Source organism: Adiantum capillus-veneris, chromosome 11 (genome assembly GCF_014529385.1).
Source record: "Adiantum capillus-veneris isolate H3 chromosome 11, ASM1452938v2, whole genome shotgun sequence".
Lineage (NCBI taxonomy): Eukaryota > Viridiplantae > Streptophyta > Polypodiopsida > Polypodiales > Pteridaceae > Adiantum > Adiantum capillus-veneris.
The window spans coordinates 18,371,700-18,443,788 of NC_140941.1; the positions used below are offsets into that span (position 1 = coordinate 18,371,700).

The 72,089-nt window shown below is 39.4% G+C and overlaps 2 protein-coding genes and 1 pseudogene across 2 annotated transcripts; all 3 read left to right on the top strand.

Annotated features, from left to right (window-relative positions):
* Nucleotides 1-5,886: 5,886 nt before the first annotated feature.
* Nucleotides 5,887-6,421, top strand: LOC147446946 (uncharacterized). The gene is made up of 3 exons (XM_086524218.1): nt 5,887-5,916; nt 6,005-6,109; nt 6,194-6,421. Exons 1-3 carry the CDS (start codon nt 5,887-5,889, stop codon nt 6,419-6,421), a joined length of 363 nt encoding a protein of 120 aa, XP_086380344.1.
* Nucleotides 6,422-23,244: 16,823 nt separating this feature from the next.
* On the top strand, nt 23,245-23,721 carry LOC147446947 (uncharacterized). The gene has a single exon (XM_086524219.1). It carries the CDS (start codon nt 23,245-23,247, stop codon nt 23,719-23,721), a length of 477 nt encoding a protein of 158 aa, XP_086380345.1.
* Nucleotides 23,722-24,071: 350 nt separating this feature from the next.
* Nucleotides 24,072-30,932, top strand: LOC147446948 (uncharacterized; annotated as a pseudogene).
* Nucleotides 30,933-72,089: the final 41,157 nt, after the last annotated feature.

Genomic DNA, 72,089 nt, shown 5'->3' on the forward strand with positions numbered 1-72,089 from the left:
TAATGCGCGTGCTAGTCTCCACCCAACCGTGCTATCTTATAGCCTCCCCCTAGCGTACACACTGTCCGGCCGTGCCGGCGGCCTTGCCCATAGGACCAATGTCCTTACACTACCCCCCCCCCCTTCTTGGAGAATCGTTTTCGTCCTCAATAACAAATGTAGGAAAATGTTTCTTAAGTGGGGAGACATTCTCCCATGTAGAACCTTCTTCTGGTCTATCTATCCATTTTACCAACACCTGTCGACTGACATGATGTTTGGTGCGAAGCTCATGAGAATCCAAAATCTTTTCGGGATCATGAGGAATGCTTGGTGGTTCGATAAGGTCAACCAGCACACCTGTGTGAATGACACTATCATTCTTTCCTAACTATTTTTGTAAACGGCTAACATGGAAGACATGATGAACTCGTGAGTGCTCTGGAAGATCTAACTTATAGGCCACTTGACCTATACGTTTGAGAATGGTAAATGGTCCACAATAGCGTGGTGAAAGTTTAGCAACTTCTCCCATCTTCAGACTTTTTGAATGCTCTGGAAATTTGAGGAAAACCTTGTCTCCTTCTTCGAAAGTAGCAAGACATCAATGCTCATCTGCGTACTTCTTATATCAATCTTGAGCTTGCTTAACACTAGGTTGGTAATGGGACACTTTTATGTCGTGTTAAGTGACCATTTTCCTTGAATTATGTCAAGAGTTTCAAAATGGATTTTGAGGTGCTATCTATCTAGAAAGTTGTCTCATGAGCTGAAAAAAACTCGACATTTTTTTGGAATATCAATTCCATCTTTAACCTTGTCCTTGCACAACATTTCACAACCTAAACTGTGTGAAAAAACGGGTCCTGTTTTTGGCTTTTTTCAACTTTGCAACTATACCACTCTAGAATTCATGTTTGTGGGGTCTATAATGCTAGAGAACTATCTTTAGTAGTCCTCAACATGTCCTGATGCTTCTAGGGATAAATAAATGCTAAAGTTGTAAGCTATGACCAAATTACAAAAATTGTTGAATCCTGTTTTTTAGCCAATTTTAGCTCTTCTATGATTTTTTTGGTGGCTTTCATGATATTTAAATGCAATTTTGATTTTCTATGTCACATATTGTAACATAAAGCTAATATTCCTTGAGTTTTGGGGCACCTAATAGCCTATTTTGCATAGTAGACAACGATGGTTGATTTTTTCAATTATAGAAGTAAACAAAACATTCTAGTATATCAAGTATAGCTTTTTCAATATTGTTAGTTTCTTGTGACAACTACATGAATTTTGTAGGTAGTAACCATATCTAGTCATAAGGATTAAATTTGGCTAGATATTGAATAGTTTCTATGGAATTTACAACTCATAATGTTGAACCCAATTTTTTCATGTTTGCTGTATTTAGCACTTCATCTTTGTCCCCAAGATTCCCCTTGGTAAGAGATGTATTATTCTTTTGACATGCTCCATGGCTCCTTATGAACCTAAAGGACAATAGGGAACTAAGAAAACATGCATATATTATTTTTATTGAGAGTGGCTATAGAAACTTTGATGATAGGTTTGCAGAATGGTAAAAATTATCTTGGATCTTAAGTCGAAAAGGGACTCCCTTACCAGACAATACCTCGTCTGACATGGTAGAAGAAGACGCATTTATCCATATGGAGCTTTAAAATCGGTTTGCTCAAGATATTCACAAACATAATACATGCATTCTTCAAGCATCCATCCTTCCGCCATAGAACCCTCTGGTCTTGCTTTTTGATGTACATAACCTTTCAGTACTCCCATAAATCTCTCGGCCCAAAACATCCATCGAGTAGAAACAACACCGGCAAGCTCTATCTCATCCACTAGATGGATTAGCAGATGAACTTGAATATCAAAAAAGGAGGTTGAAAGTTCCTTCTCCATTAAACAAAGAAGCTCTATACATTCACACTTCTTTTGTGGAATTAACCCTTTGTCAATTTCTTTAGATGTAATCCATCTATCAATAAAAGAAAGAAGATATTAAAGTTATATTTGAATTAAGAACTTATCAACTAAAATTTCACACTAAAACTTAATGAGCGATAAATACCTTGCAAGCGATCCAAAGCGATATATTACGTCTCGGACTCCTTGGATAGTACATCCATCAATAACAAGGGGTAGAACATGTTGTATACATGATTAATCCAATCAACAAAACATGCAAGAAAATAAATACTTACGAAGATTGATAAAACATTACCTTCACAAAATTGTGCCAATCATGTGTTTTTAAACCAGACAAGCTCTTGTCATCTAAATTGAACATGTTTTGACAAGATGCTCCATATCCTGTAGGCGTACGAATCAATTGAATCCTCTTGTTGATAGTCTGCACCTCTTCTGCGCTGAGTACCCATGGGGCAAGCTCATAGGTTGTGTCACGTCCAGTTTCATCAGAAAGTGGCCATAGATTAGGCTTTGAGTTTCGATCCTTTAAGTCATTTCTTGCTGCCACTGTGTCTTTCAAGCCAATGAGGTGTTTCCATAACGAATGACCAACGTTTTTAAATATATGCATAGGATCAAGAAGATGACATATCTTCAAATCCTTCCAATATTCCAAAGTGTACCTTATCGAAGGACTTTAAGCCAGAGAACATTTTCCTCTGGCTCGCACCTTCACAGCATCATCATCATCACCGCTTATGATCTCCGACTCCGGATCGATAGCAGGCCCAACAGTCCACTTTAGATACCAATCCTTTGGTGTGTTTGGTATTGGACATTTACCTTCTTCTACCTTCCAGTTGAAATGTATGGCTTGCCTTCTATTTTGTAGATGATTCTCTTCAGGTAAAAATCGTCTGTGTCGATGATATATATTTTTGTTGAGGTTTTTGCTATAAGTTGATCTCAACCAATCACCACACACAGGACAAGCTTTATAACCCTTGGTACATATTCCTGCATGAAAAACATAACAAAGATTATTAGCACAATAAATATACAAAAAACATATGAGAAAATGTATAAATCTAAACCATTTACCTGAGCAAAAACCATATCCTGGAAAGTCGTGGATAGTCCATGCTAAAATCCCACAAACAATGAATTGCCTTTCACCAATGCTTCTTGACATATCCACGACATCAATCCCTCTCCACAAATCTTGAAGATCGTCAATGAGAGGAGCCAAATATACATTCAGGTCTTTAACTTGTCGCTTTCCTGGGATTAAGAGTGAGAGCATTAAATGCTCTTTCTTAATAGTAAGATATGGGGGTAGATTATAGTTAATAGCTACCACCGGCCATGTAGACCATTTACTTGATTTTATAGAAAATGGATTCACACCATCTAATGATACACTCATCTTTAAATTGCGTGATTCTTTTGCAAAATCTGGCCATAGCGAATCAATATGCTCAAATGCAAGACTATCCTGCGGAATTCGCATTACTCCATCTTTGCTCTTGTGCTCCGCTCCCCATGTCATAAGATTAGCTAATTTAGGACTTTGAAACATATGTTTTATACGCGGAGCCAAGGGAAAATGTCTCAATACCTTTCTAGGGACCTTACCTTTCTCATCTTTATAACGAGGCGTTTGACATTTTGGGCATGTCACATTGTCCTGGTACTGATGTCTATATAAAATACAATTGTTGGGACATGCATGTATAGAAGAATAGTCAAGTCCAAGACTACTTATCATCTTCTTCACCTCATCGTGTGATGCAGTAAGGGAATTGCTTGTTGGCAAGAACTTTTGAGAGACTAGCCTGCAAGTTGATTAAAAATATGATCAATAACAAGCACCAATGTTTAGAGTGTAGCAAACAAATATGTTAGATGTATACATACTTCAATAGTGCTGAAACGGATACATTACTCCATCCAAAACGGTTTTGAAGATTAAGAATAAGTAAGCTTGCACTTAGTCGTGTCAGTCGGCTTCCTTCGTAGATATGCTTTAGAGCTTCTTCTCGAAGATACTTCTCGTTTTTAGGAATATCGCTCGCACTATCATTTTGATGACAATGCTCAATAAAATCAGTCATGCCATCGTCATTATCAAAGATATCATCACGTCCATTAAAGTCCTTAGAATATTGTTCCTTTAGTCTTGCATACGTATTAGGATCACTCCTGCGTAGGATCCTCATGCACTCTATTGACATTTGAGATACGTCACGTGAATGTTGATTTGTGACGTTATCGATGTCATAATCTAGAATCTGCATATTTGAAGGTAAAGAAGATTGTATCAATAGCATGCTTATATATAAAAGGAGAGAGAGAGATGTGCATGGAATTCAATAACATTTGGAAACAACAAAAAATAATATCAAAATAAATTAGTGACGGCATGAAACGTAATGAAAATTAAAGTGTAGAATTAGGGTACAAGAGTTCAAAATAACATTAGGAATTTTATACAATGAGCTCTTAACCCTCATCTGTCAAGGGTGCTCGTGGAGGTATACGCCATCCATAATTGACTAGCAATTCATCACCAGCACGTGATGATTTAATAGCATGGACAACTATATATCTTGGTACATCCCTAATCATGTGTCTTGGTTCATGACTATTCTCACACTCCACAAATGTGCAATTGGTTCTTGCACTTCTCCCTCGACTACTATTGATTAAACCTGCTATGTTTCCTTGAGAGTAAGGTCTTCCATCAACATAGAGTCTTTGGCCTTCTGCATGTGTAATCCCTCTAGCAAAAAGAGAGGCTGCATTGAGACATAATCCATAAGTACTCATGCTCTGGATGTAGCGAGTGAGATGATGCCATGGACCCCATCTATATATAGGTCCACAAAAAGACATAAGGGTGACCTCTGAATGAGGGGTCACAAATCCTGTGCAATAAAGACGCCTCGTCCCGCTCCACTGATGGTGGACGGAGCAATCATGTAGCGATTGCCCCAAAAGCCAAAAACCACTCTATCTGAACGAAGTGGTCCTCCTTGCCAGCCTCTGTATCATCTACGATCGTAGCTCTGTACTAGATCCTGTAAATGAGTAGGCAGTGGATGATCTCCACCCATCTCAGCCTCCAATGGAGGAGGTAGAGGATGTCGAGAAACCTCGAACAGCAACTGACAAATGACCTGTCCGTGCCGTGTGCGAGAGACATGTGCACCACTGGTAGTAAAGTCATCCTCACCCTCGAGTGAAGATACCTACATATATAATCTAGTTACATTATATATTTTACTCTTTGATTTTTAAAACTCCAATATCAAACAAAGGGAGATCAGAAATATACCATAGGTCGATGTCGCTCCTCAGGTGGTGGTGCTCACTCAAAAGTACCAAAGTTATCTGATGTGAAAAGCACTCCTGTCGTGGCCTGCGATACGTTCCACAACAACGAGCACACCAACATACAATAGGCTCCTCATAGTAAAAATCATCGTAAACGGGTTCATGTGCAGTATCGGAACTCTATGCACCCCGACTACCACTAGTAGGAGGTGGTGGTGTACCCTCTGATTGATCCGAATCTGGATTTCAATTACCATAAAAACATGAGACATTTATCAAATGACCAAAATAAAAAATTCAATAAAAGTAACAAAACAATGAAGTCTAGTAGTTATATGGTATATTATGACGCTTATTGTAATTTAAAAAATCAACAGGCGCTATTGTTTGGTGCCGTCAAACAAGAGAAAGACAACCATTTGCATGGAGACATGACAATTCTTCCGCAAGGAGATGCACCTACGCATTAATTTTCCCCAACAAAAGGTGTGTGCCTTTGGTAATATATATTAGAATTAATATGAACTTTCCTAGATTGGTTCTAACTTTCTCTAATCTATGTTATTTTGTTTATTCAAATTTGCTTAGGAGGGAGCAAGAAAGAGAGTAGCTTTACGTCACACATCTAGACTAGGGCGAATGGGATGGGATGGATTTGTGGCCACATTTGTGAGTATAGACCATTCACATTTTAAATTTTAAAGGTAGTATTATTGAATGCAAAAATTAATAAGTCTTTGGTTGTGTCTTAATGTAGACGAAAGACTATGGTCGTGCACCGACGGCACAAAAGATAGAGTATGCCACATACTGCGGCTATCGTGCTTTGTGTCAAACACTTACTGACACTCTAGATCCACTTGTACATATCTTTGTTTTGCTTTGTAGTTTTTTTTCATGGTTACTGTAATATATTCTTTTTTTATTTCACTAACTAATACAAGAGCAGCATGGGGAGGCTGATATGACAGAGGTGGCTCGACAGGAGGCCGAGGGGCGACGTCGAGAGGTTGAGAGGAGTAGCGGCCCAATCACTGGCCATGATGGTGACGATCGCAGAGATGGGGACAGTCGTAGTCCCATGGTTCGGACCAGTGGTGATGGCACTAGCGATCATGAGACCGATGATAGTGAATCTTCCAGTAGTGATGGATCACATAGTGATCCTGCGTAGAGATTTATTTTGCATATTTGGGATCGTTATATATGTATTTTTTAGTGTGCATTGCTACATTGTATGTGATGATGAGATTTGTTTTGTATATGTGAGGATTGATCACCACACATTTTGGACACATGTACATAAACTTACTGATGATATATACTGACATGTGTTTGTTACATCACTGAATTTGTCTATTGTCAAACAATTAACTATTTGTCGATAAGATAATTAACCTAAGTAACCATCTCAATGTTATTTATTTGTCTTTATATATATTTTTAAAAAAGATGGATTGAAATCATGGTCATTGTGCTACCAAATGATGATGTGGCATGTGAAACCTAGTCCTAAGTTTTCTGTTAGTTGCTCTACTTCTCAAAATTAAGGCATTTTGATCTTAAAGCACTCTTGTACAAGTCTTTAAGAATATAAAAGAAATATCGCTAGGGACGTTAGTCTTTTTGTTCAGTTGTTGTTGTCCTGGTTTGGGTCACCGCATGTGGCTTTTCGCCCAGTTGGTTTACACATTGTTAAAAAGGCTTCCAATGTTTTTTTTAAGATGAAGATTTGAACTATGACGTTGTGAGCGGGATGAAAACACACACAACGCCTCTATAATAACCCGACACACACTCTTGGGAAGATACACACACACACTAGGGGGCACCACTCGGCTTACACAACACACCTGGCCGAGACAGGAAACACACCTATGGAGTGAGAGGAGAGAGATTATCCACTTGCCCACTCCACACAGAGACACACACACACACACACACCCAAAAAAACTCAGCTCAAAAGAGGAGTATTTTTTATATTTAGATACAATTGAGCTTGGGTCAACACCAATGGGGCAAATAGCTCACACAATATAGGTAAAATAAGCCAGATACAATCACAAACTAGAGCAGAAACTTCGTTCATAGGAGAAACTTACACAGAAAAACAGCAGGAAAAGAGTGAGGAATTTGAAAAAATGGACAGAGCCATCGCGTCCGGAACGGCCCAAAACCCTAGTCTACAATGTCAAAGTGCTCAAATCCGACCTCGGATGAGCAGTTTACGGCCAAAACAGGTTCCAAAATGAGCAAAAACACACCTGCGGCTGTTCCTCCTCTCTTCTCCACGTTTTTTCTGGTCTTCTCTCAGTTTTTTCAGTTCCCACACTTAGCTTTATTACTTGGGCACCCTTGGCCTTTTAGATGACCTCAAACGGACCCCGAACAGGCCAAAAACTGACCTCGCAATGCATAGTTGTCACCTTTTTGCATCATTCGCACACCTGGCACTCAGCTTTTTTCCAATAATGCATCTCGCCACCACATGAAGTGGCCCCAAAAATTGGTCCTAATGATGACCTTTCTGCATAATTCTCATGAGAAAACACCCACGTTGTGTCCGTCCTCATCCGCGTGAAAATATTGACCTCGTTCGCCCTCCTGACGCCACTAGATGCCATCTGACGCACCTGCTGACCTCACGTTGTCGGCCCCCGAATAGCTTCCTCGAGAAGTTTTACGCGCTACCAACTCCTCCTTATTGTAGAAAAAACACACTAGTATTGATAATAGTGAAAATCGCTGCACTATGTACATGTTGTCCTACCTGTACACATGTGGGCCCCACGTAACCATCTGGCTATGAAAATTGGGTAATCCTTTATTCGATGCACCATGCATGTGTATGTACATATGCGCAATACCTTGCTCAAAAAAACTCCTGACATAATTTGCCCATCCCCTAGCCTACTAGATCATTCATGATCAGCAGTAGCAAAGAGAGATATGAGACTCGCCGCATCACAGGTCTCCTCATCCGTCACCAACATTGCTTGCTCCAGAGATAGCTCATCTTGCTCCACCATCATCAATCTAGCATGATACAATTCAAGACGCAATCCATTTACCCTTGACTTATGTAGAACACCACCCAGGTTAGCCAGCTGATATGTGCCATTTGGAAAACAGTCCACTACCTTGAAAGGGCCTTCCCACTTAATTTGAAAGTTCTTTTGGAAGGTGTTGTCCAGCTTACTTTTGTAGCGCAAAACCAAGTCATGTTTCTTGATACCCTACTTTTGACCTTTTCATTTATCTTTGCCAAAGCCTTATCCTGCATCTGCCCATAATGCTCCAATGCGCTCATCCTATCCAACTGGACCTCTTGTAACTGCAAGAGCCTCTCTTTGAATGCATCACTATGCGGCCCAAGCAACTTCTCTAACATCTTGACCGCAGGCAACTCTACCTCCACAGGCAATAGTGCTTCCTTTCCATACACCAAATGAAATGGAGTAAACCCTGTACCTGTCTTCACCGAAGTACAGTAAGCCCATAATGCACTAGGCAATTCCAAATCCCAATTCTTTCCTTGGTGCTCTGTCACTTTAGAAAGAATTTGTACCAACTCACCATTGAATCTTTCATTTAAGCCATTACACTGTGGGTAATAAGGAGTGGTATGCTGGTGCTTAATCTTCATCTTTGCACATAAAAAATCTAGCAGTTTAGCTCGAAATCCTGGCCCCTTATCTGAAAGTAGCTCTAATGGCACCCCAAACTTGCAACATATTTCATCATACACAAATTTTGCCACATCCTTTGCAGTGATCTGTTTTACTGCTATAGCCTTTGCCCATCTAGAAAGATAGTCCACTGCCGTCAAAATATAGCTTTTGCCCCTGCTTGTGATAGGTAACGGGCCTATTGCATCAATCCCCCACTTTTCAAACACATCAAACGCCATAATGGTTTTTCGTAGCTCTGGCTTCAACACTGTCTTCCCAAATGCTTGACACCTATTGCAAGACCTACACCAATGGTGAACATCCTTGTGCAAACTAGGCCATACATACCCCTCTAGCAAAATCTTATGCAAGGTGATCTTTAGAGCAAAATGGCCACCACATGCGCCTTCATGATTCTCTTCCAACACTCTGTAAAGCTCCTCCCGCCAAGGTACACGTCTCAACACGAGATCAACCCCTTTCATGTATAAGACATCACCAATCAATTTGTACCTGTATGCTCTATGCACAAAGCCATATTTCTTAGACTTCTGAATCTCCTTTGGAATGATTCCTGTTAGCAAAAACTCCTCTTCTTGAGCCAAACTTTCCCGGCCATGATAAAGAGGTAAATTGGTCCTCAACACGAATAGCTCCCCAATCATGCCTTGAGCTGCTTCATGTGCCTCTCCATTTAGAGCACGTTCAATGTGTCTGATGCTCCATGCATCAAACTTTTTTAACAGGCCTTTCATTCTAAAACACCTTTCCTTCAATGAGGTGTTCTTGCTCTTCCACACACCCAGCACTTGCTTCACCACTAACAAGGCATCACCTTTTATGATCAACCTTCGAACCCCATGCTTCAAACAAATGTGTAATCCGGCTTCCAATGTAGCATATTCAGCCTCATTGTTACTATGCGCATCCAATTTAAACCCTCTCTTGCATACTAGCTTCCCCTCTGGATCATAAAGTGATATACCCCCTGAAGCTGCATCATGGCTCTTTCTGTATGAGCCATCAAAGAAAAACACATGTGCATTGCTGATCTGTGGCACTTCTTCAACTACCTTTCTCACCACCTCTTCCTTAACAATAAGGGGATTCTCCTTGTAGGTCAACAAATCAGCTAGGGTAGCCCTTGTACTATCTTCCACTAGAAAAGAGAACTCAAACTCTTGCAGCTCAATTACCCATTTCTTCACCACATTTGACATGTTAATACAATTAATTTACTGTGGCAAAAAGGCATAACTCGTCAAGAAAACAAAAGGCTGTGGTAGCAAGTAATGACGAAATCGTCGACAAGCAAATAATACACTGGCCATCACTAGCTCTACTTCCGATAACTTTCTCTCCGCTACCAACTTCACTCGGCTTGCACAATACACTGGCCTCATATAATGGCTGCCCTTCCCCTTTTGCAATAGCATGGCTCCAATGGCATCATCCCCTACTGATGGATTTACATAAAAAACTTTCTCCCAATTAGGAGCCTGCATGGCTGACAACCCCCCTAACACCTCTTTCACCTCTTGAAACACTTCTTCACACTTGTCATCCCATTGCAATGGATCATGCTTTGCCACTTGCTGTAATGGATAAAGAAGCTGCGAAGACAATGGAATAAACCGTGCCATGTACTTCACTTTGTGTATAAAGGTTGCCAATTGCTTCGTACTCATAGGTGATGGAAGAAGAATAATAGACTTCACCTTATCTGGATCAACCTCAATGCCATTTTCTGACACCATATGGCCCAATAACTTCACCCTTGGCTGTGCTAGATGACATTTTTTTGGATTTAGTTGTCCTCCACATTCATCATATCGAGCCAATACCATCTGCAGCTTTTCATGGTGATCAGCCCTACTGCTATAGACACAGAAGTCATCCATAAAAGCTTTAACACAACTACCAATGAATGGTTCCAACACCCAATTTGCTCTCTCTTGATAGAAGGAAGGTCCATTTGACAACCCAAATGGAAATACTGTGTAGCAATAGCAGTCCCATGGCGTAATAAAAGTTGTCTTTGTGCGGTCTTTAAGAGCAATCTTCAATTGAAAATAGCCTGAAAAACCATCACACACACTGTACCTCTCATAACCGGCCTGCCACTGAATCCAAGATCTGATCGATGAATGGAAGAGGATATGGGTTCTTATTAGTGGCTGCATTTAAGGGTTTAAAATCCACACAAATTCTCCACTTCCCATCCTTCTTTGGACTGACTACAACTGGACTCACCCATTTTGTGGTCTCCACTGGAACTATGAACCCTGCCTTCAATAACTTGTCCACCTCTACCCGCAAGGCTTCCATTTGCTCTTGACCCATCCTTCTTAGCCTTTGCCGCACTGGCTTAGCACCTTCTTTCAGCTCTATATGCATCTCTTCACCCTTGAACCCTCTGATCTCTTCATATGAAGTAATGAACAAATCAGGAAAACTAGCCAGCATATGCAAATATATATCCTTCTCCATAGCTGAGAGGTCTCCACTGGTTTGCGTCATTAATTCTTGCTTCTTTGACAACTCAACCTTGGTTTGCATCAGCCCTTCAATCACTTCATAAGGCCCTTCACTTTCATCTTCAACCTCATTCGCAAATGCAACTAAACCAATCTCCTGGATTTCTTTGTCCATCAAAAGAAATGCAACATCAGCATCCTCATCACTGCTGATGTGAGCGGGAGGAAAACACACGCAGCGCCTCTATAATGACTCGACACACACTATTGGGAAGATACACACACACACTAGGGGGCACCACTCGGCTTACACAACACACCTGGCCGAGACAGGAAACACACCTATGGAGTGAGAGGAGAGAGATTATCCACTTGCCCACTCCACACAGAGACACACACACTCACACACACCCAAAAAAACCCAGCTCAAAAGAGGAGAATTTTTTATGTTTAGATACAATTGAGCTTGGGCCAACACCAATGGGGCAAATAGCTCACACAATATAGGTAAAATAAGCCAGATACAATCACAAACTAGAGCAGAAACTTCGCTCATAGGAGAAACTTACACAGAAAAATAGCAGGAAAAGAGTGAGGAATTTGGCAAAATGGACAGCGCCATCGCGTCCGGAACGGCCTAAAACCCCAGTCTACAATGTCAAAGTGCTCAAATCCGACCTCGGATGAGCAGTTTACGGCCAAAACAGGCTCCAAAATGAGCAAAAACACACCTGCGGCTGTTCCTCCTCTCTTCTCCACGTTTTTTCTGGTCTTCTCTCATTTTTTTCAGTTCCCACACTTAGCTTTATTACTTGGGCACCCTTGGCCTTTTAGATGACCTCAAACGGACCCCGAACAGGCCAAAAACTGACCTCGCAGTGCATAGTTGTCACCTTTTTGCATCATTCGCACACCTGGCACTCAGCTTTTTTCCAATAATGCATCTTGCCACCACGTGAAGTGGCCCCAAAAAATGGTCCTAATGATGACCTTTCTGCATAATTCTCATGAGAAACCACCCACGTTGTGTCCGTTCTCATCCGCGTGCAAATATTGACCTCGTTCGCCCTCCTGACGCCACTAGATGCCATCTGACGCACCTGCTGACCTCACGTCGTCGGCCCGCGGATAGCTTCCTCGAGAATTTTTACGCGCTACCAACTCCTCCTTATTGTAGAAAAAACACACTAGTATTGATAATAGTGAAAATCGTTGCACTATGTACATGCTGTCCTACCTGTACACATGTGGGCCCCACGTAACCACCTGGCTATGAAAATTGCGTAATCCTTTATTCGATGCACCATGCATGTGTATGTACATATGCGCAATCCCTTGCTCAAAAAAACTCCTGACAACGTTTCAAAGTACCAAGCATCATACGCTCCAAGTTTCAAGTTATGTACCATGTACCATGCACCAACTACAAGCATCATACGCTCTAAGTTTCAAGTTACGTACCATGTACCATGTACCATGCACCAACGACAACTATCAAGTTTCATTATGGAACCTGATACCAAACTCTAAATCAACTGCCAAATCTAACACTAACAAGTTTTCTTGGTTTCTATGTCAGGCTCTAGTATTAACAAGCTTTTTGATCTTCATATTTTTTGTAAAGGTAGCAGATTTTACGCTAAGTGTCAGATTCTACATATCTTGTACCAAATCAAGTACCAAGTTTCAAGTTGCAAGTACTAAGTACCAAATCAAGTACCAAGTACCTTATACCAAATCTAACACTAAAGAGGTTTTATTGTTTTCATGTTAATTTATTACAGTACCACAAAGTTACATTGACCAATTAATACCATGGACCATGGACCAATTGCAAGTACGAAGTTTCATTATGGAACCTACAACCAAATTAAAGCAAGGACCAAGTACCAAGTACCGACGTGTACCAAGTACCAAGTATCAACATGTACCATGTACCAAGTACGGACATGTACCAAGTTTTCTTTATTTTCATGTTAAACCCACATGTCCCGAGTTGTATGAAATAGGGACAAGTTTTTTTTTTTTTTTTGTGGACTCTAGAAACGGTCCGTCGGCGAGCCGTTGGAGCTCTTGTGAGCCCACATGGAATGTCCATTTACCAATGAGGCATATGTGAAAGCTATACAGCTCGCTAAGAGATCAAACAACTCGTTGATATATGGATGGTTCTCAAAGTCCTCGAGCAAAAACGCTCAGAAACAATACATCGGTCAGTTGTTTGAGCTCTCCGCGAGTCCTATAGCTTGCCCACATGCCTCTTTGGCACGCGAAAAATCTATGTGGGTTTGCAAAATCTTAAATGGTTCGCAAATGGGCCGTTTCCAAAGCAGTCCGTCCAAAGTAGTGCGCGAGCGTTTTTTTGATCATGGACTTCATAAATGGTCGATCAGCGAGCTTTAACGCATGGAGCCACGTGCAAACGAGGCATGTGAACAAGTTATACAGCTTGTTTGAACTTTGAAAATGGCCCATTTGCGAGCCGTTTGAGATCTCGTGAGCCCACATAGCTTGTCCACGTGCCAACGAGGCATGTTGGCAAGCTATATGGCTCATGAGATCCGAAGCGGCTAGCCAATGGATCATTTTCAAAGTTCGCAAGAATTATTTCTATTATACATCAAGAACGTTTTTCTTAACTGAACAAAGGGAGCGCATTTAGAACTTATAGAAACGTTTGCTACATGACAGAAATCATGGGATTGAGATTTAATATTGGCTTGAGGGCCTGCTATTTTATTTTAATATATAATTTTAGTAAACAAACATGATCGTCTATTTTTTATTTAATTTAAAGTTATAACTTAAAAAATTAGCAAAAAGAAAGAGAGAGAGCTGTTTACCATAATTCATCTTGAAGCCGAAATTGTAAATTTATATCGCTTACGTAGGCACCGGTCCGATCAACGTCCGCACTACTATGAGAAATGCCAACAAATGTATGAGCAACGAGAGCAATCAAAATTGCAAGAACACCGGCGCGTGAGAGAGAGTTAGAGTTTGTGGGTGTGTGTGTTCCACTCGAGAGCTAGAGTTTGTATGTGTGTGTAGAAGAGCTAGAGAGAGAGAGAGAGCATTAGAGTTAGATTGTTGTATGTACTGTGTGTGTGTGAGAGAGAGAGAGAGGGAGCGGAGAGAGGTCACTTATGAAACCCTGCACGTCATATAGTCGTTGCGTGTTCAAAGCGTGTTCGAAGAGTCGCTGATGCAGTCTTTTTTATAAAAAAAAACAACTCCTCGCTTAAGAATCTCGCTGCTTATGCCACGCGCTGCTTATACCATGTATTTTGCCACGCGTCGCCTAGGCCACGCGCTGCTTATGCGACGAAAAGTAAACTTCTTATTTCTGTTGTTTATACGACGGTAAGTCGTCGCTATAGCCCTCGTTAAATGCCTCGTTTATGCGACGTACAGTAGCGACGGCTACAGCGACGCCTTTTTCCCTCGCTAATGCGACGAAAATTCGTTGCTATAGCCGTCGCTATAGGGGGGCAAATGTAGTAGTGAAAGGTCTCTTGATAATCAACACCAGCTACTTGGGATTAACCTTTTGCAACTAAATGTGCCTTCAACTTGTCAAAAGATCCATCTGCTTTTACTTTAGTCTTATACATCCACTTATACTTAATAGCTATACGACCAAGACGTAGTTCAATTAGTATCCATGTACCTTTAGAGATAAGAGAATTGTACTATGCTTCCATAGTCTCTTTCCATTGATCCTTTTGTGGTGACGAGATAACTTCATTATAAGTAACGGGATCTTCAAAAGTAGAGAAAGCATTATAAACAATATCATCATCATAAACATGACATGAGCCATGTTTGAAATTAATAGGCAGATCAACAAAAATATCAATATCATCATTGATAACATTCGGAATGGATGGTTTTGAACAAAAAATCTGCTCTGTAGAAAGAGTTTCATCAACTGGCAGAAATGGAAAACGTGAAGCAATGATTTAGTATCATCAGAATCATCCATGGACATGAGCCTCCCATAAGCTGTTCGATAAAAGTAGCAGCATGAATTACAATTGCTTTCTTGGAGGAAGGGTCATAGAATTTTTAGCCTTTGGAAGTGTCAAAATATCAAATAAAAATAACTTTAAGACTAGGAGCATCAAGCTTTGTTCATGTTTCTTTGGGAACATGAATATAAGCAATACATCGAAAGGTTCGAAAATGAGATACAAAAGGAATGCCACCTGTCCATGCTGTGATGGGTATCTTACTAGAATGTACAGTAGTAGGAAGATGATTATGAGTAAATATTGTAAGTAGCTTCAGCCCCGAAAACACAAGATAAACCAGAATGAATGAGCATACATCTCACAACATTGAGAATAGTGCGATTCTTTCATTAAGAAACGCCGTTCTGTTGAGGTGAATATGGAATAGTATGTTTATGATGAATTTTATTGTCATCACAGTAACTCATAAACTCTCAAGAAAAATATTTGCCTCCATTGTCACTACGAAGCTTCTTAAGGCAACGACCAATATGAAGTTCCACAACCTTGTGGAATTGTTTGAAATAAATAAGGCCGCAGATTTTTGTCCAAGTAGAAATACAGTCGTATACTATGAGGAGTCCTCAATGAAAGTAATGAAGTAGCGAAATTGTGATATCAAAGAAGGTAGAGGTCCACATATATCAGTATGAACAAGAAACAATATGTCATGAGAATGAGTTGTATTTGAGAGAGGAAAGGGTTTACGATTATGTTATCCAAAAGCACAAAACTCATAAATTCCCATATGGGGATGAGCTTTAAGATCCATGCCATGCACAAGATCACGACACTAAAGATCAAAGAATTTTGAGAAATCAGCAAGAACAAAACAATGATGCCATACTTTGCAATCATGATTACCTGGAGTACTGACAACATTTTCTACATCATCATTGAGAGAGAGAGTGTTCAAACAAATTACCGTTTCGAGGAGCAGTGGCTATAGTCTATCCATCTTTCTCAATTTGGCATTTGGTATGATCAAATCCAACAAAGACACCAAGATCAACAAGTCTAGAAACTGAAAGAAGATTACGTTGAAGATCTGGTACATCTAATAATCCTCGCAAAATTTGAGTGGAAGAAGATAAGGTACCAAGTTATAAATCTCCAATACCCTTTACTTGACAAGTCGTATCATCAACAAAATAAACAACAGGTTGAACTGGTAGTGGACAATAATTATAGTGCCACTTAGACTGATATGTTATATTTCGCAGCGCGGCTGGCTGTGATGTATCCACCGCTACCCCCTGAATACCAATGCAATAATGACATAAAGAGACTAGAAGGAAGATGCAGATACGTCTCCACCAACAAGCCTAGCGCCGCACGCGCCTTGTAGGATCCAATAAAATGCTTGAGCTGCTCATGCGTCTCTTTCTCACCATCGCTGCGTTTCTTTATGGTGACAGTCTACCTCTAGTTTCTCGATTCCCCTAATTAACTAGTCTTGCTTGGTGGTCCTTGCTATATAACATCTATAGAATAATCATGCAACTCGTGCCAATTGCGATCGAATCCACCTCATTGAACTTAGGGTCTAGAAGCCAGCACTGAAGGACATTAGAAGCTAGTACTGAAGGACATTATTATGTTACCTGCGTGCATCTTCATTTCAACTTTTGCAAAGTCAGTTAGATTGTACAACTTATTCAAGGCAAGGTTGTTATAGTGTTGGACGTCTCATTTGTGAGTACAGATTAATTATCGTAGTAGAATTGTTGATGCAAATCCTGCAAAAATTGTATGTAGCCAGTGGACTGAGCTTGTGATATGGCATGTGTTACAAAGCTCCCGTGCGTGACTACAAATTGTCGATAGTTGGGCAAGATCACCGAGCAAGAGAACACATTTGTTGCTAAAGGGATCTGCCAATGTACTGCTTGTTACGTTGACATTTTTTCTTATGATAAGGTCAAAAGTCATTTGGGTTAACATGAGTAGCTTGTCTATAATTATAATATCTGCCTCTTTCAGGTCCAAATATTTCTCATCAGTCTCATGAATAGAGAGGGGATACTATTCATTCGTTGTTGGTATCTTGAACTGGTAATGGACTGTAGATGCAATGCTGCTAAGTCTTGTTGTTGCTGTTCTTATGACAAAACGCCCAACAATAATACAAAAGTGGGGGCAGCAGGAGTGTCTATTTCATTTGTCTATCGATCTCAGTTATCTCTATATATCTGAGGTATGCGTCGTGTAGGAAGGACATATTTCTAGATTGTGAGCAAAGATGTCATATAGCATGCTCCAATCTTTATACAATACAATAATTTCAAACCATGACCTAGCATATGGACGATAAGCTAGTTTCCAGTTGGTTGCAGTTTTCTCCCTAGCTTATTGATGCTTGGACCATAATCTTCTAGGTCTTCAGAACTTCATACTGACACCTAGTGTTGGAGAAACGAGGACATATATAGTATGGCATAAATTATTTAGACACCTAGCTGTATGATATCAATTATTTAGAGCTAAAGTAAAGATGCACAAGGTGAATTCACTAGTATGATATACCACATGCATTCACTACTTGTGTATTCACTATTGTAATACATCAGACGCATTGGCTAGCAATCGTTTGCAAAGAGTTGCTTGTGTAACTAACATGTGCAGATGTTGATCGACATCGAGTGTATAGTTTTGAAAACGAGATCCAAATAAATCGAAGCAAAGGAAGTAATGCAAAAATTACTAAAACAAGCAAATAAATAAAGCATGAATGAACTGCAACAAAAAATGAGGTGCTTTACTGACCTGTAATGTTGTATTGCGCTTTTCGACTGTCAAATCTATAGGCCGATATTTGAGTCAAGCTACAAAAAAGAAATGTGCAAAGTATACAGTGCACGTCATACAGAGGTGCCATACAAAGGTATGGTGGAGAGTTGGCATTGTGGTCTCTCCAAAAAAATTATAAGAAACGGAAGTTGTGCCTTGCCCCGTAGCGTTTATGTGTTGTGCTAAGCAAACGCATGCGCATAAAAAACTGGATGCAGATAATGGACCTTGCAGTACGTGTTGTTGAGCTGGAGTTGCGCTTGTGTAATTGGAACGTACATTGTTGTGAATATATGTCCTCCCTGCCATACACAAAGCATGCAGATGTAATTTAATTTTCTATGTCCTCTGATCAATATTACCTCTCTCTCTCTCTCTCTCTCTCTCTCTCTCTCTCTCTCTCTCTCTCTCTCTCTCTGTGTTGTAAGTTGTTTCGGTCAGCAATTATGTCTTCTTGCCTCCTTAGCAATTATGTCTCCTTGCCTCCTTGTTGACTAACCTGCGTTACGTATCATGCTTCCTAGAGGTCGGTGTCCCCATCTCTAATCAAAGGATGCAACTTGAAGGCTGTTTAGGTGCGATCCCTCCAAAAGCTGAAGAAGACAATGCTTATGACAAAGGTACTAGTAGTTCTATTAATGATGCAATTGAGGTGGCGACGTGAAGCCTGCGAGAAATCTAGCCCTTTTTTGCATACCACTAGATTCTATATGTTCAGTCCCATCGATGTCACCCACCTGCACCACCCCATGCGGCCAACTCTCCTCTCAAGCCCTGGCGGCCCTCCAATCCACAGCATCCCAACCAACCCTCCTCAAATTTTTGTTGATGGAATGGATCTTATATGCTAAGCCAGTAAGAGATGCAAAGAAAGCTGTCTCATCTCTACAAGAAAACCGAGATAAGATGCAACATTATGAGGAATGTATTTGCACAAGAGACCGCTTGGCACCCAACATGTATGATATATTGAGTGTATAACTGAATAAAATAATTTTTGAATCTTGAGGTTGCAAAATGCATTCAACAATAGACAAACTTTGTCTTCTTGACGCTGAAATTGGTTCCGTACTCATACAATATATTAAGAGTAGCATCCCATGCGCTATGGAATGTTAAGTCGTTGTTGGCGATAATTTCACTCAGCCCGTTCGGTATACTATAGCTGCTATATGGAGTTTCTACCTTGACCGCCTGCTGCACAAAAGACCTTTGAGAAGATGTGAATAGATTTTCACACTCCGCCCTGGAATAGCATACCAAACTGATGTCTGCCATCTGCAGCCATCTCAACTTGATTCGAGAGTTGTTGCATACATGGAACTGAGTCGTGGTTATTAGCAAGAAGGGATCTCCGAAGTAGTAACTATTGTGCGTTCAAACCCACACCACCTGCATTCCTTGCTTCGTATGCAGTTGCTAAAGAGCAACAGTGTAGTATATTGTTGTTGCTAATCTCAACTGCGCCCGCATTGGTTGCCGCCTGCACGTGGTTTAGCAAGAGAAGCTCTTTACAAGCCGCAATAGTGGCCATATTGTCTATAAAGTTTCTGCTATCTTACCCAGTTGTTGAATGGTCAATAGTTTGAACTATTGTTGGATACTAATAGGTGCTGACATATTGGTATACCTGTCTCCAAAAATGCCAATACTCCACAGTCCTTGTTCTTTGGCTTCTCCAACATCAAATCTCATTATGTGTATTAAAAAGAATGAGCTTCCGCTTCTACTCTTGACTATTCTGTTGATCCTGGCTGGCAACGTAGGTATCTGCACTAGAACAAACCTCTGTCATGGGTTGATCGCACAAAATATATGATCTTTGAGAGTGCTCATCATGTCGGCGAGCATCCGAAGTAACCTCCAGCTTGATCTGCGAAATATTATAACCGGGCTTTGAAAGGTCTTCGGTACTCCTTTAATCCGGACGTTCTACCCGGCTTGCTGTGCATGCTGCATGGACAAACTGTGCGGAAAACAATTTGGTGTGAATCTTGAGAATTAGGCATGGGGACCTGCTGCAGATCATTTCCATGAACATTGAAGAATGGCCGAGGCACAAGGTTGTTGAATCTACATGAGCTATACTTGCAGCGGCATAATGCTGGCCATAACTAGTTGCGCCAACAGAAACGAGCTCAGTAAGGCATAGTTGAAGCTGACATACTGTTCAGCTGGCCACTGGGTCTTGTTGCACACAAAGCTGCTATGATCGCTATGCGGGGAAGGTGCAAGTACGCTTATAATTAGGTATTGAGGTTTCACTGCAAAAGAAGGCCGACTCAATATGCCGATGGGGCAAACAGTGACATTGTCGACCCTTGTACTACTGGAATGAATAGGAAGGAGCTTGGCCTACAGACTAGCCATCCCCAACCTTGGCACAGTGTGGACGTGAGCAGAAGAAGGCGCGCGAAGCTTAGGTGATCCAGAGTTGCACAACAAGAGGTCGCGCAGCTTAGGTGGGTGCTCGCTGAGATTCCAGGAGCATATATAGCATTGCCTACTTGGATACATATCCAAAATGCTGCGCCTTTGTGAACCTCTGTCTTCAAACTGCCTCTGCGAACCTGCTTGCCAACTTGTGATGCGATGCTGCTTTTATATTCACGACAACGTTTTTTATTAACAGCTTTTCACGACCTTGTTTTTTTACTTTAATTTGACCCTGCAACGTTGTCGATTCTACAACCAGATCGAGAAAAAAGTTTCTTTGGCTCACCAAGTAACTAGCATATAACCCCGTCTTAGGGGCCTTTATAATATAAAAGGAAAGGGATGTTTAAGGCGCATTACTATCCATTTTTTTCAGTTGGTCGGTTAAGTCCACAAATTGTGCAACAAGTTTTTATTTAGGGTTGCAATACAAATTTATATCGATAGAAACAAAGCTTATTCATATCTTGATGCTCCTTAAATTGTTGGCCTGAATAAACAAATCAGAAGCTCTTTTAATTTTCGAAAGCAATAGCCGTAACTTCAAACTTGGAAGTGCGACACTTACAAACCCAACAAATAATTTCCCAATTTAAACTTGGAGAAACCAATGAAATTGGTTGTCTTTCACAAGGGGGGAGGGCCCAAAAACTCATTGTGGACAATTTTAGGAGCCACAGTCATCACAACTCTCAACGTATATGTAAGTGGAACAGGAACACTATCGATATATTAATTGGAGTGGGGGAATCAAGAGAGAAGTGCAGAAGAACATTAGTTTGTGAGTGGGTATATTCTCTCTCCATAACGTATTACAATTAAAAGGGTCCTCATTCAAATTGTGGAGTGGCCACTTATTCAACTGCCATGGCACTTGATTATGAAGTCATTGATCTCCATTGCCCCGTGGGTTTTGCTCGTGCACCCTCGCCCCTCGGGTCGTACACACTGGTTATCGATCTCTTTGCCAAAGTGTATGGGTTCAATTCCTTCTCTCTAATCCCAAGTCACACCGCCCACAGTTATTAGCTTGCTCTCTCCTACTTCCAAGCTCTGTCGAGAAATATCCTTAAGGAGAAACGAAGCAATGCTTTATGATATCTGGAGCTACTGTCAAGGACTTTGCCAAGAGAGAAGCATCGAGTCTCTACCTGCATGATCCAATAACACCCACTTCGCCCCAAGAAGCAGAATCTCCTATACCTAGAAGAGTATGCTTCCTTGCCTTGGTCTTCTAGATATGGGAGAGCCTTTCATGATTTAATCACCATAATACGGGTTCCCATTGCTAGCCCATTATGAGGCACTCAAGGGTGCATCCATTGTAGGAGCACTGAGTAAATTTTCTCTTCGTGATTAAACTACCATGCTATAGGTTCCCATTTCTAGCCCATTATGAGGCACTCACGGATATAGCCAATGTAGACGCATTTGGTGACAATTTTGCAAATGTCAAAGACCTCACAAAGCTATTGTTAGGCATTCCAGAGGAGGTAATATGAATCAAAAGAATTACTCACCTCAACTTGCTTATCTGTAAAAATGAATTGAGTGTAGGAATTTTCTATCTTTGGCTTTTCTTTGTTTGTAATCACTTATATCGCTTGCTAGAAACAACATCACATAAGGGAACACACCATTTTTATTTCCATACATGTATCATCATCTCCCATGTCAAGCAAATGTACAACACCAAATCACATTCTTGGTCCTTTGTGTGGTTGTTCAAAATTTCAAGGTTCGACTTTGAATAACGGACACTCTCTCTCTCTCTCTCTCTCTCTCTCTCTCTCTCTCTCTCTCTCTCTCTCTCTCTCTCTCTGTGTGTGTGTGTCTCTCTCTCTCCGTCGTGTTCTCAACATAGTCTCTTGAGAACATGGTTTCTCTGTTGAGCATAAGCATTCTCGGCATAATAGCATATGAGAGCATCTCAAAGCATACAATCGTGAGCACCTGATTACATCAATGAATGAATTATTGTGCACCATTGCGTTATAATACCAAAATTATAATATTTGATTGACATCCTTAATTGAATCGTGTTGTACACATGCTACAAGAGAGGTGGGCTTCCACATTAACATCAAGAAACAATGGTGGCAGCCCCAACATGGGCATCCATGGTGGAGTGTGCAATCCTCAACACAGGAGCTTCCATTCCCCTGCTTGACCTCTATACCACCTCTTTGACCCCAACGTGACTCACTCTGAAAAGAAGGTAGCCATTTTTGTAGCCTTAGAGATTAACCCACACCTAGACCCTCGCCCACATTACCCACACCACGTCCATGCCCACACATACTCACCCACATGCATTTTTCCATTTATATGCTTGAGATATATCAATGGCCTCGTCTTTCTTACTTTTAGAGGGTTTTCAGTAAAGAAAGTCCAAGGATAGTTCCATCCTGTGTGTGTGTGTGTGTGTGTGTGTGTGTGTGTGTATGTGAGAGAGAGAGAGAGAGAGAGAGAAGAATGGGGTAGCGGGTTCCTGTGTTCTGCAGGTTCCTCTATTCTGCCATCACCCTCGCCGTGTTGCTACTGCAACTCCCAACCCTCGAAGCAGAGCCTCGCCTTCATCCTTTCAGGTCTCCTCTTGACCCTTGAAGCATGTCCCTCCTCGAAGTGTTACTCCTAAACCCTAATGGTGAAGCATCTTCTTCTGTGTTGTGTGGTGAGAATGTCCTGTTTGACCCCTTAGCCATGTCCATTGCTCTTAAAGACTCTCTCACTACTGACCCCTCTATCAAAGGACAGGATAAGGTATCTATGAACTCTGCTAAAGTCTGGAATCAGGTCATCATCTTTCAAACAAGGGTTGTAGTTCTTTACTTTACTAGAAATCTCCCAAGCATTGGGGAGGTTGCAGGCTTCACTGACCATGGCTTTAGGATAATAGTGGTGGACAAAATCTTTTATTCTGGTTCTGGCTTATTTGAGGTGCTCTTCTTCAAGACTGAGGATCAAAAATCCTTTCTTTCATCTTCTATTGTGATCCTCTATGGGCAAGTGGTCCATGTGTTGCAATGGCAGCCAATCAGGACCATCAAGGAAGAACTGTTGAGTAAATGCCCCATTTGTGGGTAGAACTCGTAGATCTCCCCTCATACTTGTGGCCTTGTATCTCTGAAATAGTAGCCTCCTTAGGGAAGGTTCTATTTAGCCTGACTATTAACCGCCCTAATAGGAATAAAGCTTGCATCTTGTGGGAGACTGACAAAGAATTTCCATCCTCTTTGGAAATAGAACTGGAAGAAGTAGGCAATGTGGTCTTGTACCTTAAATGGGGGAATTTAGCAGGATCTTGTTTCCATTGTGGAAAATTAGGCCACTTCTCCAAAAAGTGTCCAACATTGAAAGAAGGCACAGTAGAGCTGATCCCTTCCTATCCAGGGAGCAAGAACTTGATACCTAGGAGCCATATTTTTGGCAAACCCATGGGTAAACCTACTACCCCTCCTGTACCAACTCCATCTCAGACGGTGGTTCCTTTGGCTGGTCCCAAAACCCCCTCTTATGCTAGACCGCCTAGATCACTCATCAATACTAGAAGTACCTCTTTTCAACCCTCTTCCTCAAAAGGTCCTAGAGGAGGGGACAAAGGGAAAAGAACTGTTGATTCTGAAGGATTTCAGGCTCCCCTGCCAGGAAGACCTTCAAACCAAGAAATTTGGCCTCTGGCTACACCTCTTCTAATGTCTATGACATCTTGCAAGACATGCCCTCTCCAGAAACCTTGGAGGCTGTTGAAGTTATGCTGAAGGATTATCATCAAAAGAGGACTACAGATCCTCCTGAAGTTAATTTTGTTGGAGCTATATATGGCTCACTCTACTCAACTTGGTCTCACCTATATATTTGTATCTTGTCCTCAATATGAATCAGTCTTTGGGAGCGTATATGGTGTGTCTCTTGTCTCGTCTCTCTCTCTTTTTGTCACGGGAATCGAATAATAGAGATAGGCAGCAAAAGGTAGAGAAAGAGATCTTTGTATTGATGGATCTTTGTAAACTTTTGATACAACAGAGGAGCAATTGAATATGGGCGCACTCTGTTGTACGGAGCTCGAACCTCCCGACCACCCCCGAGCTTCAGTCCGCTTGCATGCAGCGTCTCACTCTCACTCGCACTCGCACTCGCAGAAGAGGAGATCTGTGAATGATCCCCAAATGCACCACCCGTCATGCTTTTATCCTTCTTTTCCTCGAAAAGCCTGTACGATTTTCGCACCAAGTATACCTGCGAGAATAATATAAAAACGTGATCGCTAAGCGATCCGTGAAGGTTAGATTTTTACCATGATACTTTGCACAGATCCTGTTTCACACATTGATTTCTGCATCGCCATGAAGAAATAATCTACTTCTTGGTTGATAGCAGGGAGAACTGTATGATGTTGTATGTTTGTCTGTCCCTGTGTATACTACACTACATCATAACTTTTACAAACAAACTCTGAACAGAGAAATCCAGGTACTGAAAACGACGGGAATAGGTCTGGTCTACAAGGCTGTGTGGACAGAATTGCGAAAAACGTCTTTGTTTGGCTAAAAACGTAACTTTTAGGTCGCGACTCATAAAACCTTTATTTTTGGATCTCCACTACTTTTACAACTTATTTTAAGCCTACCCATGCATTTTAAGATAAAACACATAAATATAAAATACTGATGTTAATAAAAGTCTCAATTTTAATGTTCATAGAAAGAGTATCTGTTATTCATTAATCTTTATCAAATACGTCTCTAGTGTATTATTTAAAAAAAGAATATGTGTTCTCTCTTAATATCTCAAACTCATTCATATAAGCTCTATTTAAGACTATTCAACAATCTTTCAAATCGTGCTAAACGAAAGATATTCCCTACTACATTCTTTTTTCTACTTTAAGAACTTCAAAAATTAGTCCTATTACACTTTCTCTCTACATCTCAACATGGTATCAGAGCGATAACGATCACGCGCCGATTCAATTCATGGTGACAAAACAGTATGTGTATGCGATTCGCATGTAAGATTCAAAATTGCTACAAATTTTATTTTTGAGCGTTGATTCTTGTTAACTGTGGTGGTTTTGTGTTAAGAAAAATATAATTAGTGTTTTGTGTGTCGTTTATTCCTAATCAATCTAATCGTTGATTATGTTTTCTTGTTGATGACACCCTGAACTTCATCTCAATTTTTCGGGGTGTTCTGCTCAAAATTTGGAAAAACGGAAAAAGCGCAATGGAACGTAGCGCAATGGCACTTTTCATCCAAAACTTGTTCGTCTCCTCGACATCTTCGATTTGAGTTCTAGGTTTTTACTACAATTGAGCTTGATGCAGCTTTCTTCGTCCTACTTCTTCGTGAAGCGTCCGCGATTGTTTTTCTTATTTTGGCGTTAACTTTTTCGAGAAGATTTAGCTTTTTGCTATTCGTATTGTGGCCGTCAATCTTGTGTCTCACGGCACTCTTTATTATTAACATCTCCTTTACCTTGCCTTTTTTGGGTGACATCTCTCACATGTTTGGACGTTCCTGGAGCATCCTTCTTACGTTTTTCGTTAACAGAACACAGTCCTCATATCTCTCTCATTCTCAATTGCAGCCTTCACCATATATGGTGTGCAGATTCTATGATCTTATCTTATACGTCTTCTCGCAACAAGATATGGCTATAAATATTATCGTCAACGGCTTTCCTTCTGGCCAGCGTTCTGTTCCTCCTTTCCAAGGTCAAGGATTTCCAGGCTGGAAAGCAAAGATGTTGTTAATTCTTGAAGGCGATGAACTCTCTGATGTTGTTCTTGGAAATCGTGTTTGTCTGCCTTAGCCCATTGATACGGATAATGATAACGTGCTTATCACTAAAGGACCTATATTTGAAGATTGGAATGTTGCCTATACGGATTGGCAAGGACGTGCTAAAGCACCTCGTCGGTATATTCTTTCTGCTCTTCCTGATTCCCTTTTGCTTGATATGTATGAACTGCCTACTTCCCACAACGTATGGAAGTACCTTATTGCAAACTTTCAGAAGAAATCTGTTACAAAAATACTTTATTTGAGAGGGTTGCTTAACAAGTTACAATATGAAGTTGGTACTGCCATGACGGGACATATTGAATCTTTCAAATCTATTATTAATCAACTTGCTGCTGTCGATGATCCTGTTTCACAAAAGAAACTGATTACACTTCTCCTTGATACGGTGAAGGACTCTTCTTATGATAACATTGTTACTATTCTCTCTAATAAAGATGGTCTTGATTTCGACCAAGCCTTCATGTCTTCAATTGAATACTCTCAACGTCAAGAACGTCGTAATGCTGGTCACGATACAAGTATGATTTCACAAGAGGAGACTGAGTGACAACAGATGGAACGTGCTTTTTATGCTCGAAGGCGTCCATTTCAACGAGGAAACCGCAGAGGTGGCCGTCGCGGTAATATTTTCTCTCGTCTCAAATTTCCTAATAAGCAATGTTCTTACTGCAACAGAAATGGCTATACTGAAGATAATTGTTGGGCACGTCAATATGATGAAGAACACAATATTACCACAAAACAACCACGTTTATCTAGAGACTCTTCTTCTTCTTCTTGTGAATATTGTGGACGATCTGATCATCCCACTCATATGTGCTATAAGCGTCGATTCGACACAGATCGGAATAGAGCATATGCTACTGAACATCGAAATAACATTGTACCAGAAACAGGCTGCGTCCTATGTTTAGTTGCTCCAGACAGAATCCTTCATGTACGTGATGGATCACCTTTTATTGTCGATTTTGGTGCTACAGGAAATATGACATATCAATCTAAGTGGCTCCATAACTATCATCCACTACCAGTTCAACGTGTTGTTTATCTTGCCGATGATACTACTTGTCAAGTAAAGGGTATTGGAGACTTATATCTTGGTACCTTATCTTCTTCCACTCGAATTTTGCGAGGAGTATTACATGTACCAGATCTTCAACGTAATCTTCTTTCAGTTGCTAGACTTGTTGATCTTGGTCTGTTTGTTGGATTTGATCATACCAAATGCCGAATTGAGAAAGATGGACATACTATATCCACTGCTCCTCAAAATGGTAATTTGTTTGAACTCTCTCTCAACGATGTTGTAGCAAATGTTGTCACTGCTCCAGGTGATCATGATTGCAAAGTATGGCATCACCGTTTTGTTCATGCTGATTTCTCAAAACTCCTTGATCTTCAACGTTGTGATCTTGTTCATGGCATGGATCTTAAAGCCCATCGCCATATGAGAATTTGTGAATTTTGTGCTCTTGGGAAACACAATTGTAAACCTTTTCCTCTTTCAAATACAACTCATTGTCATGACATATTGGATCTTGTTCATACTGATATGTGTGGACCTCTACCTTCTTCGAGATCACAATATCGCTACTTCATTACTTTCATTGATGAATTCTCAAGGTATACGACTGTATTTCTACTTAGACAAAAATCTGAAGCCTTATCTGTTTTCAAACAATTCCACAAGGTTGCGGAACTTCAAACTGGTCGTTGCCTTAAGAAGCTTCGTAGTGACAATGGAGGCGAATATGTTTCTCGAGAGTTTGTGAATTACTATACTGACATTGGAATTCATCATGAACACACTATTCCATATTCGCCTTAACAGAACGGTGTTGTTGAACGAAAGAATCGCACTATTCTCAATGTTGTAAAATGTATGCTGATTCATTTTGGCTTATCTCATGTTTTTTGGGCTGAAGCTACTTTGACAGCAGTATTTATTCAGAATCATCTTCCTACTACTGCACCCTTTGGTAAGATACCCATCACAGCATGGACAGGTAACATTCCTTCTGTATCTCATTTTCGAACCTTTGGATGTATTGCTTATATTCATGTTCCCAAAGAAACACAAATAAATCTTGATGCTCCTGGTCTTAAAGTTATTTTTATTGGATATTCTGACACTTCCAAAGGCTACAAATTCTATGACCCTTCCTCCAAGAAAGTAATTGTGAATCGTGATGCTACTTTTAACGAACATCTTATGGGAGGCTCATGGTCCATGGATGATTCTGATGATACTAAATCATTTCTTTAGGCTTTTCCATTTCTTTCAGAAGATGAAACTCTTCCTATAGAGAAACTTTCCTCTTCACAACCATCCATTCCGAATGTTGCCAATGATGATATTGATATTTTTGTTGATCTGCCTATTGATTTTGAACATGGCTCATGTCATGTTTATGATGATGATATTGATGATAATGCTTTTTCTACTTCTGAAGATCCCGTTACTTATGATGAAGCTATCTATTCACCACAAAAAGATCAATGGCAAGAGGCTATGGAAGCAGAGTACGATTCTCTTATCTCTAAAGGTACATGGATACTAACTGAATTACCTCCTGGTCGTACAGCTATTAAATGTAAGTGGGTGTATAAGACAAACGTAAAAGCAGATGGATCTTTTGACAAGTTCAAGGCGCGTTTAGTTGAAAAAGGTTACTCCCAAGTAGCTGGGGTTGATTATCAAGAGACTTTTTCACTAGTTGTTCGTATTACAAGTGTTTGAGTTTTATTGGCATTTGCTGTTCAATTTGATTTAGAAGCTCATCAAATGGATGTGTGAACTGATTTTCTTAATGGTGACTTGGAAGAGGAAATTTATATGGAACAACCAGAAGGGTTTGTTATTCGAGGTAAAGACGACCTTGTTGCTCAACTCCATAAGGCACTATATGGTCTCAAACAAGCTTCGCGAGCCTGGTATACAAAATTTGATCTTTTTCTCACCTCTAAAGGATTCATCTCTTGCTCGTCAGACCCCAACTTATACATAAAACGCCAAGGTAGCAATTTTGTGATTCTTGCTCTTTATCTGGATGATACCATCCTTGTTTCCAATGATTTGGGATTTCTTCAGCAAGTGAAAAAGTTATTGTCTTCTGCATTTGATATGGTGGATCTTGGAGAGATTCACTCGTGTCTTTGCATTCAAATCCAACGGAACCGTGCAAAAGGTATTTTATTTCTTCGATAGTCAAATTTTATTGCAGATACTATTCAAAAATTTGGTATGGAATCTGCACATTCAGCCAACACACCTTCTCTTGCGAGCTCTACAAAGAACACTTCTGACAATGGCGGTCAACTTGTCACAAATCAACCTTATGCTAACTTGATTGGATGTCTTCAATTTGTTGGCATGAACACTCGTCCGAATATTCTGTTTGCTGCTAATTATCTTGGACAACATCTTGCATGTCCTTCTCTTTAGCATTGGTCTGCTGCAAAGCGTGTATTGAAATACTTGAAAGGCACTACAGATTTTGGTTTAGTCTATCGACGACAACTCACATCGGATTCTATGCAATCTCTTTCTCTGTTGGGTTACGCAGATGCAGACTCGGCAAGCTCACATTTATCTATGAGATCTACTAGTGGAAATTGCTTCTTTATAAATGGTTGTCTTGTTTCTTGGACCACCAAGAAACAACGTTGTGTTGCAGTTTCTACGACTGAGTCAGAATATGTTGCGGCATCACTTGCAGCTCGTGAGTTGATTTGGCTTCGACAAATGCTGGTTGATATTCGTTACTCTCCTCTTTCTAGCACACCCTTGCGGTGTGACAACCAAAGTGCTATTAGTCTTGCAAAAGACTATGTTCAACATAATAAGTCAAAGCACATTGCTGTCCATTATCATTATTTCAGGTATGAAGTACGCAAAGGAACCATTATGGTTGAGCACTGTCCAAGTGACCATATGATTGCAGACATTTTGACCAAAGGCCTCAACGAGTCATGTTTCATCCTCTTGCACTCGGAGCTTGGAGTTGCTTCGGCCTCACTCTTTCTAGATTAGCTTCTTTGCTATTGTAATAGCTTTGTACATATGACATTGTAATCTTTTAGGTACCATGCACTATGCACACTCCACATTTGCACATTGTGATCTCTAAGTCACTTGAATATTTTTACATAGATGCACAATTCACTTTCACATCATCATCGCTGGTTCATATTTTCACATTGTATAGGGGCTTGGGTTTTTCCCTTGAACTCCCCAAGGGTTTTTTCATCCAAAGCTATAGATCTTTGTTTGAGTGGGGGTGTTGGAGCTATATATGGCTCACTCTGCTCAACTTGGTCTCACCTATATATTTGTATCTTGTCCTCAATATGAATCGGTCTTTGGGAGCGTATATGGTGTGTCTCTTGTCTCGTCTCTCTCTCTTTCTCTCTACATCTCAACAAATTTGGAAGTGACTATGGAGGAAGTAGAAGAGGATACTCAGATTGTTGTTAATACCCCTCAATGATTGTCACAGCCTTCAATGTTAAAGGGATCCCTCTAAACTACTATCCTTCAATGCTTGGTTACTAAGGAATAATATTCATGTAGGATGTTATCAAGAGCATAAATTTCAGGAAAGAACGGGTCAGATGTTCTTTTACAAAGGCTATTGTATGTTCTATGGAGGGCATCCTGGTGGCTATTCAGGTGTCCTGACATGCATTAAACACGATTTGAATCCCCAATGGATTCTAGACCATCCCTCGGGTCGTAGTTTTGTTTTTCTAATTGATTCTGCCTTTGGACCCCTACATGCAGTCAACATCTATGCCACTCAAACTATTCTAAAGAGAGATTTTTGCTTTGGAAATGGTGTTTGGATATTGAGTTGTCTGCAAGAGTTGTAGGGGGTGATTTCAATATGGTATTACATAGTAATAAACCAACCTCTCTAGCTTCTATAGGTCTAGGCTAGACAGGGTTTATTTCATGCATTCTGATTGGCTGCCAATGAAGAAAACTTTCTTGGTGGATGTTTCAATGGTATTGTCTAATCATTTCCCTCTGATTTGTTCTTTGTATGACCTGGATGCTAACTCCTACATGCATGGTCTGAAACGTCCCTTGATGGTTAATAATAAATTGATTGATGTAGCTTGGTGGTAATACAAATGATAAACAAGAATAAGCTAATGTTTTCTCACCCTCTGCATGTCAAGATGCATATATTCTCTGATTTGCAACATATTGTAAGGAAATATTGTAAGAAGAATGTTGCATTCAGAAGGGGGAAATGCAAATCTGCTCAAGACAAAATTGAGCATTTCACTGAGCTGGCTAAGATCACTGAACTGTGTCAAGAGAAACTTGTGGAATTGCAGCAGGCCAGAGATGTATTGAAACAAGATGATCTAGAAATGGCCACAAAATGTAGATTTCTATGCAGGGTTCATGCACTACAAGACTGTAATGATATCTCCAAGGGCTTTTTTAACAAACTGAAAGCTAAGAGGAAGAGAGATTTGATGCATTGTTTACATATTGAGAATCACACTGAAATATCAAGACCTACTAACATCATGCAATATTGTGAAAAATTTTACTCAGAGCTTCTATTTGAGAAGAAGACTCAGCCTCCTGGCATGGATATTGCTATTAAGGAATTGTTAGATATTGTGGATTCATGCATGTATTGAGTAGACTGATCATGCAAGGAGATTGGAAGTACCATTTTAGGAGACAGAGGTTAAATATGCTTTATCAAAGTTGGGCAATGAGAAAACTCTTGGTATTTGTGGAATCTCAAAAGAGTTTGTGCTGGCATTTTGGCATGATCTAAAAGGTATCATACTGTCTCTTATAAAATCCTCATGGTCAGCTTAATACATGGACCCCTGTCTCAATATTATATTGTCTCTTATAAACTCCTGATGGTCAGCTCAATACATGGACCCCTATCTCAAACAGGGACTTATCAAGCTTATCCCTAAGCAGACCTTTCCAAAAGGTTTGAATCATTGGAGACCCATATCCATGATGGGTATTATATATAAAATCTTAGCCAAAGCTGTGGCCATGAGGCTGAGCGCTCTTCTTAGAAATTTTATTCATAAAGCTCAATCATGTTTCATCTCTGGTAGATCCATTTTTCATAACATTCTGCCAGTCCAACTTAGAATAGAACATGCTCAGAGATCTTCTCAGGATATGGTACTGTTGTTGCAGGTGGACTATGAGAAGGCTTTTGACACAGTTCAGTGGGACTTTATAGCTGGGGTTTTGCAAAAGATGGGCTAGATCCTCACCTACATTACCTACACCCATGTCCGTGCCCACACATATTTTGTCATTTATATGCTTGAGAGATATCAATGGCCTCTTCTTTCTTACTTTTAGAGAGTTTTCAGTAAAGAAAGTCCAAGGACAGTTCCATCCACTGTGTATGTGTGTGTGTGTGTGTGTGTGTGTGTGTGTGTGTGGAGTGTGCATAGTGCATGGTATCTATAGGATTACAATTTCAAATGTACAAAGATATTACAATAGTAGAGAAGCTAATCTAGAAAGTGTGAGGCCAAAGCAACTCCAAGCTCCTAGCGCAAGAGGATGAAACGTGACTCATTGAGGCATTTGGTAAGAATGTCTGCAACCATCTGATCACTTGGACAATGTTCAACCATTATGGTGCCTTTGTGTACTTCATATTTGACATAATGATATTGGACAGCAATGTGCTTTGACTTATTATGTTGAACAAAGTCTTTTGCAAGACTAATATCACTTTGGCTGTCACATTGCAAGGGTGTGTAAGAAAGAGGAGAGTGATCAATATCAACCAGCATTTGTCAAAGCGAGATCAACTCATGAGCTGTAAGTGAGCCGCAACACATTCTGGCTCAGTCGTAAAAACTGCAACACAACATTGTTTCTTGTTGGTCCAAGAAACAAGACAACCATTAATAAAGAAGCAATTTCCACTAGTAGATCACATAGCTAAATGTGAGCTTGACCAGTCTGCATATGTGTAACCCAAAAGAGATAGAGATTGCATAGAATCCAATGTGAGTTATCGTCGATAGATCAAACCAAAATTTGTAGTGCCTGTTAAGTATTTTAATACACACTTGGTTGCAAATCAATGCTTAAGAGAAGAACATGCAAGATGTTTTCCAAGATAATTAGCAACAAACAAAATATCAGGGCAAGTTTTCATGACAACAAATCTAGGACATCCAATCAAGTTAGCATACGGTTGATTTGTGACAAGTTGACCACCATTGTTAGAAGTGTTCTTCATAGAGCTCCCAAGACAAGGTGTGTTGGAAGAATGTGCAAATTTCATACCATATTTTTGAATAATATCTGCGATAAAATTTGATTGTTGAAGGAATAAAATACCATTTGTGCGGTTCCATTGGGATTGAATGCCAAGACACTAGTGAATCTCTCAAAGATCCACCATATCAAATGCAAAAGACAATAACTTTTTCAATTGTTGAAGAAATCCCAAATCATTGGAAACAAGGATGGTATCATCCACATATAGAGCAAGAATCACAAAACTGCTACCTTGGTGTTCTATGTATAAGTTGGGGTCTGAAGAGCAAGAGATGAATCCTTTAGAGGTGAGAAAAAGATCAAATTTTGTATACCAGCCTCGCAAAGCTTGTTTGAGACCATATAGAGCCTTATGGAGTCAAGCAACAAGGTCTTCTTTACCTGGAATAACAAACCCTTCTGGTTGTTCCATATAAATTTCCTCGTCCAAGTCACCATAAAGAGAAGTAGTTCACACATCCATTTAATGAGCTTATAAATCAAATTGAACAACAAATGCCAATAAAACTCAAACACTTGTATTGCAAACAACTGGTGAAAAGGTCTCGTGAGAATCAACACCAGCTACTTGGGATTACCCTTTTGCAACTAAATGTGCCTTCAACTTGTCAAAAGATCCATCTGCTTTTACTTTTGTCTTATACATCCACTTATACTTAATAGCTGTACGACCAAGAGGTAATCCAATTAGTATCCATGTACCTTTAGAGATAAGAGAATTGTACTATGCTTCCATAGCCTCTTTCCATTGATCCTTTTGTGGTGATGAGATAACTTCATTATAAGTAACGGGATCTTCAAAAGTAGAGAAAGCATTATAAACAATATCAATATCATAAACATGACATGAGCCATGTTTAAAATTAATAGGCAGATCAACAAAAATATCAATATCATCATTGATAACATTCGGAATGGATGGTTGTGAACAGAAAATCTGCTCTGTAGAAAGAGTTTCATCAACTTGCAGAAATGGAAAAACGTGAAGCAATGATTTAATATCATCAGAATCATCCATGGACATGAGCCTCCCATAAGCTGTTCAATAAAAGTAGCAGCATGAATTACAATTGCTTTCTTGGAGGAAGGGTCATAGAATTTGTAGCCTTTGGAAGTGTAAAAATATAAAATAAAAATAACTTTAAGACTAGGAGCATCAACCTTTGTTCGTGTTTCTTTGGGAACATGAATATAAGCAATACATCGAAAGGTTCGAAAATGAGATACAAAAGGAATGTCACCTATCCATGCTGTGATGGGTATCTTACTAGAAGGTACAGTAGTAGGGAGATGATTATGAGTAAATATTGTAAGTAGCTTCAGCCCCGAAAACACAAGATAAACCAGAATGAATGAGCATACATCTCACAACATTGAGAATAGTGCGATTCTTTCATTAAGCAACGCCGTTCTGTTGAGGTGGATATGGAATAGTATGTTTATGATGAATTTTATTGTCATCACAGTAACTCATAAACTCTCAATAAAAATATTTGCCTCCATTGTCACTATGAAGGTTCTTAAGGCAACGACCAATGTGAAGTTCCACATCCTTGTGGAATTGTTTGAAACAAATAAGGCCGCAGATTTTTTTCTAAGTAGAAATACAGTCGTATACTGTGAGAAATCATCAATGAAAGTAATGAAGTAGCGAAATTGTGATCTCGAAGAAGGTAGAGGTACACATATATTAGTATGAACAAGAACCAATATGTCATGAGAATGAGTTGTATTTGAGAGGAAAGGATTTACGGTTATGTTATCCAAAAGCACAAAACTCATAAATTCCCATATGGGGATGAGCTTTAAGATCCATGCCATGAACAAGATCACGATGCTAAAGATCAAAGAATTTTGAGAAATCAGCAAAAACAAAACAATGATGCCATACTTTGCAATCATGATCACCTGGAGTGCTGACAACATTTGCTACATCATCATTGAGAGAGAGAGAGTTCAAACAAATTACCGTTTCGAGGAGCAGTGGCTATAGTCTATCCATCTTTCTCAATTTGGCATTTGGTATGATCAAATCCAACAAGGACACCAAGATCAACAAGTCTAGAAACTGAAAGAAGATTACGTTGAAGATCTGGTACATCTAATAATTTGAGTGGAAGAAGATAAGGTAGCAAGATATAAATCTCCATTACCCTTTACTTGACAAGTCGTATCATCAACAAAATAAACAACAGGTTGAACTGGTAGTGGAAAATAATTACAGTGCCACTTAGACTGATATGTTATATTTCATGTAGCACCAGAATCGACAATCGACTCAAAAAGGTTGTAAAATTGATTGTCAGAGCCTCAAAGCTGAACTAAACCCAACAAAACTTGCAAAAAGGGGATATACAATCTTGCTAGAGATAGGTTGTGCATAATTTTTCCAGCTTGACTGCCAAACATGGATCGCAATCCATGTACCTTTCAAGCAAAGTGAGCAAAAAAAAATTCCTTTGTTTAGAACAGGCTCTAGGCATCAGAACCTTGAGTTTGGCCACAAATTAAGCTAAGCAGAGCAAAACCTTGAAAATTGGAAAAACTGAACTTTTATTTGTCCAAATTCAAAAAGGGTGAGAATTGGGATCAACTAGAAGAATGGAACCATTATGACAAAAAATCATGACTAGATGTTGCCAAACATGGATTGCAATCCATGTACTTGGTTGACATTTGTAAAAGAGATTGGACCATTGCACTCCTAAGAACTAAGGGAACAACTTTTCTAAAAGGAGCCGCATAAAAATTTTGAAAAAACCAAATGAGAACACTAAAAAAGGAGTTTGTTTGTAAAAACCCACAAAGTAGACACAAAATCTTACTTTTGACTTGGAAAAAGTGGGTCAAATCCAAAAAGATTTGGGGAAGACATCACCATAACCTCTATCACAAACTCACCAAGGGTCATGCCAAAATCTTGCCAAACATGGATCACAATCCATGTATCTTTTTGGAATTTTGAGCTCATATTTGATAGGTAGAAAAGTGATAACATTTGAAGTACTTTCTTCCAAACAAATCTTAGAAAAAAGGTCAAAAGGTGGACCAAAAGGGCAAGAAATAGATCAAGGGGGAAACCACTAAAACAAACCCTAAAATTCATTTTTGGTTGACCTAAAAAACTCCAAAACACTCCAAAACTATATAGCTAGCATAAGTAGACCAAGCACTAGATGTGTGTCAAGTTTCAGTACATTCTGGCACTGAGGTACATGGATCGCGGTCCTTGTTTCTGTGACACAATTTGATACAAAAGTCTCACCATAGCTAGAGGACATCACAAGGAGTCTAGTGGCCTTTTCAAAACTCATTTGGGATATAAAAACCAAACTAGAAGCCCAAAACTGCCAAGAAATTTGGCAAAGTGTCAGAATTGACCTAATTATCAATTGAGAGGTCTATTTCCAAAAACAATGATGCCATGGTACCTTCTAATTATGCTAAATCTGATGTACCAAGAAAAGTCTATTTGTCTTCCCAACATGGATCATGATTCATGTTCCTTTGAGTCAGAATAAAAGCAAAATTTGACCACATAGAGAGGTAGTCCATAGGAACCTGGTGTTTTTTCAAAATTGAAATTGGATTTGAATTGTTGATGTTGTGAGTAAAACTATGTGCTATTGAAAAATCGTGTTGAATTTTGTCAATTGATAGCTAGAACTAATAAGAATTGACTGTAAACTTATAGCTATCAAACATTTTTTGACAGATTGCAAGTACTAGAGAATACTACCCAACAAGTAAGATCAAAACGGGGAATTTAGGCTAGCTAATGAGGTAACCCGGTTGGATCTTGTAATAAAAAATCTTCATGAATTTGCGATCAAAACGATTGTACCAGAATAGGAATCCCAGCATCATAGACCAAGTGATCAATCACTCCCCTGAAGGAACTGTGAATCAAATATCACTGCATCCTTTAGAACTCATTTTAAAGGAAATCTTTCCTGACACCTCGTCTCAAAAAGATCATACAACCTAATGATTGAGGACTCCAACAAGTTGAACCCTAAGGAAACAACTTTTATGGGGGTGGGTCCCTCTCAACCTAAATCTGACGTAAAATTGTTGCACTTGAAGTTTCAATCTGAAAATGTGCTTAAGGCCAAAATCTATAAGGATGGAATGGACCGCTACTGTGTTAAGTAGGAGATTAAGCCAAGCCAGTTCAAAGACCTTGTAGATGTGGATTATGACTGGGATCGATATTTTGGCAGAGAGGGAACGATGTACATAGTGGTTCACAACCCCTTTATTGTGGACAAATGGTGGATGATTGGCAGGAAGGACAAGATAGATGAAGAGCTAGCACATGAACCACCGAAAATGGATAAGCAAAACACGGTGCTCAGATGCACCAATGAGACAGAGCAGCTTAATACATACAACACTTATGTGGGGCTATATAAATTCAATAACGGAGAACAAACACTCTATTATCGATGTGATGAACCCCGCATCTGACCGTAAAAAACTATCCATTTTACTTACACAGAGGGGAGAAGTATTCAAGTGGTCATAATGGACAAGTATGGCCGAAAATACTCTCCTAGGGATCGTAAGGAGTTAGAACGATATACATATTTTGGGGGACCATTCCACCAATACTATGTAAATCCAAAAGAAGTGAAAACCATGACTACTCACACGTGACTAGAAACTGGGCATGTAAGTCTAGTGAGAACCAGAGTGAAATATTCTATTGGACATGAGCAATTTTCGAACAAAGGTCCTATGGAATCAATGGAGTATAGGGCTTCTATGAGCACACATAGGGGCAATGTGGCACCTGACAAAACTACCACATTTAGAATCCCTCCAACTATTACACGAGATTGACTTGATGAACGTATAGAAGATAGGTGATGGTGGTTTTTTGCATACACCCCCACTTGGTATTTTTCATGTGTATCCTCTCCAAAGAAGCCAAATGCTTTTAGTGTATGAACCACCTCTAGCATTTCTATCTTTAGCATTTTTTTCCTACTAATAGATTTGGCTTGTTTTTCCTATTTTATCTTTCAAAACTAAATAAAACCCATCATATTTATCTTAATAAAAGTGAGGAACACTTTCCACATCATTAACTATTTTTCTAATATTTTTACTATTTATTATCTCATCACTAGTTATTTTCCCTTCATTTTGCTATATGTTATTTCCTATTTTCTATTTCCATTATATTTGCATATCTCTATCATCATCTTCTTTTGGATGGCTGCAAAGGTGAGTCATGGGTATACATCATGCTCACAAAAGGCATCAATGAGTCATCTTTGGAAGCACAAGGAAAGGTAAGGTCATATGGTCCACCAAAAAGACTTTTGGGATGTGGAAAATACATGTTTATTGGCTCGAATTTCAGCACGTAGCTCGACCCCAAATTTGTCAGATTGGTGTGAATGAAATTTGTAGCTCGTGAGCTCATCTCTTCGCCAATATTTTTTTATTTTTTTTAGGCTCTGAGCGAGGAGCTATGTCCAAAATAGTGGGACCCTATTGGTAGCTCACAGTGACAGGTTTTCCTACCCTGTTTTCCCTACTTCCACACACACACAACCACTTTACCCTCAACTCTCTCTCACCCAACCTTGTAAAAACCCCTCTTTCTCTCACCTTTGTACATCATTATACCTCACTTACCACATCATTTGGCCTCTAGCTAGAGTGGCCACTCACATGGCTAGAGGCATTTTCTAGGCCTAGTCACCACTTGGCCATCATGCAAAAAACCAAAGTGGTGAGGAGGAGCTTCATCATCACTGCACCATCCACTTTACAAATGTTAATTTCAATTAGTAATTAACTCCATCTTAATCAAGCTTCCCCTCTCCTATATAAAGAGGCCTCTTCTACACACAAGGAAGAGACAACACAATAGGGTAGCAAGTTGCTAGAGGGTTACACTACACACACCACCTCTTAAGCATTGGTGCTTGAGCTTCATGCCTACACTTGGAGTATCCATGGCTGCCCATTAAGTATCTCTATTGTAAGTATGGTCTTGTATTGATAGTTACATGGTTTCCTTATGCCATATTTCCACAAATCTCTCTCGTGGTTCTTACTCTTACTTATTGTGCATGATGTATTGCTTATCACTTGGTGGTATGTGAACTCCTAGCCCTGAAACTCCCTCTCGAGCACTCTCATGATGGAATACATATACAATACCTAAAACTCACCCCCATCACTCTCTCTCTGTCACTCTCTCTCTCTCTCTCTCTCTCTCTCTCTCTCTCTCTCGCTGTTTGTCTATGTGTATGTTCAATGTCATGCAAATGGTCAAGATGGTTCCACTCTCTTCCTCTCCCATGTTCTTGGGGAGTAGTGAGTGATGTTTTTATTTAGGGTTTTCGTAGAGAGCTCTCCTTCTCTCTCTCTCTCTCTCTCTCTCTCTCTCTCTCTCTCTCTCATGACAAGAAGCATTCCATATGGTCCATTGCATAGTGTGTTACCTACTCACTCTCTTGCGTCCTAGCTGCACACAAGCTAGGTGGTGCCCCCCTATTGTTTTGGTGGATTTGTCTGCCCCATTGCCATTGAGGAGGATCGGCAAGGAGGTGTGGAGGCCACCCTGTGATGGCTCCGCATTCCTGCCCTCATTTTGGTGCCCCCATGGAGGAGGGCTACATAGACCTTCAGCTCACAAACAATGAAGGTGTGAAATTTTCAACATGGACAAGTGGCGTAAGAGTCTGCAAACTGGAGGACAGAAGAGGAGGAGGCTCTAGAGGCCCGAAAAGCTTTCATCGAGATCTTGTTGCCTGGCTGTAGCATCATCGACATTCAAGAAGTAAGTTCCTCTCCTTGCCTTGTTCGTGATCATCGCCAACAAAGAAGAATGAGGAGAAGAGCTTGAGTTACCTCTCCTCTTAGCCTATAAATGCTCCACTAACCCCCGATGCACACACAGTTGAAATTCTCTACATCAATACACACGAAGGTACTGTGACACACATTAAAGGAAGAGAGAGTACTACTAGACCTCTCTTTCCAAAAAAGGTAATTAAGAAAAGGAAGATCACATCCACACCTTAGTGGCCTAAAGCTGCAGCATGTGCTCAAGCGTGAAGGTGACGTTTGGTCTCATTTCATTTAGTGGGGGTTACATGACCACTTTTGGTAAGAAAAAGGCCAGTGAGCAAACAGCTTCAACATCAAACCTACAACCACAAATTTCACCCCTAGACCCTCATGAAGCAAAGAGGCAGAGACTGGCCTATAAGATTGTTGCTTGTATGTGTGTGCTCTCAGTGCACTTTGTGAATCCAGATGCCACCAGTCCTAAGACAACCTCTTGTCCGCGCGAAGATTTCTTTGGATATTGTCCAAAGTGCTCTGATGATCGGGTGAAGAGCCTTCCCGTTTACCTTTGTTGCTAATTTTCAAGAAGTTATCTCAATCTAAAGAGAGTGTCCTTGTTGGTGATTTTTTGCACATTAATGGTGTAACTTTTGTTCGTCATGGTGATTATGGCAATAGCATCCAACTACTACTTGCAAAAAGGATTGGCATAGTAAGAGGTGTTTCCATCACCCCCTACATCTTCACAGACACATCACGAAGAGTAGAAGGATCCGAGGTGCCGACCTTCTGTGGCTGATCAGGCTCATTGGTCCAAAGATGGTGCAACTAAGCTAGTCTATTTGAGTGGGTAGGTATGGATGCCAATAATGATCCACGGATGTTTCCTTTCCATTTTGTGCGTCATATTTGTGTTAATATATGTATTGATAGGAAATTATTCTATCAGCAAAAATAGCTTTGTTGTTTGGAGCTGAAAGACTTGGGGAGATCTTGCGCTCTCCTCACCCTGTATTTCTACCCTTACTAGATTATCACCACTCCTTTGATGTGTCAATAGTCATCCTATTTTGAGATAGCTATGCTAAAGCTCCAAATTGTACTTATCATACTCTACTTTCAATAAATTGGAGCTGTTCATGTAATTGTGTACTCTCTCAGTTATATTATGGCCTTCCCTATTTTTTATGGTAAGCGTGGGGAGGTTGCTTCATACTTTTTGGATAATTTGGAAATGACACTTTTAGTGTCAGCAAGGGATGATGAGGTCACAAAGCTAAGGGCCTTTCCACTAGTCTTAAGGGAAGGTGCTAAAGTATGGTATCAAACTTTGGCACCCGAAGAAAAAAGAGACTGGGAAGCCTTAAAAATGGCCTTCATTGAAGAATTTCGCCATCATGAGCCTCCAGAGGAGATATGGAGACAACTCTTAGAGCTACACCAAACATCACCCAATGACTATAGAATCTATGAAGAGAAGTTTTCCAACCTGTGGGAGAAGTGGTGTGCATCACTAGGCGAAGGAGAAAGGGCGCCAGCGTGCCTAAAGAAGGACTGTTTCCTAGAAGGGCTTTACCTCCTCCTTCGAGAAAAGGTAAAAGGTAAATTCCCAGACACCTTTGAGAAAGCTATGAATTATGCAAGGGAGAAGGATAGGAAATTAAAGTTCCAAGCTCAATTATAAGGAGGAATGGAGCCTCCACCGATAGCTCAACGTACGGCAAGCGTAGTAGCAGGGACAAGAGCAAAAGACCAAGAGTCCTCTCAACAAGAGCTGCTTCAACAAATCACCAATCAGCTAGAGAGCATGTCCATCAATTTGGTTCAAGGTGTAAGGTTCCCTAGCCAAGAAATGAACGAAATAGACAAGAAGGACAAAGGCAAACCCGTGAGTATATTTGCTACAATTGTGGAGAGGTAGGTCAGGGCATGCATTATTGCCCTCACCCACGACGCTATCAAGGAAATGGTAATCAAAGACGACCTCCCCACCAACAAGTCACCCCTCCTTGAGCAAGGCCGCCAAATGGAAAAAATGCACATGTGTCTCCACCAATTCAAATATTGAGACCCCCTTGTCCACCACCACAAGCACCAGTAGAGGTCCCTCCACTACCATCAGGTGGGGAGGATAGGGCTGTCTCTGTCATAAGTCTTGACAATGGTAAGGATAAAGGGAAAGAAAAAATGTAGGAAGATGTTGCCATGCCAATAAAGAGAGTTAGGAGACAAAGAAATTATGAAATGGAAGATTCAGATCCGGATAAAGGGAATGAGGGTTCCTCCCAAGTGATAGGAGACAAGAAAAGGAAGAGTAGGTCAAGGAGGCACATAGGAGTATAGGAATTTCTACTTGGTGTGGGATCCATACCCTATGACCTCATAGCATATGTGAGTAAGCGACCAACGATCTCATGGTAGCAACTCCTCCACCATTCCCCAAAGATGCATAGAACCTGGTCTAAGATGATTAGCACTAGGAGGGCTAAGACAAAGTCATTTGGGTCCATTAGTGCAAGCGGCATGAAGGATATTGTGCCAGTCATTGATGCAGAGATTAAGAGTCAGCGAGTCTCCAATGTGTATGTGGATGGTGGAGCCAAGATTTGTGTTATGACAGAGAAATTGATGCACAGGCTGGGTTTGGAAGTAAACGAACAGACTTCCTTACAAGCTAAGATGGAAAATAATGTAAGGATGGCTTGTGTGGGAAAGGTTAATGGAGTGAAGGTTTCAGCTTTTGGTGTGGTAGTCTCAATTGATGCTTATGTCATCCCAACTAAGGGGGAGGGCTACCCATTAATTCTTGGAAGACCTTGGCTTATGGCTATGAAGGCCAGGCAAGATTAGGAGATAGGTTTCCTTGAGTTGCACCCAAGTCATAAGGCCGGTGGCAAGCAACAAAAAATTGTGTATGATATGAAGTAGGGTAGACAACAAGCCCTGGATATGGAGACTTCGATGTACGAATGGAGCACAAGAAACTACTCTTAGTCTGAGGGTGAGTCATATGAGGAGAATGCTAGTTCTTTGGAGGTAATGGGTATAGGGAGGCAACTCCTCCAAGAGCATATTGTCAACCAGTTTTTCACCATCAAATTGGGATGGAAAAATACAATTTTTTGTAGGGGAAATGCATCCGTTGTAAGGAGAGTCATCAATAAGCATTGTTCTTCGTGGGGGCCACATTCATACCCCATGGAAATTTTAGCTAGACGCTTGAACATTGCCTGAACAGTTGGATTGTCAGGTCTAAAAATTTTATTTCTTTGACAAGTGTAACAACCTTCTTGATTCCAAATTCCAAAGAAAGGCAATGTACCTTTTGCTAAGGTCTCTAGTGCTTTACCTAGTTATGGTGTGCAAACTAGGACGCAAGAGAGACTTTTTCACAACCAAGAAGATTCTCCAAAAAACACACACGAGCAACCTTCCACCAAGACAGACACAGAGAGAGCTAGAGCAAAGGGAAGAGAGAGAGGGATGAAACTTGTGTTATACCTTGTTTGTGACTTGCAAATGGAGATGGTTTGTTATGATGCTATCGTAGAGCTTGTACAAAACTAACTCAATGCTTAGTGAATGCTAAACATTGCCAACACACACACACACTGTCTTAGGGTGTGGGAGACCTCTCACCAAAATACCCTCTTACAATGGACACAAAATTAGCAATGAAAACACACTAAAACACTTTCTAAAATAAGATCAAATGATAGGAACTCAAAATACACAAGTCACCTTGAATTTACCAACCCGTATTGCACAAGTGAAAGGACGAAGATTTGAACGTCAAATCACGCCTTTGATGCACCAAACCTCAATTTATTTATGATGGAGGAACATATACAACAGTGGTTTTGAGAATTTTTAACTTACACTCTCTCACTTACAATGTGTAGCTTGAAAGCATCTCTCACACCAAAAGTGAAGCTTACAAAGTGATTGCTATGTCTAAATCCCTCCTCATGCATAGAGTGTTTGGATGCTATGTGAGACATTGTGGATTGTTTTACAAGAAGGAGAGGGACCTATTTATAGGTTGGAGACCTCTCATTAAGATTATTGAAAATCCTAATTTACAAGCTAACAAATGAGGATTATTATTTTTTCTTGATATCAAAACATTGCAAGCCTTCTTTGTCTGCTTGAGTCATGGATGTGGACTCAAAAGAGATCATTGTTGATGGTAGATAAGGTGAAAGTAGAGTTTTAAGAAAGGGGGGAGAGAGAGAGAGAGAGAGAGAGAGAGAGAGAGAGAGAGAGAGGGAGAGAGAGAGAGAGAGATAGATAGTTCTATTATCATCCTCGGAGGTCAAATATGACCTATGGGACCAAATGAACATGTCACATGGTGTGAGAGGAGGTCATAAGTGACTATCGATGCTAAAAAATGGTTGAAATGAGCGTCACAATAGAGAGTCCACATCATGGTTGGGAGAGGAAGGTATTTAGGAAGAGCTCATGGCTGAATAAATGGGAAAAGAGGACCTAATGCGGTCAAAAGCTGAGCACTGAAGTAGTGTGTGGTACTCACTCTCTCGCACTTGACGAGAGCATGACTTGCAAAGTCAATGAGACTCCTCGCAAGTGCCCCAACGTCCTGTCTCGCAGCCTAGAGAATGGGAGCCAAGAAGAATGGAGGCAATGGTGCGGATCAGACTCACTAGGATGGGCTAAGGATGTAGGGATGGGTTCGGTTATCGCACTCGGAGAAGAAGAGAGATTTGTAGTTTGGGGAAATGTGTGTGGTTTAATGGTTGAAGAGAGAACCTTCGGATTTCTCCCAAGCCATGATACATTGGCGTTGTAAGAAGGCCTCATTAACTTGGGAGTCAATTAAGGCATCGTTGACCAAGTGACATGCATCCCATCTTCCAAACCATTTCTTGATGTCAAGCATCACCCGGACTTAGTATTTTGCTCTTGCATGTCTTTTGGACCTTTTGACTTTCTTCATATGCGATTCTAAGAAGTCGATACAAAGGGCTACGTTGTGTCTCAAGCATGTGCTCCACAACCCTTTGCATGCCTAAGACCTCAATGGGAAGCGATCTGGACTCAAGAAGTAAGAGCATGTAGGGTGTTTGTGTCTTGACTTGGAGAAATTTGGTGAGAAAACGCTTTTGGAAATTGTCAAACTCTTTCCAAGTAGACTTTCCAATGCTACCACCCCACACCTCCACTCCATAAAGAAGCATCGATGTCACCAATGTGTCAAAGAGGTACTTTTTGAGATCCCAACACTTGATCTCTCCAGCATTGCATATGTTCTCAAATGAATAATAAGCCCTCTTTTTGGCTTCCAAGTGATGGATTGCACAATTCTTCCATTTATGATTGTATGGAACCTCAAGGCCAGGGTACTTGAAGCTATCTACCACTTAAAGCTGCTCATTGTTGTATACAATGCATGGATTTTCAACATTGAGGGTCTTTACAAGCATAACCATGGTTTTGGATCCATTCACGATCAGCCCGCTATGTAGGCAAAAGCGTTCCAAGACACTCATAAGCTTTTGTGCATCTTCTAAGGTATGTTCCATGAGCACTACATCATCGGCATAAAGCAAAAGCATGATCACCGCATTTCTGATCTTAACCTCTTCTTTGCCTTCTTGTTGCATAAAATCAAGAACCATGCATTCCAATTCATCAATGAGTAGCCCAAAGACAGTTGGCGAAAGTGGGAATCCTTGTTTGACACCAATGGTGCTTGCTAAAAATTCTGAAATTCCATCTCCCATACGTAGTCGACATATCACTTTTTGGTAGATGCGAAAGACTGCATGCATAAATTCACTCGGCACTTGAAGGCTTTGCATACATTGGAAAGGCGGAAATGTGAATACATCCAGCACACATGGTGAATGCCTCTCTATAGCCCAGTGATTTCACAACACCCCTATCCCCTAGTAAACACACACCTAGACTCTTGATCTGCAAACAATCAATGTCCAAGCCTGATCTCGACCAACCGCGACTATATATCCAGTCTCAAAGCATGGCATACTGGCTTCACTCTATGAGCTTTCAAAGCAACTCAATGTCCGACAACACAAATAGTCGTTGCACAAGCTTTGGCATGCATCTACTCTACCTTAACCTTCTTAACTTTACAATAAACACAACATTCAGATAGAGAGCATCATCACTCTTGCGTAAATCCACCTAAGATATGCGACCCAGACTCTTCTTGTGTCTCCTCTAAGTACTCATCACTCTCATTTTCAAACCTTCACTCAACAACCATATAGCACAATATCACATAAACTAGTACTAAAGTAAGACATATACATTCTCAAAATAAAAGATCCACTAGTGTTAAGATACTGACTCTCACGTAATTCAAACTCTTGCTTTGGAATAACTCCTAGTGGATAATCCAACCACCAAGGACAAACATTGGCTTCCTATGTTGTCAGATTCCTTTCAATCAAAGAGGGAGAGAACACTATATTCTCATCACGTACATCAATCCACTCTCTAGTGAATAATGGGGCTTCATTCAATTCCTGCACCTCAACGCATTGCATAACCCATCTACACAATTTTTAGAGCATCATCCACTTTGAAAATCACATAAAAGCAATGGTATAATAAATGTCATGTATCCAAAAAAAAAATGTCAGAGTCTCCTTTGTATGGAGAATACTTTTTCAAAATAAATCATAAACCCTATCTTGGGCTCCCATAAGGGATTTAAGTGTTTTCAACATCGACATTATACACGCGCATATTGTCAAAAGAACCATCCACCCCATATCGGGCTTCCACAAGTAATTTAAGGATTTTCTGTAAACACAAAATGATATTTTATCATTCTCAAAATGAGCCACTGTCACCAAACCATGGCAGAAAAATGAAATGCTCTTTCTTTGCAAAGAGTGCAAGTGGAAGATGCAAACCTGTAAATCAATCTCTTAGCTGATAACACAAGCTCCGACATCTTCTCACTAGAGTTGGAAGACTTCATCGCATCCATAAGATAAATAAAATCCTACATACATAGTAACAATCAAAAAGAACATTGAACCTGATCTTGTGTGAATTAACACTAGAATGGTAACCTAACAGAACATAAAAGTGTCCTTTCAGGGTTTTGGGAAAAAATTCCAAAACCATATTAGATCCACTCATTTTGAAAAATCCTTTCATGAGCTTATAGTTCAATAACTACTACATATGGAAAAAATGAGAAACTTGTAATTTTTCTCATCCCTTGGTCACTACAAGCCTCCAAAGTTGATGGACCAGTGTATTTTTCCCAAAACAGCAGTTTCTTATGGTTGATTGCATATAAATAAGAGTGGGGATTTTTGTAGGACATGAGATAAAATGTCCCGTTAACTTCAATGGGTTGGTGACCAAAACATATGGTTGCTTTTACCTCACTAATTTTGTTTCGGGCAAAAAAAATAGGTACAAAAAAGTTGCATTTTTGCCATTCTGCGGACCTATCATCAAAGTTTCTATAGTCACGCTCAATACAGATACTATGTACATGTTTTCTTAGTTCCCTTTGGGCCTTTGGATTCAAAAGGAGCCATGGAGCATGTAAAAAGGATAATGGATCTCTTACAATTGGAACCTTGGGGGCAATGATAAAGTGCTAAATACAGCAAACATGAAAAAACTGGGTTTACCATTATGACCTCTAGAAACCCATAGAAACTACTCAATATCTAGCCAAGTTTGTAGTCTATGATTAGATATGGTTACTACCTACAAAATACACACAATTGGCCTAAGAAACTAGCAATATTGAGAAAGTTATACTTGCTACTCTAAAATGTATCATATTCTTCAGCAATCCAAAAACTCAACCATCATCATATACTATGCTATATAGCATATTAGGTCCCCCAAAACTCAAGGAAGATTAGCTTTATGTTATATATTACACTTACACAATCAAAATTGAATTTGGATATCAAGAAAGCCACCAAAAAAATCATAAAAGTGCTAATTTTGGCCAAAAAACAGGATTATGCAATTCTTGTAAATTCGTCATAACTTTCAATTTTAACACTAGCTCTCCTTACAAGCATCAAAACATGTTCAGAACTATGAAGTCCTAACCTCTAGCCATCTAAACCTCACAAACATGAAGTTTAGAGTGGTATAGTTGCCAAAAATTGAAAAAAACCCAAAAACAGGACCCATTTTTTCACACAGTTTAGGTTCAAAAATGTTGTGCAAGAGTAAGGTTAATGGTGAGACCGATACTCTAAAAAAAATGCTAAGTTTTTTTCAGCTCATAAGGCAACTTTGTGGATATATAGCACCTAGAAATCCATTCTCATACTCTTCAAATAATTCAAGAAAAATGGTCACTTAACAGGACACAAAAGTGTCCAAGGACATAAAAGTGTCCTGTTACCATTCTAGTGTTAAAACATGTCTATATTCTTTTAAAAATAATGGTCAAATGTCTACCTGCAAAATATGATTCTTCATGCTCATCTTCTAGAATAGGTCAAATGAATTTGGAAGTTGTGGACCTTCTACTTGCATCCTTTCAATCATAAGTGTAGCCTCCCCATGCAAGTGAGCCCAATAAGTCTCCTTTTTCATGTAACTTCTAAAAAGCTTGTAATCACCAAAATGAAGATATTGTGGATCCTTAGACTTAGTGAGGCTCATGAGGTGCAAAATTATCTTCTTTCTACAAGAAATAAGAACAACATATCACTTAATCATATAGAAAAAGGAAATGGAATGAATACAATTAAAAATGAGAAACTAATAGCTTCAATACCTCTCAGGAGTGATTCTAGAGCTTGTCAAACAATAGAGCTTATCTCTAGTGATCTTTAGCATTCCAGGTTCATCCCATTTAATGATAAAAAGAAAATTGAAGAACTCATCACCATTATGAGGATTGGCGATTGACAAGTACTGTAGCCCCTATCTTTCAACCATTCCTCTTCTACCTTTGTGGCCTTGTCTAGCCTCTTCTTCTTCTCAACATCATTTAGTCCAAGTGCATCTAGCTTTGCTCTTTGTTTGGACATAAATGCAGTGAACTCATCCTAATACAAAACAATGTATTGAAACCATAATAAAATTTTACATTAATTACCCAACATGTAGAGTAGGTATCACCTTCCACACAAGTTGAGATATTAATCCACATGAAGTGTCGTACCGTGGTGCAACACCATGGTAATACCTTGCCTCGACAGTCATCTCCACCCTAGCCCATTCTCTCATATCGGGTGTGAATTTTTGAAGGATTGAATCTTTATTTGCCATGCCAAATCTTTGAAACATATAAACTTCATGAGTGATGTTTGGCATGACATGTGTCGTGGAAATGCTGCAGAAAAATAGAAAACAAAGAGTTGAACACAAGCGTTGCTTGCAAAAAAACGAGAGTCAACATGCAATTAACAAACTTACTCATTGGAAGTGTCAAGTGCAAGAATCAACTCTACTTCTTTTGCTCTGAACAACTCAAAAAATTGGCAATGAACACTAACATGGTATTGACCATTGTCCGAGTACTCTATCACACACAAAAAAATCATCATTTGTAATTACAAAGCTTTACAACAAAAGAGTGAAAAAGGTGAAAGATCTCACTATCTTTGATTCTCTTCCACCATGTTTAGCCTATGATTGCCATCCCATACCAGAAATGTTTTTCCTTTGATCTCCTGCCATTCTCTACCAAGTGATCTCTCGAACTCAACATTTCTTTCCCGCCAAAGTGGTCCCCATTCCTCCAAATCCATTGCGGTCATGGGAATGATATCTCCTCTAAAACCCCCAACGGAAACAAGAAAATGCCCCATAGTTTCTAAAAACTCAGTAGAATCAAAAGCGGAAATGAGCCATTCTACATCATCTCTAGCAAACCTAACAGCCTCATGCACCATGAGTCGACAAAGTGGAACCGAAGGAGGCAATGTCTTCTTCTTTACAAAAAACTGACTTAGAGCATCTTTTATCAAGTCAAGTGAAATTTGCTTGCCTAGGTGTTTGGAATGCTTATTCTCCTCATCCCCTTCAGGATCACTATCTTCTTCATTGTCATGATGATCTTCATTGTGAACATTGGTCTCTGCATAGAGAAAACAAGTGACAAACATTTAATTGTCCAAAAACATATGCAATGAGGATTAGATAGTGTAAATTATTTAATTTACAAAATGTTTGCTAGAGTCTCCTTTGTACGAAGACAACTTTTTCAAAAGAAAAACCGCACACCCTATATAGGGCTCTCACATGAGATTTAAGGACCTTTTCTCCAACATAAACAAAAACAATACTTAATATTTTCTCTAGCAACTATCAGTGGTATGTATATAAAAAATGGTTCACCCTTTCTTAATCTTCCACATGGTTATTAATTACCAAACTTTGCAAACAAAAAAAAATGTCCATCAAATTCAACCATCTACCATTGCAAAATTTATAATATAAACTACGTATTGACATAAAATTATAGCATACACTCATAGTTTACCTGTGATCTCTACGTCATCTTGGACGTTGTTGGAGTCTTCATCAGCTTGAGCCTCATCGTCAATAAAAAAACACCTTTTGAGAATTCTGTTCTTTTTATTTGGTGGAGTGTCCAAATGGTGGACTCGTGATGATGCCTCCTGATTGATAGCTCCCTTTAGTATACAACCGGACCTTAGCTTCATTCTCACTTGACGGTTGCTAAAAGGAGAGACTGGAGGTTTTCTTTTCTTGTTATCCCTCTTTGGTGCCATTATCTACACAACACATATTATATAGTTTTTAGTTTATATAAGGCCACATAAAAAATGCAAAAAAAGGGGGAGGCAGAGCTTCTCCATCATCCGCGTGCACGCGGATGATGGAGGATCTCTACCTCTGCTTTTTTTTTGTCGACACGGATGATGGGGGAAAAGCATTTCAAAAACCTTAATCAAAAGCCTATTTCCAGCAACATCATTGACAAAGCTCACCAAATCTACAAAAAAAAGGGGGAGCTCCAATCATCCGCGCGTGCGGATGATGGGGGAGCTCTGTCTCCCTCATTTTTTTGCGTTTTGATGTGTCTATTGAACAATTATAGGTTTTATTTTAATATCAAAAGCATTTTCCCTAAAGTACCGTTGACAAAGCTCATCAAATCGACAAAAAAAGGGGGAGGAAGAGCTCTCCCATCATCCGCGCGCGTGCGGATGATGGCGGAGCTCTGCCTCCCCCTTTTTTCTGTAGATTTGGTGAGCTTTGTGCTATTTTCATTAATTTTGTGGAGTTAATCCCAAAATTTAATGAAATCTATCTGCCCTCCCCCCCCCCCTTTTTTTGGCAATTTTTGATTAAAGCATACAATTTATCAGATAGATTTGACATGAACACCAAAAACGTTATTAATCAAACTTGAAGAAACCAGTCATCGCAAGAAGATAGACCGTAGGGAACCATTCAACGCAAAAGAAAATAGGGGCGGAGAGCCCTCCCATCATCCGCATGCGTATGGATGATAGGCGGGCTCTACGTCCCCCTTTTTTTTTGCGTTGAATGGTTCTCTGCGGTCTATCTTCTGGCACCGGAACGACAATAGGGATAGAGAGAGAGAGAGAGAGAGAGAGAGAGAGAGAGAGAGAGAGAGAGAGAGAGAGAGAGAGAGAGAGAGAGAGAGAGAGAGAGAGAGAGAGAGAGAGAGAGAGAGAGAGAGAGAGGAGGCACCAACATGATGCACGCGCGATGGTACTGGACTGTGTTAGCTCGAGCAGGTGGACGATTGGTTCCCAAAGTGGTAATGCTTTAAACCTAAGCTTTGACATTCACATTATGCACGGACAAAGACCAAACTAACTAGAACCAAACTCGACCTGACTATTTACTATTTACTTTAAACCAGTACTAGTACTAGTACCAATACCAATACAAATACCAGTACCAATACCGATACCAATACCAGTACCTGTTGAACCGGATGGAGAGAGCACAAGTAGACAAGCAGAAACTAAGGAAAAGAGAGAGAGGACTCCATAATTGCAAACCCCAAAGTGTGTCCAATGACTACACGAGATGAGTTTATATAGAGGGGACCAGGGTGCTATATATAGAGACACTATCTATAGCTCAACACCCCCACTCAAATGAAGGTCCCTAACTATGGATGAAAAAACCATTGGGGGCTCAAGGGAAAAACCCACAGCTCTATATATACCCACTGTTATATTAAAAAAAATTTAAATGTACATTTACAATGTTCAAAGGAGCTACATCACTCCTGCTTTACAATGAGCCCTTTCAAGGGTCTTCTTATAATCCAAGATATAGACGATTGAGCTACTGCAAATTCTTTGGTAGAGCAACTTCAACATCCTTAGAAAAATATCAACTCAATAAAAACATATCGAGTCATGAAGGTTAGAAATAAATACATCACATTATCCTTAGAGACGGTTCGTGACGCCGCTCTAGAGACGACGTAGAAACAAACATAATGCCGATGCAATTACATGTGTAGATGACATAGAAACAAACGTAACATCAATGGTATCACTTGTGCACAAATACATACAAAGTTGGCATGTAATAAATACATTGGGACCCCCAAGATCTCAACTAAAAGTTGTCATCATCATGGATTTACGTACCATAGCATCATGGTGTTCACCATGGCATTAAGATGCTTAGAAAAAATTTGAAATAGCAATCATCATGGCTTTAGGTACCATGGCATCAGAGACGCTTTCAATAAAAGAATTTGAAATACCAATCATCATGACTTTACGTACCATGGCATCACGGTATTCACCATGGCATAAGAGACGCTTAGAAAAGCTTGAAAATACCAATCATCATCGTTTTACGTACCATGGCATCAGAGACGCTAGTTTTGTGCAAAATCTGCAAAACCTCAAGACAATGACTAGTCAGTATAGATAATGGCTTGGTAAAAAGCTCCAACAATCTCTACATTGATGATTCACATGAAAACCATCAGCACGTTAGTATAGCATTATAGAATGATCATCAAATTACGTGAAGCATTTTATGACAAATCGTGACGAGATCAATAGCATACATCAGAACCAAAGCCATGATTTGCACGAAATGGTGTGACCCTACTATGATTGAGGTAGAAACAAATTTATTGATCAAAGCTTGTTCAAAGATGTGTAATGAATTAAACAACAATAGAGAATGATCAAAATGATGCAAAAAATGCCAGTATTTTGATCGTTCTCTATTGTTGAATGAATAAAACAACAATAGAGAACGATCAAAATGATGCAAAAACTATTTGCCAAACTATGAATAACTTAGCTGCTGAGGCATGGAGACCTCTTATAAGTTAATAGGAGCGTCCCAAAGTAGTGAAATAAACGAAGCGTAGTAAACAAATTTTTTTCTGGACTAGCCTTGTAAAGTGCATGATGATTAACTCGGGGTGACGGGGTTCATGCAACACTTGGCTGAAGCTCTACCACTCACATTATGTAGAAGTACGACTCGTAACCAGAAACACGGCCCGCCACAGCCAAGCAAAGGCCCCCACACATGGAGGCCTGAGTTCACAATCGCGCCTTGATGCCCTAAATTTTGGAGCATATTAGCAAGCCATAACAGCTACCATTAGCAATCCACGACAGGTATGTGCATGTGCCGCATCCTGCGAGCTCTGCTAGTCGTGTTTGTATTTTTTTTTGTAGGCTGCCACCATCCGCATGCTACCTCCTTATACACGTGCGAACTCATTCTAGCTCGCGTGCAGATGAATTCCATGGCGATCGTCATAGTAGCAGCCCAGGAAGATTTGCAGGTTATTGTTGAGGCCAAACTTTACCGTGATATACCTGAGAGCTAGTACGGCGGCCCAGCCAGATCTCCAAACAAAGAGTTGTGGCAGCGACGAGACAAAAAAGAAAGAAATTGTGCTCGTAGAGCTTTTATGAGAGCTCAAACCAATCAATAAACTTATGCTGCACGCTAAGCGCCTCGCTATATTTGTGAGCATAAAATTTAAAGGCGGAAAAGACAATGTTTGATCATGGTCCTCCATATTTAGCACAAGACAAATCAAAAAGCTACACAGCTCTGACTGCAGCCACTAGAGACGACACTAAACATAGCAGGCAGATTATCACATCCAAACCTTCAACGAAAGTACTTCTAGGGTCGCTAGAAAGCCGGTGCTTTCTCTAATTCTGGCATCACTCAAGAGTTGATTAGAGATGCGCTATACTAGGCAGCAACAGGTTCTGCTTCTGCCACCACCTTTGCTCGCCTCTTCTGGTAATTTATTGCAAGCATCTTATAATCGCGGCCGCTGCTGAAAACTCCTGTTTATTATGCTCGCTGATGTAAACTCCCAAAAGAATTATATATATAGCGCTGATATAACAGTGATTTACTTCGATGAGCGCTACATATCAAGCCAACACAGGCTATTGATTTAAAATATTGATTATGTTCATCTTCTCACATCAAGCTGTAGACGATGAAAAGCTACCATAGAGTGAAGATAAGGAAAATCTTGTTAATAACTACATCACTTGGACGCAGAGATAGTAATCAATACAATTATCAAGCCTAGAATAAATCAAAGAAAAAGATACTTAGCTCTTGTACACACATAAATCGTTGTCAAACTTTTCCATCCGTCCGCTCTGATACCATGTTGAGAGAGAAGGAGAGAGCACAGAAATAGAACCCCAAAGTGTGTAAAATACACACATGAGATGATGTATATATAGAGGGGACCTGGGTGCCATATATAGAGAAGCCATACATTGAGTAGCTTCACATATAAGCTTAACACCCCCTCTCAAATAAGAGTCCCTAACTGTGGATGAAAAAACCCTTGGGGGATCAAGGGAAAAACCCACAGCTCTATATACACCCACCGTTATATTATTAAAATCATTGATTATACAAATGTTGATGAGGAGCTACATCACTCCTTTTACAATTAATATTTTATGAGGAGCTACATCACTCCTTTTACAATGAATGTTTTATGAGGAGTTACATTACTCCTATCCTATCAAATACAATAATGAATACAAAGGTTCAATGAAGAGGTGTAGAGGCTATCGATTAGCTCATAATCAGAAGTGTCTCCAAGAATCTGTTGTGTAGCTTGTCATCACTATCGCATCACCAAACATATCTTCATGTTGTCATCAATATGGAATCACCAAACATGTCTTCATAAATCTTTTATTGTCACCAAGTTTTTCTTCATGAAATCAATTCTTTGATCAATCCTACATAGATCATAGACTCAAAAAAACATAGTCATGAAAATTATTAGCATCGTTAGTGAAATAATTACGTTCACAATGTCATAAGAGATGGTTCGTGAGGCCTCTCTTTTGAAAACATATATACGCACGACAACATATGGTACATAAAGTATGAACGTAAAAAGTACAAGATCCGTGATTACGTGATGCAAATGATATGTGTATATACTACATAAAACAAAATTTATCAACGTAGTGATCAATGAATATCATCAAAGTATTAAGAAAACATCGTCATTGTATCAATAAAAATGAATAAATCATCATGGTATCAACGAAAAGCATCATGATATCACTGAGAATAATCATTGTATCAACGAAACAACATCATGGCATCACCGAGAATAACCATGGTATCAACGAAACAACATCATGGTATCACCGAGAATAACCATGGTATCAACGAAACAACATCATGTTATCACCGAGAATAACCGTGGTATCAACGAAACATCATCATGGTATCAACAAAAATCACCATGGAATTAACGAAATATCATCATGGAATCACCAAGAATAACCATGGTATCAAGGAAACATCATCATGGAATCACCAAGAATAACCATGGTATCAATGAAATATCATCATGGTATCAACGAAAATCACCATGACCAAAGTACTAACAAAACATCATAATGGTACCATCCAAATCACTATGGTATCAACAAGAAAATCAATAAAACGACGTAAACTATATCTCTAAAAGAATAATTATACGAGAATCAATGAACGAGTATATCATATAACAAAAGATCATGTACCAACAGTAGCTCGATAGAATTTGGACGATCATCAACGGCTCGACTGAATCGGAACGATATGTAACTGGCTTCTGCACAACAAAGTTACGTCAGTAACAAATATATAATTGATGAAGAAAAAATACAATTGAGAAGTTTTCAATTATGAGAAAAATCAAAAGCAAGAAGTAAAATTTTGCTTTTCAAACATATTAGCAATCCAAGACCATAACCCAAAATCGGTGCAGAATTTAGAGAAACTTTCTTCTGCAAAGTTATAGACCACATCGATTACGATGGCTCAAGCAAATAGTTTCTCATCAATTCCGATGCCTGCAGTGGCTAGTTTCTGCAAAATCATTTTCAATCAGGAGAAAAATCAAAAACAAAAGCGAAGTTGCTTTTTAGGCATGTACGCAGTCTGCGAACGATAACTCAAAATCGGTGCAAAATTTGAAAAAAAAACTTTATTTTGCAAAGTTGTAGACCACATCGATCCTGGTCCCTTATGTGGGTAGTTTCTGCAAAATCATTTTCAAGTAGCAGAAAATTTAACAACAAAAAGTAAAAGTTGCTTTTCAGGTATGTACGCAGTCCGCAAACGATAACTCAAAATCGGTGCAGAATTTGAAAACAAAAAATTTTTCTGCAAAGTTGTAGACCACATCGATTCCAATCCCTTATGCGGGTAGTTTCTGCAAAATTGTTTTCAATTAGGAGAAAACTCAAAAACAAAAAGCGAAAGTTGCTTTTCGGGTATCTACGCAGTCCACGAACGATAACTCAAAATCGGTGCAGAATTTGAAAAAACTTCCTTCTGCAAAGTTGTAGACCACATCGATCCCAGTCCCCTCGTCGAGTAGTTTCTGCAAAATCGTTTTCAAATAGTAGAGAAATCAAAAATAAAAAATGAAGGTTGCTTTTCAGGTATGTACGCAGTCCGCGAACGATAACTCAAAATTGGTACAGAATTTGAAAACCTCCTTCTGCAAAGCTGTAGACCACATCGATTCCGATCCCTTCGGGGGGTAGTTTCTACAAAATTGGTTTTGATCAGGAGAAAAGTCGAAAACAAAAACATACTGCTCTGATACCATGTTGAGAGAGAAGGAGAGAGCACAGAAATAGAACCCCAAAGTGTGTAGAATACACACATGAGATGATGTATATATAGAGGGGACCTGGGTGCCATATATAGAGAAGCCATATATTGAGTAGCTTCACATATAAACTCAACAGTACCAATATCAATCCAGTACCAATACTACCAGTACAGTAAAATACCAGTATCAGTATAGAGTACTAGTACTGATATACTTATACTACTAGTGGATTGGTACTAGCTATTTTTTACCTCTCTCTAGTCTTAAGCAAAGCGGCCATTTTCAGCGAGCGGTAACTCCCAAACGGTTCAAAATTTGCCCGGGGCCCCGACTCACATAAACTTGTTTGCCTTGTCAAGCTCTTTGACAATTGTGTGATACAAAAAATCCATATCCTACTCAGTTTGGCTGAAAATTCACTTGGAATTTGACAATTTCTACAAAAACAGCGCAAAACAACATTTTCTCACTTTTTTCCTAATCTACGGCCTAAAACGAGCATCAAAATGAAGGAATCTGAAAAAAACTTGAAGAAGCAATATTTTTCCTCGTATTGAGGAATACAATTCCTACATACAAAACTTTCCCAAATTTTGACCTTAGCATCCTCAAAACTGGCTCCCTACAGGTGTCCCGGGTCAAAATTTGAAACTTCACGGAAACGATTAGAATAAAGTCCTAGACTATGGAAAAACGGTGAAATAAATGATAAACATTATATAAAATTACTATTCTCTGTATTATGTGCAATATATGTATAATCACAATATACATATATATATAAAATGTTCTCTATATACTATATAGTCTATTCACTTTATACTTTGTACTGTAAGTATAACGTTATACACTATATAATCTATATATACTATATAGCGTACTGTGGTGCTACTATTGGGCTGGATTGGACTAGTACTGGAGTGGACTTACCCTCGACTGGACTGGTACTGGTACTGGACTGGACTTATCCTGTACTAGTACTAATACTGGATTGGACTGTACTAGTACTAGAGTGGACTAGTACTAGAGTAGTACTGGACTGGACTGGACTTGACTGATATTGGACTCGACTAGTACTGGATTGGACTGGTATTGGTACTGAACTGAACTTGACTGGTACAGTACAGCTACTGGACTGGACTGGATTGGTACTTGACTGGAGTGGGGTTGGATTGGTACTGGGTGGACTAGTATTTGACTAGATTGGACCGGACTGCTACTACATTGGACTTCACTGGTACTGGACTAGATTGGTACTGGACTAGACTAGACTGGACTTGACTCGTACAGGGTGGACTAGTATTGGAATGGACAGGACTGGTACTAGACTGGACTAGACATGACTTGACTTGTACTGGACTGGACTAGACTCTACTTAACTAGTACTGGGCTGGATTGGTACTAGACTAGTATTGGACAGAACTTCTACTAGACTGGACTTGTACTGGACTGGACTGGTACTGTACTACTACTGGACTGACTGGCCCGATATTGGTGCTGGATTGGACTAGTAGTGTACCTGACTGGTACTGGTATAATGTAATGTAATTATACATACTATATACTTAAATACCATATATTCTATATATACTACACTATGTCCATTTTAATTTTAATGCGCTTAATTGGGAATATAAAAAACTATACTCTATACTATATATATATATATATATATATATATATATATATATATATATATATATATATACATGTATTATATATAATTTTTAAAATATCGTATATTTTATAACTCCTATGTTCAATTTTTTTATATGCGCGTATTTCGGGAGATTTTGAAAGCTCGATAGGTTAACAGATGGATTTGACAAAATGCTGATTCAAATGTATCTTAATGGCTATGACTCTGCATATCTTAAAGAGAGAATATTCCCAATCTATTCAGAACAGTTTTCAATGAACGCATTAAATTTAGAATAGTTTTCAATGAACACGGCAATAACTTTTTGCAGCTACATGATTTTACACTTTCTTTGTACCTTATGCTCATTCTCTTCCTTCTCTTTTCGCATTTTATTTACCTCAAGTATTATTCCTCCCTGTTTGTCTCAAACATGGCAGCTACAACTACAACAATGCTTTCATGGACGATTAATGGTGCTCATATGGATTATAGAGTCTCATTACAAAATGGAGAGCTTCTACTTAGTGAATATTTTCTTCAAAGCATATTGCCTCCTTCTATTAAGTTTGAAGGCTTGCAAGCAGTCGTTCAGACAGGGAGCTCTAAGTCGAAGGTAAATGTGTTGCCTAGATGGGATCATAAAGATCAAAAGCATTACCTTCTTGACCATTCTTTGTCCTCAGCTTACCACATCCTTCATTCAGATGGCTATGTTTATGTGGCTAAAAGTTTAGAAACAAATGAAGAAGTCGATGATTCTTCTATGTTCGCTACACCATTAACAAAAGATCAATATCACATTTAAATGTTGATATTGATGAAGGTATAGACACAATTGTTTTGGAGACATTGGAACTAACCAGGTCACCAAGACCCTTTCAAGACACACAAGATGGGGTGGAGCATACAAGGCAGAAGTACTCAAAGGATACATCCATCATTTCATGGATGAAAGATAAAGGTAAATCGTGCAGGTTGTCTGAACTTTAAGAGATTTGTGGAACTCCCAAAAAGGTCGACGAGCTCCCAAATTTTTATAATGGCAATGTTTGTTTCGAGCTTCCTCCAATTCACAACAATAAAAGGATGCTCGGTATGGAGCAGAAGCATGAGGGTCACCTTTGGTCTCGCCCAGCATCGACCAACATGGCCATAGATTGCACTGTGCGTTTGAGTTATTGTCTTGGAAGCCTTCAATGTTGCAGAGTGACACGCCCTCTTTACCTTGGTGAAAGGAGATACAATGACGCCTTCTTTCATGGACATCTGGACAGACAAATCAGCATGGGCTATCTTGCTAGTGAAGGTAAATTTAAAATAACCTGCCACTTTTGTGACACAGCGGTCACTTGTTCAAATGTTTGCAAGTGTATGATCTATTATGTGATGCCAAAGGAAACAACAATAACACATTTGATGATCCATCTGGGAGTGCATGACCACAATGTACAGCCAGGTACTAGAAGGGCAGCTCTTGAAAAAGTGCGCAATCTTGTTAAGATAGTTTTAAAGATTCAAAAGGGGGGTATTGTATGGGTGAGAAATGTTGCCATTGGCCAACCCTAGTGATGGTACAAAGTTCCAAAATAAGGAGGATGCTATGGCGATGCTGAAAACGCTAGGTAAGGGGGTGAAGTTGGGTTGTTGAAAAACGCCACAGTCTCTTTCCCACGCTCAAGATAAAAGTCAAGGCAGGTGCACCTGCTACCTTTGATGTAACTAGTGAAGGAACTAGTCACCAACCAATGCTTATACGGAGACAAAATGGAGCAAGACCACCTCCACAAGGAGTGGAAGGAGTTCCACCTTTGCCAGATCCAAATGTGCATATGGTAGAGGTGACAAATTCAAATGAGGTTGACATGGAAGAAAATGGCATTAAGTGTGGCCGAGCAAAAGGTAAAGAGAAAGAAGGAGTCAATTGGAAGCTCAAAAATTCTTTCTTATTTGTTTCTCACTTTCAAGCTTCTAGTTTGAAAACATTTTTTGTTGGATGCTCTGTGTAGGATGCCAACCTCAAGCTTGAACAAATGAGGATCTACAGGCATAGAGTCACAATCCTAAAAGACTCTTTAGAGATTTATGCAAGAAGGTCTAAAGATCTGCGGGGCCTGCTGGATAACAGTGGCTCCCTAGATGTGATATTTAATTGGGTACAAGAGATGAATGATGAAGTACTCGAGTTGGCCTGTAAATATGAAGACTCAAGAGGCCCTAAACTTTGCCAACAGGCTTCAGGAGGAGATAGATTGGCTGTGAAGATTAGTGCTATCCACTAGCTATTTTGGACCCTTTGTACCCCTGGGACTAGAACAACCCCTTTTTGTAAAGATGTAGTTAGACAATATGAAAGTGAGCTTATGGACTTATCCCTTAATGTATCTAATCCTTTACCCCTTCCATGGGTGATCAGATGTAATTTTGCTTCTCTCTTATAAATTCAAAGTGCTTATCTGGTTAAAAGAAAAGAAGGAGTCCTATCACAAAGTGACCATGGACGAGAAAAGAAGGCAAAAGAGACAAAGGAAGCCAAGAGGATCAGCCATCATATCAACCTCCAAGACTTCCCTCTTGGACATGGTATGGCTCCATACAACCTATTGGAAGACGTGGGAGGTAAGGGCTCTGATATCTCATGGCCTCAATTTCTTGCATTATGTCCACAAGTTAGAAGGGATTTAACAAAGGAAGTTAGCAATAAGATTAAGGTAAAGGAGAGTGTGCCTGTTGTAAAAATTTCACATGTTGAAATGAATGAGGATATAACACATGTGCTAGATTGTTATATCAAAGGGAGGTTGGTTAGGATAGGTCTAGTGGACGGGGGTGCTCAAACTTGTAACATGAGAGAGGGAACCATGCAAAGACTAGGCATGCACATCCATGAGACACTTGAAATTAAAGTAAAAATGGAAAACAATAGTAAGGATAGGTGTGTAGGCATTTGTAAAAATGTTTTTGTGGAGGCCTTTGGCATTAAGAATTCAATGGATTTTTATGTTATGTCAACCAAGGGGAGTGGCTATTTAATTATCCCTGGAAGACCATGGCTAATGAAAATGTAAGCTTTGCAGGATTGGGAGAGTGGAAAGCTGATTTGTAGGAATGACAATCATAAAAAGGTTATCTTCGGCATGACGGAGCAACGTCAAGAGGAGCTCCATGAGGAATCATCACAGAGTGAGACGAAGGAAGAGTGGACTCATAGCACTTTAGAAGAAGAAGGTAGAGGTAACACTACGGAATAGGAGTCTTCAATTTAAGTCATGGGGGTGAGGTTTAAGCCAAACAACCAAGAGACCTCTTGTCAAGGTTTGGAGGAGGTAGGTTTCAAAGAGAACCAAAATGTGAGATATGAAGGGATGATAGAAGATATGTTATTAACAACACTTACAACCGAAGAAAGATAGGAGTTCAAATGTGTGCTAAGGAAGTTTCCTAGGTTTTATGTTGAAGGCTATATAGTTCTGCGTTATCGAGAAATTTGCAGTCTTGCCAGGAAAGCACCGGGATTATGTCTATGAGAGTTTGTGAGAGAACTCAACAAAAACTATATGAAGGAGTTAAACCATAGAAGCCATGAAGACTAGGGTTTGGAAAGAAGTGCAATCAAAGAAAACTCACTCTTTCTCTCTTGCACTCACACACACAAACAAAGAACACAAAAGAGAATGTCAAAACAATACGAAGATGAAAACATCAAGGCTATGGTCATATCGTATCATGGTCATATTTGGTTTTGACTGACCAAATAGGCTACGAATTGTTCTTTGATATTGTAGTTTTGTGCTTACCATAATATATATATTTTGTCTAGTGATTGGGATTAATTGTGTGTACAAATCCTCTTGGTTCATAGCAAGATAACTACGCTTACGTCAAAAGAAAAGTTATAGTCTATGAGAGGTAGTATGATGGGATCCGGTGATAGAAGTATTTCATTAAGCCTTTCTGGGCCAAAGAGAAACTCTATACGTTGTTGAAAGTGTATTTTTTGGCTAATCCATACGTTAATTCTAATAGATCGTACAGAATGAAAGCGATAGAAATGATCATCATGTGGGTTATTCATCTAGAATAGTATGTGAGAAATGTAGATATGAGAGAAGTGAAGAGATGAGAAGTTTCCCTCCCAAGCCCTATTCTTGCCCGTAGGCAATAAGGATACTGCGGGGAGAGATGTACCTGTAGAAAAGAGAACCTAGAATTTGCAGAGAGGATAAATTACTAAGAATGAGAGAGATAGGTTTGGTTAAGGAGATGAGATTAGATACATATATATATATATATATATATATATATATATATATATATATATATATATATGTCGGATTAGAGATGAAAAAGAAAACAACAAGAAATCAAGAAAGCATCAATGTAGAACACATCTTACTTGACAAACCCTTCGGCACCATTATTGATGGAGAGAGAAGAAGAGTGGATAATTCCACTTTGATTGATACACCAAGTGCAAGACCTTCTATGGTTAGAGTTGATCTTCCAAGGTTAGCTTGTTGCAAGAATGGCTAGTCTCCCTCTAGGAGAAAGTGTAGGCTTGGGCTTATGTTAATGGCTAAGTACAATTAAGCATTACTACTCACTCCCTCAAGAATTCCTCTCATCAATGGCTTGAATGCTTGAGTTCCTTTTCAAGGAAGAAGAGGTCCCCTTTTATAGGTGAAGGGAACCCCCAAGGGTTTACACAAGAAGAGAGGAGCCAGTGTGAATAGGAATTGGAAAAGTTGGAAATGAGCTATGCCTGCATGATGTGGGCAGACTGGGGTCCAGTATTTTGATCATATCTCCTCAACCATGGCTCCAAATAAAAAAGTAAAAATATGTGCAGAAAATTCATCTCATTAGCTACGATTTTTATTTTAAAATCATTTTCCAATTCGGATTGGAACATTGTGTAAAAAATTCGTCAAAATAGGGTCCATTTCTGGCAGCAAAAGTCCTCCCGTGGTCCCCTTAGCCTAGACTTTCATTTAATTCCAAAGGACACCTCATGCCATATGAAAGCATGACATTGCTCCTTGACAAAGTTTTGTAATTATGCTTGCAATAATGCATTAAAATGAGTGTATCTTTGAAATCGTGCCACTAGTGTCCCACTAGGATTTGATTCCCTCCTAGTAGCTATTTAAAAAGAAATATAAGAAAAGTATAAAAAATACATAGAATATATATATATTGGAGTTTACCCTAGATATAGGATCTAGCTAGGGTGTGAGATGATAATGAGATAGTAAAAATAAAGAATCAATGCTTTTTGCCCCAAGTTAAAGAGGCGGAGCTATTGAGATTTTCCCATAGTATTTTCTGATGGTAAAGTAAGGATAGGTTACCCTTGAGAAAAATAATAGGATGAGATAGAAGGCTTATTTTATACTTAAATATGCATATGTACATTATAGGAAAGATAATTATGTATCTAAAAAGTTACAAGATAGATCTTGTAGCATGCGTTCCCACTATGTACGTGTCACAGCACGACAACGTGGAGTAGATGTTGCTTAACACAAGATCAAGTTAAAGCCGGAGGCCACACCTAAGGCTCAAAAGCTACAAAGGCTAGGAGTCATCAAGGATTGGGCTATACTCAAGGAGGTAAGGAAGATTCTAGAAGTAGGTTTCATTTATCCAATGGAGAATTCTGAGCGGGTCTCTCTCATTGTTGTCACTCCCAAGAAGAATAAAAAGTAGAGGGTGTGTGTGTATTACCGTCCACTCAATGAGGTGACAAAAAGAGATCGCTTTCCCCTCCCATTTGAGGATGAGATACTAAATGAGGTAGACGGTCATGCGAAGTATACTGTGTGTGATGGATACTCAGGTTACTTTCAAATACGGATTCCATTAGAAGATCAATTGAAAACAACCTTCGTCACTCCTTGGGGTTGTTATGATTTTAGAGTCATGCCACCATTTGTCCTGACAAATTCTCTTGCATATTTCCAATGCTTCATGAACATGGTGTTTTAAGCATTCTTTGGGAAAGTCAATTAGGATGTTCATTGATTTTTTTTGCATTTATAGCTCAAAATCGTTGCATCTAGAGAGGATAGAAGAAGGATTGAGGAAGCTCTATGACATGGGAGGTCAACTCAACCCCAACAAGTGCCACATAGATGAGGATGAAGTGATCTTTCTTGGTCACAAAGTTTCTTGCAAAGGCATTGAGGTGGATCCTTCAAATTCAAAGGCTCTTATTGAATTACCATCACCCAAGAATCTCAAAGAGGTCATCTCATTCATTCAAAAGGTTAAGTATATGTCCCGCTTCATTCATCTAGCCTCAAAGTGACTTCACCCTTTACAAAAGTTGATACAAAACTTTGAGTTTGTTTGGTCTAATGAGCTTGAAGAATACTTCTGTAACATTAAAGCCATTCTATCAGAACTACCAACACTCATGCCTTCTTGTTGGGAGTAAACATTCTTTGTTAGCTCTAGCATTGGAAAAGAAACAATTGGTGCTACTTTTTTACAACAAGATCCCCACAGTACCAGAATGTATTCCATCTTCTTTGCTAGTAGGTTCATGAATTCTTTGGAGAGATGCTACACAGAAGAAAAACTTATGATGCTTGCTCTCATATTTGCGGTGAAAAATTTTAGATCCTACTTGCTACCAAAACCTTTTGTAATTCTCACTGTAGAAAATTTGTTCCCTTGGGTGTCATCTCAAATGAATATTAGTACTAGTATCTCAAAATGGATTATGGAATTTCAAGAATTCCAATACTCTTTCAAGGTAGCAGATAGTGTATGTTTACAAATAGCATGTATCCTCACTTATAGGGTACATGCGAAGGAGATTAAAGTGCATGAAGTAAAGACCCTACCATTGCCACCACTTAAAAGTATCCCTAATTCATTTACCTTGTTCTTTGATGGAGATTTTCAACGAGCTATGGGTAGAGCAGGGGGAGGGCTAGTGTTGCTCAACCCAAGTGGAGAGGTGGTGATAGAAGAGAAGTTCAATCTACCAGGTTCAACTGCAACACTGAAGAAAAATGTGACACACTACTGCATGGTTTAAAGATGTGCATTGGCCAAGGTATACAACGTCTCATGGTAAAGGGGAATGCACTTCTCATTGTGAAGAAGATTGTAGTCATTTGGGCATGCAAGAATGAAAGCCTAAGGACAACTTTCATGCCATTTGTAGGTTGTTTAATCAATTTGAAGAGGTGCAATTGTATCATATTCCTAGGAAACAAAATGAAGATGCTAATTTGCTTTCATAGAAAGCACTGGCATGTGTTAACAAAGAAAGTGCAGGTTATCGATGCTAGTAGTGGTAAAGCAACCAAGGTACCAAGGGATGGGGTCCTTGGCTCCCATTGTGAGTTACATTCCGGAAGGCGAGTTTCCACGAGATTTCACAAAAGCTCAAAAGAGGAGACTCATTTAGAAGGCAAGTTCCTGTCGCTTCCTATAAGGCTCCCTCTATCAAGAGGAAAGGATGAAGTGTGCATAAGAGTATTATAGAGGAGATTCCAGCCATTCCAAAAGACTTGCATGAAAATGCATGTGGTGGTCATTTTGCCCAAGCTTTAACTGTGAAGAAGATTTTTCTTGCAGGGTATGTCTGGTCAAGCCTGCATGTGGATGTCCAACATTGGTGTAAAAGATATCAAAGATTCATACATGGTCCAAGGCAAATTTTGCTTGCAAATGGACCCTTTGAAAAGTGGGGCATTGATGTTATGGGTCCTTTGCCTAGAACAAAAATGGTAAACTCTACATTCAAGTGACTGTAGATTACATGACTACGTGGGTAGAGGCTCAAAGTGTGGCAATTGTAAATGGAAAAACAATGAGAAAATTTATCTGCACTAATATTTATTGCAGATTTGGTACACCTTAGGAGATTGTTTTTAATAACGGTCCATGGTTGAGGAAGGGTTTACTCATGGAAGTTTGTGAAGAGCTTCATATTCTACAAAGTCATAGCACACACTACTACCCTCAGTCACATGGTTTGGTGGAAGGCTAATGGTGTTATTACAGGCATCATTAGAAAAATATTGACATATGGTGCTTAGTTTAAGAGAATATTGTATGGATATTGACCTTTGAATTCCTCTTATATTAGTTGTATGCTTTCAGGTTCATACACATTGCCAAATGTTCAAGCTTAAAGTTGAGACTTTTTGAAACTTATGTATGTATTTTGGTGTCTATTGTATGTAAAATGTTTGCTTTTTGGTTTAGTGTTTTGTGCCGTTTAAAAAAGGTCTAAATTAAATATCAAAAAGCTCGCAAAATTTGTTTTATTGCAAAAGCTCAAAATCAGAAGCTCACTAAAAAACACACTCTTTCATTTGCAAGCAAGGTATTATGCAAGTTCCCTTTCTCCCTCTCTTTCCTTTGAGCTAGCTCTCTCTTGTTCCATTTGGTGTTGGTCGTGGTGTGTGATTTCTTGTGTGTGTTTTGTTTGCACCTCTTCTTTGTTGTGACAAAATCTCTCTTGCATCGTAGTTCGCATCCCATAACTAGGTGGTGCCCCTTCACTTGTTTGGTGGTGGGTTTGTTGTTGTTGTTTCTTGCTTGTGGTTTCCCCAGCCCCAATTGAGTAGCACGGAGCCTTGGGGGTGTTTAGAGGTCACCTCTCTTGCGCGTCCCGGATCGCCTCACTGTAAATGATTGTAATGTTTTCACAAGTAGCAATAAAGGGAATCAAGAGGAATTAGAGTTTTCTAATTTACTAATGGATTCCAATATGTTTTTATTAATGACATCCCTAGTGAGCTACATCCAAAACAAGGGGATGATGACCATGCAATAGAGCTTCTACCAGGAAGCTCACCGCCAAATTAACCTCCTTATTGAGTTTCGCAAACTCAACAAGAGGAGATCATGAGGCAAGTGCATGATTTATTGGAAAAAGAGATGGTGAGGCCTAGCTCCTCTCCATTTTGTTCACCAGTCCTACTAGTGCAAAACAAAGACTACTCATATCATATGTGTGTCGACTATAGAGCACTAACTTAGATCACTATCAAAAGCAGATTTCCTGTACCGCAGGTAGAAGATTTGTTTGATAAGCTACAAGGTTTGACCTACTTCAATAGTATTGAACTTAAAAATGGCTATCATCTAATAAGGATAGTGAATGAAGATACTGTAAAGACTGCTTTTCTTTCTCAAGGCTCGTCTAGGCATACTACGAGCAAGAATCCTATAGGCCACCAAGAGTATTATGCTAAACTAACAAAAAGATACTATGTTCCTTTTTAAATTCTTAATCCAATCAATGAGATGGATTATCAGTTAAAGTTTCCCAGCCATTGGCTCATGCACAATGTTTTCCATGGAAGCCTACTTAAGCCATACAAAGGAGTGCCACCAAAAGAAGCAATAGTTGCAAACCCTCCAAAAATCAAAGATCAAGAAAAGGTACTTCAATTTGAAAACCATCCTATGACATGAAGACAAGGTATTAAGAAATGGTAAGATTATTCGACGATATCTATTAAGAATTAGCTTTTAAAATATGCTAGATGAATGCAAGGAACCTAGCTTAAGGATAATATGAACCTTGTCAATGCTTACAATGATGCCTTAGCATAAGCATATGAAAATGAAATTTAAATGAACAATATTTTTGTCTTATAAGACTATCTCTTTCTTTTATTATGCACAAAATTTAAGAAATATGCATGCTTAGGTTAATGTTTGTGGGGATGACGTCTCCTAAACACCAAGAAGAACTTGTCACTCTACATTGGAATTATTATATAGACTAAAGATCAGACATGCTTGCGGTACCTAAGTCTCTTGAGCACAAAATGGATTATTCACCCATTCTAGAATGATGTCTTAGGGTAAAAAGGGATCGTCTACCTGCTAAAAAACATCGACTAATGTCTACCCGCTAAAAAACATTGATTAATGACTAAGGCTTTACCTCTTCTACCTCATAGTCGAGGACGAGTATGATTTCAACAGAACGGTAATGTCATAAAATTTAATATCTAACTAACCCAAACGATTTTTTCATATTAAAATTGAACATTTTATGTTGGAGAAAAAACAAGAACAAGAGTTATAATAGAGACATGTGCTTTTAGATTTATCTCAGCACAGGACCAAAGGCAATGTTTCCAAATGGGACATTGTCTAGCAAAGAGAAATGACAGCTAATAGATCTTAAAAGACCTTAGGTTTAGCTTCATTAAAGACCTCCAAAGGTTAGTGTTAAAAGTCCTTAGACCTTAGGTAATCTAGGGTTGTACTTGAGGTGAAAAACCGGCCCAAGCTTGAGGTGCTTGTCCTGCTTGCTGACTAAGGTTCTTGAGGTGCTTGTCATGCTTGATGAGTAAGGTGCTTGATAAGCTTCACATGCATGGGGAGTAAGGTGCTTGTTGGGTTTAAGTCAAATAGAGACCCTACGAAGGAGGGGGCAAGCCCCAACATTAAGGGGATCTTTGACTTAGCCTCCCACATACCCAAAGAGCACCCCCTTTCTCAATGGGAACATGGACACATGTCAGGCTCTCCCTATGCTTAGCCACATGGTGTGATTGAATCCTATTGGCTAGGCTAAAGAGGGGTCCAATAAGCTTTTAGTTTAATACAAAAAATATCTAGATATTATCAAGACCTCTCTCTCAAAGGAGTAAGGAGGATACTTATCCAAATCCTACCCTTGTTTCTTGATATGCTTTATGCATGTGATTGGCTAGGCTTAGAGGGGTCCAGTTATAATTAATCTTGAGCTACAAGGGGGTCCACCAAGGCAAGTTGGGGGTGTTCTTGGAGGCATACACCCTCTCACATGTTTTTCACACATTCTCACTTTGATAAGTGCAAGAGCTCCTTCTCCATTGAGAATTTGAGAGCCTACACCAACACTCTTGGATATGGAATGCAAATCCAACCAAGATCCATGCTTCAATGCTTAAGCTTGAAATCTTCTCCATCTTCATTACTATGCCATAATTTCATGCGAAGCAAGAAGAGTTATGATAAGTGAGGAGATGTTTCTTTCTCCTATGAATGATCCTTCTTCCTCTTTCCTACCCTCATTCCCTGCTAGCTCTCTCCACCTTTGAAGGTTTTTGAGGCCTTGGGACTAAGGTTGGGTATGGTTAATGCTTTTACAAAGTTTATGTTATACTCATGATGCATGAACCTTTTCATCTTCATAGTATCACCAAGGTCACAAGGAACACAAATATTGTATTGTATAAAGTCTCTCGTTATATGAGAATTTATAATACAAAAACCTATTGGAGGGGGGACCAGCTCCACATAAATCATGTCCTCAACTGTTGTCAAGTTCTTTGATTCTCTCTCTTGCAAAAGTATTATTCATGCCAAGCTAATTAGGTATAATAATTATGTTTCTACCACTAATTAAGTTCACCCTCTATGCTCTCAAAGTAGTATTATAAAAATGCTCACTCTAATTCCTTTAATTCCACTATTCTCAACGTTCATAGGCCAATTCCATTACACATGCCCACCCAGGCCCAAGGGGTAATTTTTTGGGTGTGTGTGGTTGTTTTAACATAAATAATAACACATAATTGAGCTTTCATATTCAAAAGACAACTGGCTCTAGAGAAAGAAAAATAATTTGCAAAAACAACTCAATCTTAGAATCATTTTTGTACAATGCTTATAAGAATGAAGCCTCATTCTAGTATACAGTTATCATAAGTACTCCCTCTGCAGTAATTGTATGTGAAACCATGTGTGGAGAGGAACTTTTAAGCCAAAAAAAACCTCCAGGATAAGATACAGTCCTTACCTGCATCCATCCAAACAAGACAACATATATGTTAGCCTTGGATGTGTTTTACAGGTATCAATGGACTATACCAGTTGTTATCCATGTCCATCTTTTAACATTTCTTTAAAATTCTTTCAAGCTTAGTCCAAAGTAATTCATCTACTTTTTAACCAAGGATTTATTAACCCAAAGTTTTATTTAGTATTTTAATCTTTTCTTTAGAGGGCCAAACCCCTTTCTACTCCAAGTGGTATGTTCCCCAACACCAACTTCTTGAGTTTTTTATTTGCCAAATTAATGGGGCTCTGTCTGTAAATAAGCCTAAGCTATTATAAACGAGTACAAGCCTGTTGTTGAATATATTCAAAACCGATAAAGTTTTAAAGTGGAATCCAATCCTTCTTAATTCTAGTAACAACCTCCTATCAAGCCAAGTGGTAGAGATCTTTCAGGGTATCTTGACCTGTCTCATTATCAAACCAAGAAAAGAAACCGGTCAAGTTGTGAATGCCAATAGAGTATAGCATTATCTTGACCTATCAATTGATAACAAACAGGTGCATACATCTAGTGAAACCGAGCCATAAGCCCCCAAGGTCGCCCAAACAAATTCCACATCAACGTGTGAAAAGGTAGAAAAAGACCCAAAAAAACCCCAAGTAAACCTAGCCAGAGGGTTATACTACCTTTTTAAAGCGACAGTCTAACATGATATCGTGTTATAGCAACAGTACCAAGCACAAAAACCAATAATCATCCAGGGTATACCCCCCATCCCAGAGCACCTTAATGTACTGACGGCAATAATAGCATATGCAAGAACTAGTACCCATCCGGGGTGTACCTTTCCAACAAAAGCTTCCATTATGCATAGACAATATACTTACCTTCTTAGTGAGTAAGAGATATCACGACAAAATCCAGTAAGCCAACCCCCACTATAGGGTTCATCAGTATAAGTAAACGACAGGATACTTACCTTCATGATGGGCAAAAAGATATCATGATTAACTAGTTTAGTAAGCCAACCCACATAGTAGGTATCACC

Coding starts and splice junctions, on each gene's coding strand:
- LOC147446947 (XM_086524219.1), top strand. CDS start 23,245: ATGTCCCTCCTCGAAGTGTTACTCCTAAACCCTAATGGTGAAGCATCT.
- LOC147446946 (XM_086524218.1), top strand. CDS start 5,887: ATGGGATGGGATGGATTTGTGGCCACATTT. Junction 5,917..6,004: donor ATGGATTTGTGGCCACATTT/GTGAGTATAGAC, acceptor GTCTTAATGTAG/ACGAAAGACTATGGTCGTGC. Junction 6,110..6,193: donor CTGACACTCTAGATCCACTT/GTACATATCTTT, acceptor CTAATACAAGAG/CAGCATGGGGAGGCTGATAT.